The sequence below is a fragment of the Micromys minutus genome, assembly GCF_963924665.1.
Source record: "Micromys minutus genome assembly, chromosome: 29".
Taxonomy (NCBI): Eukaryota; Metazoa; Chordata; class Mammalia; order Rodentia; family Muridae; genus Micromys; species Micromys minutus.
The window spans coordinates 4,467,810-4,539,898 of NC_137964.1; the positions used below are offsets into that span (position 1 = coordinate 4,467,810).

Genomic DNA, 72,089 nt, shown 5'->3' on the forward strand with positions numbered 1-72,089 from the left:
AAGAAAGGAAAATACCTGTCACACTTCATGCAACACAGAGTACTAATTGCTCCTTGAGAACTAGACCAATGTTGTGCACAGGTGAAGCACAAGGGATGGCACAGGCAGAGAGGACCTGGAACTGGAGTCGTGCCTCAATCTTCTGTTTGCACATCTCACCCTTATTTTTACCCTGAGAGATCAGGCAACATTTCATTTTATCAAAAATTTCCCCAGAAAATCTGATAAACCATGAGACCTACCAAAATTGATGTGGGAAAGTTGCCTTCAGAAAAAAATGGAACTCAGTTCTTGACCAAAGAGTTTTTCTCTCTTATCAACTCTGGGGGCAGTGTATGCTTCACCCTGGTCGGTCACAGAACCCCTGTGGTAACACGATGTTATTATACAAGGTCTTTTTTTAACAGGTCTTTCCTTTGCATCTAAGGAGATGAGATCACTACATGAATAGTGTAATTTATACAGCTCTTAAAAAAACAAATTTGAATTGCATAATATCCCTGTTTTCCTTGGTTAGTCATTCTGTAGTGTCTGTATGTTCTTCTTCCCTATGCTCTACACCGTTATTAATCTTAGAGGTGTAAATATGTTATGTTTTTGCAAAACATGAACTTAAAAGATAAAAAGGAGAAGTAGGAGTAAATGGGGTAATTGTGAAATTATGCTAATGAGACAAAAGATGTGTCCACACACAGTTATGTGCAAATGGTGTTCTGTCATACCAACTTATATATACTGTCTGAAACAAATGGCATTTTCTTTCTATAATCAAAGTTATTCTTGATATCAGAATATACAGATCTCAAGCTGGACCATTTTTGGTATGTTTTCTACAGCATGCCTCCCACACACCAAAAAGACAACATGCATTCATATTTTATGAAAAATTGCACTGAGAACCAAAGGGGTACTTGAAGGAGTATGGAGGACTCACTTTGCTGCTGGCTTTTAGCTGAGTCTCTGGGCTTTAAGATGAATTGTCCCTGTGTCTCCGAGCTTAGTTTTTTCACAAACAGCCCATTCAAGTTGGAAAAAGCTGAGTTTGGGAAAATTCTTGAGTTTGATTTAATGAAAGACTTTGAACACTGGTCATTATATCACACAAATATTCATAGCCTATAAGGAGAAAAATAAGAATCTGAATTGAAACTAATAATGATGAGTGTGAGCAACGTTTCTAAGGGAATTTAGTATGAACTACTGTATTTTATGTCTCATTCTTTTTCTGAACAATTTCCCAAGCATTAAGAGACTTACATGGATATTGTGATAAATTAAAGATATTTAAGCTTAGAACTCTAAAGACAAGAAGAAAAATTCCAACTTGTCGTTTTATTTAGACCCATCAGAGCCCTTTGTATTGCAGAGTTTTTCTGTTTTCTCCTCTGATAGTGTTAAGAACTGCCTGTTAGAGTCTTAAAGTCGATAAGATTTTTACTTTATAAGAAATTCACTTATTTAGCTTTATATTAATCAATTTAAATATTTTTAACTGCAGATATCTATGGTTTGGAGGCTGGCATTCTTTTTTTTTAATTGAAAAACTTTATTTTAAAAAACAAAGATAAATGTACAAATTTTTAAGGATTTTTACATAGAAGTGTACAAATACATTTTTAAGGTTGTAATTAAGTATTTCTGGGTACATATACATACAAATATGTCTATATTTAACAATAATATAGGAAAAGAGGGTATTAATTTGAGGGGATAGGAGAGAAACTGGGAGGGGCTGTAGGAAGAAAAGGGGGATGTGATACTTTTTTCCTTGAACTTCACACAGTCTGTGAGTTGTTTCTGGGGTGTTCAGAGCTTTCTGGGGTTAGTATCCCATTATCAGTGACTGCATATTATGTCTGTTCTTTTGTGACTGGGTTATCTCACTCAGGATGATATTCCCTAGATGCATCCATTTTCTTAAGAATTTCGTTAAGCAATTGTTTCTGATAGCTGAGTAGTACTCCATTGTGTAAATGTACCACAATTTTTGTATTCATTCATCTACTGAAGGACATCTGGGTTGCTTCCAGTTTCTGGCTATTATAAATAGAGCTACAATAAACATTGTGGTGCATGTATTTTTGTTGTATATTGGAGTGTCTCTGGGGTAAATGTCCAGAAGTGGAATAACTGGGTCTTCAGATAGTACTATGTCCATTTTTCTGAGGTATTGCCAGACTGATTTCCAGAGTGGTTGTATCAGTTTACAACCCCACCAACAGTGGAGAAGTGTTCCTGTTTCTCCACGTCCTTGCCAGCATTTGTTGTCATCTGAGATTTGGATCTTGGCCAATCTGACTGGTGTGAGGTGGGAATCTCAGGGTTGATTTGATTTGCATTTCCCTGATGGCTAAGGATGTTGAGCACTTCCTTAGATGTTTCTCAGCCATTCGATATTCCTCAATTGAGAACTTTCTGTTTAAGTCTGTACCCAATTTTTAATAGGGTTGTTTGATTTTCTGGTGTCTAGCTCTTTGAGTTCTTTGTATACCTTAAATATTAGGCCTCTATCTGATGTGGGGTTGGTAAATATCTTTTCCCACTCTGTTGGCTGCCATTTTGTTTGCTTGACAGTGTCTTTAGCCTTACAGAAAATTTGCAATTTCATTAAGTCCCATTTGTCAATCTTTGACCTTAGAGCTTGAGCTATTGGTGTTCTGTTCAGGAAATTTTCTCCTGTGTCTATGAGTTCTAAAGTTTCTCCTACTTTGTCATCTGATAGTTTTAGTGTACCTGGCTTAATGTGGAGATCTTTGATCCACTTACCCTTGAGCTTTGTACAAGGAGATAAGAAAGGGTCTATTTTAATTTTTCTGCATGCTGAGTGTCAGTTGGAACAACACCATTTGTTGAATAGGCTGTCCTTTTTGCATAGAATGTTTACAGCTCCTTTGCCAAAAATCAGGTGACCATATATGTGAGGGCTCATTTCTGGATCTTCTATTCTATTTTATTGATCCACGTGCCTTTTTCTATACCAGTACCATGCAGTTTTCAGCACAATTGCCTTGTAATATACCTTGAGGTCAGGAATAGTGATTCCAGCAGATGTTTCCTTGTTGTTGCAGATGGATTTCGCTATTCTAAGTTTTTTTTTTTTTTTTATTCCAGATGAAATCGCACATTGCTCTTTCCAACTCAATGAATTACAGGGTTGGAATTTTGATGGGGATTGCATTGAATCTGTAGATTGGTTTGGTAAGATGGCCATTTTTAAAATGTTGATCCTTCTGATCCATGAGCATGGGAGATCTTTCCATTTTCTGAGATCTTACTCGATTTCCTTCTTTAAAGGTTTTAAGTTCTTGTCATAAAGATCCTTTACTTGCTTAGTTAGAGTCACACCAAGGTATTTCATAGTTTTTGTGACTACTGAGAAGAGTATCTTTTCCATAATTTCTTTCTTCACATGTTTGTCCTTTGAATATAGGAAGGCAACTGATTTGTTTGAGTTAATTTTATATCCAGCCACTTCACTGAACTTTTTTATCAGCTGTATGAGTTATCTGGTGGAAGTTGTGGGATCGCTTAAGTACACTATCATATCTACTACAAATAGTGATGTTTTTACTTCTTCCTTTCCAATTTGTATCCCTTTGATTTCCTTTTGCTGTCTAATTGCTCTGGCCAGGACTTCCAGTACCATGTTGAATAGATAGGGGGAGATTGGGCATCCTTGTCGCATCCCTGATTTTAGTGGGATTGCTTCAAGTTTCCCACTATTATGTTTGATGTTGCCTGTTGGTTTGCTGTATATTTCTTTTATTATGTTTAGGTATGTGCCTTGGATTTCTATTTTTCCAAGACTTTTAACATGAAGGTGTTTTGATTTGTCAAATGATTTCTCCGCATCTAGTGAGATAACCATGTGGCTTTTTTCTTTGAGTTTGTTTATATGGTGGATTACATTGTTGGATTTCCTTATATTAAACCATCCCTGCATGCCAGGGATGAAGCCTACTTGATCATGTTGAATGATCATTTTGATTTGTTCTTTGTTTGTTTGCAAGGATTTTGTTGAGTACTTTTGCATCAGTGTTCATAATTGAGATTGGTCTGAAGATCTTTATCCTTGTAGGGTCTTTGTGTGGTTTAGAAATGAGGGTTATTGTAGCCTCAAAAAGTGAGTTAGTGAGTGTTCCATTTAATTCTATTTTGTGGAATAGTTTGGAGAGTACTGGTATTATGTCCTCAATAAATGTCAGATAAAACTCTGCACTGAACCCATCTGGACCTGAACTTTTTTTGGTTGGGAGGCTTTTGATGACTGCTTCTATTTATTTAGGTGTTATGGGATTATTTAGATGGTTTACCTGGTTCTGGTTTAACTTTGTTATCTTGTATCTGTGTAGGAATTCATCCATTTCCTCTAGATTTTCCAGGTTTGTTCAGTATAGGCTTTTGTAGTAGAATCTGATGATTTCTTGAATTTTCTCAGTTTCTGTCGTTATTTCTCCACTTTTGTTTCTTCTTTGTTAATTTGGATACTCTCTCTTTGCTCTCTAGTTAGTCTGGCTAGGGGTTTATCAATCTTGTTGATTTTCTCATAGAACCAACTCTTGGTTTTTTTGATTTTTTCAATGGTTCTTTTTGTTTCTATTTGGTCTAATTCTGCCCTAATTTTGATTATTTCTTGCTGTCTACTCCTCTTGGGTATATCTGCTTCCTTTTGTTCTAGGGTTTTTAGCTGTGCTGTCAGGTTTCTAGTGTGTGCTCTTTCCAGTTTCTTTTTGGAAGCACTTAGGGCTATAAGTTTTCCTCTCAGTACTGCTTTCATTGCATCCCATAGGTTTGGGTATGTTGTGTTTTAGTTTTCGTTGAATTTTAGAAATCCTTAATTTCTTTCTTTCTTTCTTCTTTGACCCTGCTATCTTTTAACAGAGAGTTGTTTAGTTTCCATGTGTATGTGGGCTTTTTGTTGTCTTTATTCTTGTTAAAGACCAGCTGTAGGCCATGGTGATTTGAGAGGATGCATGGGAGTATTTCAAACTTCTTATATCGATTGAGGCTCATTCTGTGTCCAATTATGTGGTCAATATTTGAAAAGGTGCCGTGAGGTTCTGAGAAGAAGGTGTATTCTTTTGTTTTAGGATGATATGTTCTATAGATATCTTTTAATTCCAGTTGGTTCATAGTGTCTGGTAATTTTACTGTATCCTTGTTCAGTTTCTGTTTCCATGATCTGTCCATTGGTGAGAGTGGGGTATTAAAGTCTCCCACTATTTTGTGTGGGGTGAAATGTATTTTTTGACCTTTAGTAGGGTTTCTTTTATGAATTTGGGTGCTTTTGTATTTGGATCATATATGTTAAGGATTGAGAGTTCCTCCTGACCGATTTCCCCGGTAATGAATCTTTTTTGATAACTTTTGGTTGGAAATTTACTTTATTCAATATTAGAATAGCCACTCCAGCTTGCTTCTTGGGGTTGTTTGCTTTGAAGTTTTTTTCCCACCCTTTTACTCTGAGATAGTGTCAGTCTTTGTCTCTGAGATGAGTTTCCTGTATGCAGCAAAAGGCTGGATTTTGTTTATGTATCCAGTCTGATAGCCTATGTCTCTTTATTGGGGAGTTGAGTCCATTTATGTTAATAGATATCAAGGAATAGTTGTTTCTGTTTCCTGCCATTATTGCTTTTGTGGGTTGAGTTGTGTCTGTGTCTTTTTCTTCTTTTAGTTTTCTTGTTTAGGAGTTTTCTTGTTTTTACTAGGCTGTATTTTCCCTCATTGTATTGGGTTTTACACCTATAATTCATTGTAGTGCTGGGTTTGTGGTCAGATATTGTGTAAATTTTGATTTGTCTTGAAATATATTCATCTCTCCATCTATGGTGATTGATTGATTTGCTGGGTATAGCAGCTTGGGCTGGCACTTGTGCTTTCTTATGGTGTGCATGATGTCTGTCCAGGCTCTTCTAGCTTTCATAGTCTCTGTTGAGAAATCGTGTGTGTTTCTGATTGGCCTGCCTTTATGTTACCTGACCTTTTTCCCTTACTGCTTTTAGTATTCTTTCTTTGCTTTGGGCACTTGGTGTTTTGACTATTATGTGTCGGGAGGTATTTCTTTTCTGGTCCAACCTATTTGGAGTTCTGAAGGCTTCTTTTATGCTCGTGGTCATCTCATTCTTGAGGGTAGGGAAGTTATCTTCTACGAATTTGTTGAAGATATTTACTGTACCTCTTAGTTGATATTCTTCTCCCTCTTCTATTCCTATTATCCTTAGGTTCGGTCTTCTTATTGTGTCATGGATCTCTTGGTGTTTTTGGTTTAGGAGCTATTTGGTTTTTGCATCCTCTCTGGCTGTTTTGTCTATGGTTTCAATGTTGTCCTCGGCCCCTGAGATTCTCTCTTCCATCTCTTATAGTCTGTTGTAAATGCTTGCATCTGTGACTCATGATTTCTTTTTTAGGCTTTCTTCCTCTAGTATTGTCTCTTTTTGTGTTTTCTTTTTTGTCTCTATTTTTGTTTTAAATTCTTTCTTCCATTCCTTCATCTCTTTGGTTCTCTTTTCCTCTAGTTCTTTGAGTTCTTTGAGTGTTTTTGTTGTTTCTTCTTTAAAAGCTTCTAATTCTTTATGCTTTTCCTCCTGTTCTTGTTTAAGGATCTCTAACATCACCTTGAGTTAGGATTTCATGTCTGAGTCTTTTTTTCTGGAGTGTTTGTCATTCAGCTGTTTGTTGTGATGGGAGAGCTGGGTTCTAGTTTTGCCAGGTTGTCTTGGTTTCCCTGGGGTATGTTCTTTCGCTTTCCTCTTGCCATCTTGTTGTCAGTGATTGCTTCTTGCCTTTTCCTTTTATCTGGCCTGTGTCCCTGCATCTCCACTCTTCCTGATGGCAGATGGTCATCGGCTGGGAACAGAGGGCCCAATGCAGCCAAGTTCCTGGGTCCCTGGATCAAACCGGGCAGGCCCACACTTTCTGCATGCTACGCTGAGATCTCTCTCCTCCCTGGCTAGTCGGAATCTGTTCTCACCTGGTTCTCACCAGTCCTGTTTTTCTTGGTCTCCGCTTTTCCTGGTGGCGGATGTTCCAAGTGCCTGTTGTGCACCCCGGAAACTGCCGGCTGGGAGCAGAGGGCCCGATGCTGCTGCCGGGTTCCTGGATCCCTGGATCAAGCTGGGCACGCCCAAGCTTTCCGCATGCTCTGCTGAGAACTCTTTGCCCCCCGGGTAGTTGGAATCCGTTCTTATCTGGTTCTTGCCAGTCCTGTCTGTCTGGGTTTCTGCTCTTCCTAATCAATTAATTAATTACCAATTTTGCATCCTAATTGGAGCTGCCCTCATTCCTTTCCTTCCAGTCTCACCCTTGCTAATTCCTCTTCCATAGCCCTGTCCCCTTCTACTCAGAGAAGCAGAAGTTCCCTCTTGTGTATCACCTTGCCCTGGGACATCCAGTAGCATCAGGATGAGGAGCCTCCTCTCCCACTGAGACCCAACCAGGCAGTCTAGCTAGGGAGATTAGATCATATGTCAGGCAACCAACTCAGAGACAGCCCCAGCTTCAACTTTTAGTGGCCCCACATGAAGACCAAGCTGTACTTCTGCTACAAATGTGTAGGGAGGCTATGTTCCATCCCTGTAATCATTTTTGTTGATGGCCCAGACTCTGTGAGCCCACATGGTCCCCTGTAGTTGATGCTGTGTATCTTCTTGTGGTGTGCTTTAAAACTCTGGCTTACTTAATCCTACCTCAAACTCTTCCACGTGACACACCAAGTTTTGACTAATGTTTGCTTGAGTCTTTGCACCTGTTTCTCTCTGCTGCTGTATGGAACCTCTCACAACTCATTTATGCTAGTTCTGAAAGCATGGCAGTGTATCATTTATAGTGTCTCTCACTGAATGGGTCTCACATTTGGTCAGCCATGCGTTGGTCATTTACTCATTTTTATCCCTGCACATCTCTTAGCAAGACAGTTTTCTTGGTGGATGGTTTTGCATGTGGATTGATGTGACCCCTCCATTCTCTTGAAATCCTGCCTCCCCATAGGAATTGGCCACTTCAGTCCCCATGTCCACAGTTACTTGGAGTATCAGCTGCTCTGTCCTGTGTCCCTCTCATGGTGATTCTGCTTCTTCCTCATCTCTCTGTCAAGCCCCTAAATCCTAATAGTCCTGCCTCTGTCTGTCCTGCTCAGACATTGGCTGTTGCCATCTTTATTTACTAACTGAAGCCAACTGGAAGCAGGGTCCCTCCGTTTCTTATGTGCAGACACTCCTGTAAACAGTTTTATGAATGGAATTTAACTTTGTTACACAAGGAACAATAGGCTAAACTCATAATATAGTGGAATAATCTTTAAAATACCTAAAACATTCCTATATGCTTCTATATTTTCCTGTGTAAACAGAAAGATTCCAGGGACTTGTTTGGTAACAACTTTAGCCACACTAGAGCCTTCTAGATTGACAAAGAGACCTTGTTTATAAAACTACATATAGAGTTGCAGAGGATGATGCCTTCCCTTTGTTCTCACGTGAGCACACATAAGTATGTGTACCAGTATTCGTGCACACACACACACACACACACACACACACACACACACACACAAACACACACAATTAGAGAGAGAGAGAGAGAGAGAGACAGAGATACAGAGAGACAGAGAGACAGAGAGAGACAGAGAGACTGATCCACGAACACAGAGAGACATACACAAAAACACAGAAAGACAGGTAAACAAACAGAAAAACACAGAGCACATGAAGACATCCTTTTCACATTGCTCATGTAAATACAGGACATACAGATCTGGAGATCTTGCCACATGCAAAGTTTACTTTCTATATATCTCCAGGCAAATACCATCTGCACAGCTCTGGAGATCAACTAATTATTGTTCTCATCTTCTCCTCCACCCCTGGACCTAGTTTTATAACCACAGAGATATTTACATTTAAAAGGATCCTGGAATATAAAGAGTTGGAACTACAATCGGCAGGTGAGCATGCACCTGATTTTTCATAGGCTGTTTTTTGTTTCTATTATGTTTTGACTCCAGGATTTTGGCCCAGTGGGGATTATGAGAAAAGCCATCTCCATATCTGAGGATGAGGATTGGAAGAGATACCGAGCCTTGCTGTCCCCCACTTTCACCAGTGGAAAACTCAAGGAGGTGAGTGAAAGTCTTTTAACTGCAGCCTGTGTGACTGGAGTCCCCATCCTAACTATGGATGCTTTTCTGTTTTCTTTAGATGTTCCCCATCATCGAACAGTATGGAGAAATTTTGGTAAAGTACTTGAGGCAAGAAGCAGAGAAAGGCAAGCCTGTCCATATGAAAGAGTGAGTGCTGGTCCATCACTGTGGTCCTGGGAGAGGAGGGGAAACTGGGGTGCAGGACCATATTTCTAGTGTATTTCACATGAGCCAGCTGCTTGTCTTTGCCCTTTTAGTCATTAGAAGACATTACATACAGTTTAAAAAGAAGAAATGTGACAGCATGAATTTGCAGTGATAAAGTGTGGGTAGGCTGTGAAGGGCTTGGTCCACACTGAGGTGCCATTGTTTGCTTCCTGAGAATATGAATACTTTCCCGCTACTGATGCATGTGTTAAATTACCATGCCTCTCTCTTCTTAGAGTGTTCGGTGCCTACAGCATGGATGTGATTACCAGCACATCTTTTGGAGTGGACATCGATTCCCTCAATGACCCTAATCATCCTTTTGCGGAGAAATCCAAGAAGCTCTTAAGATTAGATTTTTTTGATCCATTGTTATTTTCAGCAGGTGTGTGGATGATTCTTCTTTGTGTGTTCTACTGTTCTTGTCTGTGGCCATGTTCATCAATTCTGCCTTTCTCTTCCTCATTTCCCTCAAATGAATGGCTCTATCAGTGTGTAGTTCAACTGCCATGTAATTTATTCCTTAAAGGCACAGTTCAGTGTTTCAGTGCATTCACAGACATGTAGCCTGCTTCCTTCTGTTTGTTGATTCTTGATCTTACAGCATAAGCCATTGGTGTTCTTTTCAGAAAAATTTCCCCAGTCTTATGTGTTTCAAGCTTTTCCCCAATTTCTTTTCAAATAGTTTCAGTGTATCTGGTTTTATGTGTAGATCTTTGATATATTGAACTCCAGTTTTGTCCAAGGATTTAAGAATGGATGGTTTGTATCATTCTGCATGTTGACTGTCAGTTGAACCATCACCATTTTTTGAAGAGACTGTTCTTTTTACACAGAATATTTTTAGTTTCTTTGTCAAAGATTAAGTGAACATAGGTGTGTGGGTTCATTTCTGGGTCTTCAGTTCTGTTCCACTGTTCTACCTGCCTGTCTATCTACAAATACTATGCAGTTTTTTCCCCAAGAATTATCTGTAATACAGCTTGAGGTTAGCGATGGCAATTTTCCCAGAGTTCTTTTATTGTTGAAATCAGTTTTTTTTATCCTGTGTGTTTTGTTATTCCAAATGAATTTGCAAATTGTTCTTTTAGCTCTATGAAGTATTGAGTCAGGATTTTGATGCGGATTGCACTGAATCAGTAGATTGCTTTTGGCAAGATGGCCATTTTTCAATGTTTATTTTTTCAATCCATGAGCATGAGAGATCTTTCCCCATTTCTGAGATCTTCAATTTCTTTCTTCAGGGTCTTGAAATACTTGTCATATAGATCTTTTACTTGCTTAGTTAGAGTCACACCAAGGTATTTCATATTATTTGAGACTATTGTGAAGATTATTGATTTCCTAATTTCTTTCTCAGCATATTTATCTTTTGAATAGACGTAGGCTACTAATTTATTTGAGTTTATTTTATATCCAGCCACTGTGCTGAAGTTGTTAATCAGCAGTAGGAGTTCTCTGGTGGAAATTTTGAGGTCTATCATACTATCTGCAAATAGTGATATTTGACTTCTTTCTTTCTGGTTTATATTCGTTTGACTTCTTTTTGCTGTCTTATTGCTCTGGCCATGACATCTAGTACTATACTGAATGTGTAGGGACATAGTGGGCATCCTTGTCTAGTCCCTGATTTTAGTGGAATTGTTTCAAGTTTCTTAGCATGTAGTTTCATGCTGGCTACTGGTTTGTTGTACAGTGCTGTTACTATGTTTAGGCGTGTGCCTTGAATTCCTCATCTTTTCAAGACTTTTAACACGAAGGAGTGTTAATTTTGTCAAATGCTTTCTCAGCTAATGATCTATTCTCATCTAACAAGATGATCATATAATTTTTTTATTTGATTTTGTTTATATAGTAGATTATGTTGATGAATTTTCATATATTGGACCATCCTTGCATACCTGGGATGAAGCCTACTTGATCATAGAGAATTACTGTTTAGGGGCGTTCTTGGATTCTGTTTGCAAAAATTTTATCGAGTATTTGTGCATCGATGTTCATGAAAGAAATTGGTCTGAAGTTCTTTTTCTTGTAGAGCCTTTGCTTTGTTTAGGTATGTGCATAATTGTGGATTTGAAGAACAAGTTGGGTAGTGTTCCTTCTGTTTCTATTTTGTAGAATATCTTGTGGAGTATTTGTATTAGGTCTTTATTGAAAGTTTGATAGAATTCTGTACTGAACCCATGTAGTCCTGTGATCTTATTTCTTTTTTGGTTTGGAGGCTTTTGATCACTGCATCCATTTCTTTAGGGGTAATGGGATGGTTTAGATGGTTTATCTGATCCTTATTTAACTTTGGTACCTCATAATTTTCTAGAAAGTTATTCATTTCCTCTAGATTTTTCAATTTTGTTGAGTATAGGCTTTTGTTGTAGGATCTGATGGTTTCCTGAATTTTCTCAGTTTCTGTTGTTATGTCTTCACTTTCATTTCTGATTTTTTAATTTGGATTCTCTCTCTCTATGCCCTCTAGTTAGTCTGACTAAGGGCTTATCAATCTTTCTGATTTTCTCAAAGTGTAGAAGCAGCAGTATAGCAGACCCAGTGTGAGCAAGGTCAGAGAGCGTGAGATGGCTTTTGTTGAGACACTGGTGACTTATTCTTGTCTTTGTTTTATGATTAAACTTTCATTTTATTAAAACTTACTTTTTCCTTTTCCAGTACTTTTTCCGTTCCTCACACCAATATATGAGATGTTAAATATCAGCAAGTTCCCAAAGGATTCAGTAGAATTTTTCAAAAAATTTGTGTACAGAATGAAGGAAACCGGCCTGGATTCTAAACAGAAGGTAATAAGGGTGGTTTTATGATAGGTTCACAGTTTGATAAGGTGTTGGACTGTGTACATTTGAGCTGTGTGCTAATGGTAGGTAGAAAATTCTAAATTTACACACACAGAGAAAGAATATTTTTATTTTCTTGGGGTGGAGAATTTTAATTTTTAAAAATTGATTGATAATAAATCAAAAATTAACACTTAGCAGCAGGAATGAAAATTAGAATAAATTGGTATGGTACAAGACCTGAACAAGATCAAGACTGTCAAGTTTCAACACAGATGGGCCAGGACATCACCAAGCTCAGTACATGGTTGAGGAACAATTGGCACTTGATAGCTGTGGAGGGAGGGTGAGGACACTGGTAGGTTTCTCATGTGGCAGTGTGTGGCCCCATTGCCATGCATATGTTGTCATCAGTAGTTGGACTCTGTAGATAATGATGAAGATTGCATTGAGTGTGAAGGAAAAATGTTTTAATGGAGGAAACCATGTGGTGGAGATGACCATATTTGATTGTTTACATAATCAAAACTTTTAAATGCCAAATACAAATCATTAAACAGGAAACACTCTTTTCCTCCCCGCAAAGATAATTCCAAAGTATAAAAGTGATTGTTTAAGATTTCATCTATCGTAATTCACTGTAAATGTGATTGACATGGAAATCAGTTCTTTCTAATTTATCCACAACTGCTTTTGTTCCTTGACTCAAACAATCTTATCCACAGTTTAGAATTTAAAGGAACCACTTTCTCAAAATTAGAGAATTAAGGTTCTGTACTCCTGATCTATTTCTGACATCTGTCCTTACCAATGACCTTCCATTTTTTCAACTCTTCTTTCTGCTTTCAGCACCGAGTAGACCTTCTTCAGCTGATGATGAACACTCACAGTAATCCCAAAGACAGAGTCTCATAAACGTAAGCATGCCTTTCCTTGTCTATGGACAAAAAAGCTCTCTGGGTGGGTGTGGGTTGATGAGAATATATATAGTCAGGCTTTTCTAGGTGGAAAGATACCTCTGCTACATTGTAGAAAGACAGATGTTGCTCTCATCAACACAGTGTTTTCTGGACTCACCTATAGAGTCCAGCTAATGATGACCACATAATAATGGCTGTGGGTCCACCCACTGCCACATGAAGAACCTACCAGTGTGCACACCCTCCCTCCACACCTATTAACTGCAAATTGTTCCTCAACAAAGGCCAGAATTTGGAGTGTTCCTGCCCCATGTGTGCTGGGAGTTTTGACAGTCTTGATCTTGTTCAGATCTTGTACCATGAGCAAAAGTTTTCTCCTAACATGTAGGGTGGCTATGCCTGACCTCTCCAGTGGTCTGTTTGTTACCTGGGTGAGCTGTTTGTGTCGATTCTACCACATAGTCTCAGAGCTCTGTTTAGACATCTGTGTCTAAACAAGGAATCAGGGGACATGTATACAAATGGTGCTGAAGCTCTGGGGGAAACCCCTAGTGAACAGTTGTTTTGTACCTAATTCATGGTAGAGATTTAATTTTTCATTATGTTATGTGGAAGTAACTTATGGGAAAAATATTTGAATAAATGCACTGGTCCTCTTCATTCTTTTATGTACTTAAGAATCACTCATATTTGTGCTGTGCTAGAGCATGACTTTAATCGTAGCATTTGGGAGGCAGAGATAGGTAGATCTCAGTGAGTTCAAGGGCAGCCCAGTCTACACCATGGATGCCAGAGGAGGCAGGGCTACAGAGAACAATCCTGTCTTCAAAAATCATCAAAAACACTTAAAGGTTTTTATTTTTTGCAATACATGTATGTTCATGAGTATGTGCAGATGTGCACCTCTAGGTGAGTGTACATATAACAGATAAAGGCACACAGTGTCTTGCTCAATCCTTCTCTTTCTTCTTCCCATGAGACAGGGTATTTTATTATACCTGGAGCTAAGTTTACAGCCAGGATGTCCCAACAATCCACAGTGTTGTGGCATTATGTGTGTGCTGCCCCACCAGGCATTTACAAGGGGACTAAGGATTCAAACTCAGTCCTCATGGTTGCGCAAGAAGCCCTCTTATCATCTGAGACATCTCACTGGCCTCCCATCTGTTTTTAAATTTTAATTTGAAGCTGTTATTACTATCATGGTTGCAATCTGCTGGCATTCCACTTCCAGACTTTATTGTACATGTGTGTAGGGCTTGGTACATTGCTACACAGTCCATCTGAAGAAGTGCCGTTTCATAGTGCTGATCTTAGGGACTTGGCCTCTGCCTATTTCAGCCTGGTGCACAGGAATTTAAGCTGGGAAGCATAGGAAAAAATATTCCAACGGGGCGCCAGTGTAGAGCTTGGGTTTGTGTGCTCTGGCAGGTCAGTGTACAATGGGGCATTGAGATTAAATCCCTCATGGTGGTGCCTACTAACTCAGAACTGGCTCTCAGAAACAATGCAGAACCAGTGATAATGATCTTGATTATAACCTTTGCTGAGGACAAAAGAAACCAAGACCAATGAGAAGGTTTCAAACTGTGTGCTTTATTTTCTGCTTCTCTTTTTTGTTTTGTCCTTTTTGAACAGCCTGGGATCCGACCACCTGATTCCCATTTGTTTGCCTCTGACATTGGCCATAGTTGTTTTTTGAGTGCTAAGTGTGTGTGCAGAGGAGGGACTTATGCAGAGGCTGATCTGGCTAGAGTCTACATCCCCTTCTGTGGAGGCATGACTTGGAGAATGTCTAGAGTTTTGCATGGCCGCCCCACTGGGGTGGTGTTCAGTCAGAGTGGGCTCACAATCCGGGACTTCAGAAAACACCCATCGTTTCATGATTAATTTCATGATCAATGTCAGGGCTTCAACTGATCTCAACCGAGTTGTGCCTCCAGTACTGCCTGTCTGCCCCACACTTGTGTGCATTAGTAGCTAATGGATAAAGATCATTTTATTCTTACCTAATCGATTATATCCTATACCCACACTTGCTTATATGTAGCAGTATGATCTTATGGATTCCTCCATTTACTTTCAAGTCACCAAGTACTCTGTGTTTCGAGTCCTCTCCTGTTTTACCTGTTGAAATCATTTCATGTCATCAGCTAACTACAAATTCTTCTAGACCTCCTCACCCTTTTGCCACAAGGACCATGCAGCCTAGGTTGACCCACATTCACGATGTTCCTGAGAATGACCTTTAACTCCTGAGACTATAGGCTTGTGCCATCATGAAGTAGAGTTTTCACAGAACTGCTGCATCTGCCTGAATGTGGAGTGATGGCCCCTCAGCTTTGATTCTGTTAGTGTTCATCATCTGAGAGTTCATTGTGTTCTTTGATGTATTCTGAGAATCTTTTATAACTTCTCAATGCTTCACAAAATGAAGCCTCCTATGGCATAGAATTGTTTAGGTGATGGGTTTTTGAAGACAAGTCCTCTGTCAGACATGAGTTTTTGCTATGTGGAAGTTAACCTGCTGAGGGTGCCTTCTGTGTAACAATAAAAGTAGCTTTTAGCCAGCTGTCCATGTTTAGTCCTTGAGGATCTGATCTGCTTGATGATTAGAAACCAAATTCCTCCAGCACTGGCTCTCTTGTTTCTAGTAAAACTTCCAGTGTAACACAAAACTGAAACATAACCATGTCTGGTGTATAAAGTGCTGGGAACTCAACCCAAGACTTCACACCTCCCCCACCACAGCTACTGAGCTTCATATCTTTAGTCCTTCTTTCTCATTTTTGATTGCTAAAATAAATTTTATCTTTAAAAATAGCAACTCATTGCGAGTTTATAGTCTACTTTCAGTTTAGTTCGAAGAACTTACACTAATTGGGAGAAAGAATTTATCAACAACATAATCACAGCATTCATGGTAGCTGATGTACAACTGACTGTAACTCTATCTTTGTGGCCTACAGTGTCATCTGCTGGCCTCCATTTACACACACATGGCACCCTACACACACATGGCACTTACTCCCAGATACAGAAATACTCATAAATAAAAATAAATTTTACAAACAAGAAAGACCATGTCTTGTGGCTTCCCACTGGGATGATGAGGAATAGCAGAAACTTTGGGACAACCTGCCTGAAGCATACTGCTTTTCTGGATATTTCATGAGGCTGTCACAGTGAAGACAGTCTCAGAGTTACTGAATGACATCTCCATATCCACTCTAGGAACATAGGGGCTCATTTGATTTTCTTCTTGATCTCCTGTTTGATGGTCCATCCTGACCTGGCTTACCTGAGAAGTTTTCTTACTTCCAGCCCTGACTGACATAGAGATCACAGCCCAGTCAACTATGTTTATTTTTGCTGGTATGAAACCAACAGCAGCACACTTTCCTTTGTCCTGTATTCCTTGGCCACACACCCTGACATCCAAAAGAAACTGCAGGAAGTGATCGACAGGGCTCTGCCCAATAAGGTGAGAGGATAGTCTAGGAGGAAAAAAGAAAATTCCTCAACAAAGACATTCATGACACCCACTGTGTTGTGCATGTGTATGTGAGTGAGAAAGAGTGAAAGAGGGGGCATGTGGTGGGAGAGAGGAGAGAGAGACAGAAAGAGAGAGACAGAGACAGAGAGAGTATGTGATTGAGGGTTAGTGTGTGTATGTTGCTTGTGTGGGTATGTATATACTTTTGGGTGAATGTGTGTGTTTTTAAATATATGTGTGAATGTAAGTATGCACAAGTATTCACATCACTGAGTCTTCTTTCAAATCTGGTTATTTTAAAATTTTTTGTGTATGCATGTATGTTTGTAGGAATATATAAATATATGTAAGTATTTATGTACATACATATTTATATATATGAGCTTATTTATGTGTGTGGGCACTTGTGCTGCATCATTTGTGTAAATGTCAAAAGACAATATGAAGGTCTTTGTTCTCTCTACTACATGTGTTTTAAAAGACCAAATGAGGTCTGTAGGCTCAGTTGCATGTGCCTTTGCTCACTGAGCTGACTCTGAAGTCTTTGATAATTTGTAACAAGGGCACAAACATTTTTTCCCAGCACAATTTAGAAATTATTATAAAAGGTCCACAGAAGGAAAAATGTGCAGTAAATCTTATCATAGCAACAGAAGGTTGCTGGGACACAGGGTTGGGCCTCGTGTGTCTGTAATCTAGGACCACAGAGTAATAAGCAAGCAATATGTGCACAACCTGTGTGATGCTGATATGCACTTATAGCTGTCCACATGACTCAAAGATACTTCAAATATCTGTGTCCCAGCTGTGTACCCAGAGAGGGCAGCCTTGGTCCTGTTTAAGTTGCATGTTTGACTCAACCCTGTGCCATGATTCTTCATATTTACAGTTACAAGAGAAGCAGCCAAAGTGTAAGTCATGAGCCATTCTTCTCTTTCCCCCACTCTATCCCCCCCTGTGTGTGCCTGTTTGTCTGTGTGTGTGTGTGCATGTGTATCTATGAATGGATGTATGAAAATGTGTACACCAAGGAATGTTTATTCCACTTTAAAAGGAGCTTGAGAGGTGCCACAATGTTTAAGAGCACTCCCTACTCTTCTATAGGATTTATCCATAGTTGAATCCCATCATGAAAATGACAATTCTTTCTTTTGCAGGAGGTCTGATGCCCTATTTTGGCTTCTCTGGGCATTGTTCTCATGTAATGTATATAAACATGTGCAAACAAAACACCTACACATATAAAATAAAGCAGATTTATAAATTCTTTAAAATGTATTGTCAGTAATAACTAATACACTTTGAGCTGTCAAACTTGAGTTTGGGAGAATTCAATACTAGACACTATTAAAACTTAATCTAAAATCTCAGCTGAAATATTGTTATTTCTTCCCAGGCTCCTCCCACCTATGATACTGTGATAGAGATGGAGTACCTGGATATAGTGGTGAATGAAACTCTCAGATTGTATCCAATTGCTAGTAGACTTGAGAGATCCTGTAAAAAAGGTGTTGAAATCCATGTTGTGTTTATCCCCAAAGGGTCAACAGTGATGATTCCATCTTATGCTCTTCACCATGACCCACAGCACTGGCCTGAACCTGAGGAATTCTGTTCTGAAAGGTACCAAAATTCCAGGAGCAGAAACTGGCTCACACTATGCAGGCCTGTGTATGCCATGACTCTCTTATAGAATGATGAGTTCAGTGTGCTTTGCATCCATTCCCATTCTGCAAGGAGAATGGCAGAGAAAGGGAAGAAAAGAGAGTAGAGTTGAAGTGAAAGGGGAAGAAAATAAGACCATTTAAACAAAGAGTATTCCCTCCATTTTCCCAAAGTAGTTAATAACCCACTGAAATGTGAGTCAGGAACCCACTTTTCATGTAGCATAAATGGAATGTGATTTTCAGAGTTGGAACACAGTATTATCCTGGGTAGATTTTTAGTGTTTTAAGATGTACTTGCTTTCTAGTCCTTTTTTATTTTTTGCACCTGGATGGGTAATGAATTCTGTTATTTTCACCTCATATTGTCCTATCTCTTTTTTCTCCAATTATGTGGATCCCCTGTTAATTTTCATACAGTCTTCTTTATGTTTTTATGTTTTTTCATTTTTAATTTTTTGTGACTTGTGAGTTTTGTTAGGGTTGCTTGCATAAGTATATGTGTATGAGTTAAAGAGTTGAGAATGGTCAGCTTACCAGCGGGCTACACAACTGAAGAAAAGATTCTCCTGTGCATCAAATATTTATTATCAACATATCTTTAGGGAGGATGCATCTCGTGGGCTCCCTTTTGCTCTAATGATGGATTGATGTTGTGTCTAGTTTTGTGTAGGCATTAACAGCTACTTTCAGTTCATGAGTGTAATGGACACATCATGTCTAGAAGATAATACTTGACAGCACCTATTTCATTCCTTGATTTCAATATTTTTCTGCTTCTTCTTTTGTGATCCTCATGGATCTGCTCCCTTCAGGAAATCCTACTGTTGTGTAGCATCACAAACAGCTTCCACTTCTTTTGTGATGTTTCCTGAACTTTGTAGGGGCTGAGCACTCCACCACAAGTTTCTATCACTATGACCAGTCATGAGTTTCTGTGTTTACTGTTCCAACTGCAAACTAAAGGTTTCCTGACAAGTGCTGAGATCAGCAATAATTTTCATGTGTAAAGATAAATACTTAGAAGGCATTTTGGGACCATGTCTACTTAGCAAAATAATTGGCCATCTATCCAATCAGATAATATTTTTTTTTGCCCTCCCCCTTAACTCCACTATTACACTACTGTGTGCCCACACAAGGATTCACTTTTTAAAAATGCATTTTTCTTATCTCCACAATATAGACACTCTTATAAAGGAAGGGGAATTGAAAGGACCTTTAGTGCAAAATTCTCATAGCCAAATTCTTCAAACAGTAGTTCAATGAACCTTTCACCAACTCTCTTTGTATATTGGTTAGATGTTAAAGGAAAATTTACATGTGTAGCTCTTATGATTTTTATCCTCTGTGAACTTGTCATCTACTGTTGTGTCTCCAGGTTCAGCAGGGAGAACAAGAGCAGCATTGATCCTTATTTGTACCTGCCCTTTGGAAATGGACCCAGGAACTGCATTGGCATGAGGTTTGCTCTCATGAACATGAAACTTGCTCTCACCAAAGTTTTGCAGAACTTCTCCTTCCAGCCTTGTAAGGAAACACAGGTAAGGAAGAAAACTCTCTTTATAAATAGTGTTTTGTGGGAGGCATTTTTCCAATGGGAGGTTGTGTGTACAAATATGATTATCCATGTTTGAGGTTTAATAATTTGTTTTCTGGCTAAATAAGCTATTTGTATCTAGCTATTAACTAAGGAGACATTTTTTATACATTATAGAATAATGAGACAGGATTCCATTCATTTTGTTTGAAATTCTAGTTATGTTCATTGGAGATTTGTATATCATTTACTATCCAGAGGTGCATTGATCATGTCTTCAATCTTTTTTTTTTGTGTGTTTTACTCTTCTTTCATAGCTCACTGAATTCCTCTTCTCACAGCCTTTTCAACCAGTGGATGTAGATTTGAATTAGAGAAGAGTTTTAAAACACATCCATAGTGTCTAGTTGTTTCTCAGTTGGCAAAATGCTTACATATCATACACAAATCTCTGGTTCTAATTCCAAGAAGTAAATGAAAAAGCCTGTTGGCACATACCTGTAATCCTTGCTGGTAGGAGATAGAGGGTAGAGGATTATAATTTCAAAAAATCCTTGGTCACTTAGTGAATTTGAAGCCAACATGGACTTTGTGTCTCAAAAAACTAATCAGAAATGTAAAATGCCTGGTCTTTCTTGATATCCTAACACAAGGTACCGATATTGTTTCTTTAAGAGCAGCTCATCTCTCACATCCCATGTCATGCTGAATTGGGAATCATTATTTCAAAAGGCAGTTGCTGGGTCTCATGAGATGTCTAAGTAATTAAGAGCACTTGATACTCTTTGCACAAACTTGAGTTTAATTTCAAGTACCCACATGGTACCTCACAACTATTTGTAACTTTACTACCAGGGTCTCTGTTGTTCCACTCTGGGTTCTCTTTAGATCTCCCATGTTGCCAGCTATGCAATGTGCAGGCAAAATACTCTTATATGAAAAGTTTAGGGCTTTAAAAAGTTTCATGTTATGATGAGTTTTTATCTCATGGTTCATCTTGTGATTCCAGCTCATTTCTCAGGAGCTCTGCTGTAGAAAACAGGTATATGTCATATTTCCATTAATGATGTATCTTTATTCCTCTTATTCTACCCTCATACTTCAAGTTCCTGTTCACTCTCCAAATGAATCTTCCTTTTAGGTTCATTTCCTTATTTGCTCCATGTTCTGGTTTTCACTCCTGCAGGTTATATTCATCACTTATGTGTCATTAAAACCTCTAGTTTTAAAAAATTTTTCTTTATGCATTGAAGGATAGCTAATCCCTTTTGTATATCACCTCATATTATTCTTTCCACAAACCCTAATTTGTCCTTTGAGAAGAGTTTTCACATTCAAAATATTTCATAAATGCCTGAAAACATGGTAACAGTTATTATTTTTATTCATAAAAATTAATAACAAATTAACAGTAGAATTTATGTTAATATTTATATGTCCATCTTTTTTTGTATGCCTCCATCAAAATCATGTGTACAGTCCTTAAAATTATAAAAGAGTAAAATAAGGTATTTACAAAAAGCATTTACATTGCATTTTATGAATAACACATTTTTGTTTCATGTGTGAATTGTACAGGAATTATCTTTCTATAATGGGGCTTTTTTATATTAATGAATTTTTTTGGACAGGGAGTCAGATATGCTCATTATTTGATCTGTTCATTAAGGCAGTTGTACAGGTTTATCCATACACATCTTCACTTAATATGGTACTTTATGACTAAAGCATTTAAATTATGTACAAGGAGTTATACAGAAAAACTAGGTTCAAGTGTGAGACCCAATGGCACACCTGGAATAGGGCTGATGCTATTTCAAAACCCATCATTTGATCTACCACGCGGACCCCCAGCCCCTAAAGATTTAAAAACTGGTAAGAAGGATATCTAGGCAGCCAGGGAGCAGAGAGATCTCTGCGGAGTGTGCACGCAAAGCGCACCCTCCGACCTGCCTGATCCAGGGACCAGGAACAGAATTTTGGAACTTCTGTTTCGACCTGGTGACTCTGAGGCATAGAACGGGGCTCAACCCATCTGCCACCTGGAGCAGTAGAGATCCAGGGACACAGACCAGATACAAGGGAAAGGCAAGAACATATCACTGACAACAAAATGGCAAGAGGAAAGTGAAAGAGTATATCCCAAGGAAACCAAGACAACCTGGCAACACTAGAACCCAGCTCTCCCATAACAGTAAAGATCGGAATGCCAAACACTCCAGAAAAAGAAGACACATACCTGAAATAATACCTCAAGATGCTGATAGAGATACTTAAACAAGAACAGGAGGAAAAGCAAAAGATTCAGAAACTTTTAAAGAGGAATCAAGAAAGACACTCAAAGAACTCAAAGAACTACAGGAAAACAGAAGCAAAGAGACTAAGGAATGGAAGAGGGAATTTAAAACGGAAATTGACACAATAAAGAAAACACTAAAAGAGATAACCCTAGAGACAGAACACCTAAAAAAGTAATCAGGAGTCACAGAAGCAAGCATTTCCAATAGATTACAAGAGATGGAAGAGAGAATCTCGGGGGCAGAAGACAACATTGTAAACATAGACAAAACAGCCAGAGAAGATACAAAAACAAAAGGCTCCTAACCCAAAATGTCCAGGAGATCCAGGACACAATGAGAAGACCAAACCTAAGGATAATAAGAATAGAAGAAGGAGAAGAGTATCAACTAATAGGCACAGTAAATATCTTCAACCAAATTGTAGAAGAAAACTTTTGTACCCTCAAGAATAAGATGACCACGAGCATAAAAGAAGCCTTCAGAACTTCAAATAGGTTGGACCAGAAAAGACATACCTCCTGAAACATAATAGTAAAAACATCAAGTGCCCAAAGCAAAGAAAGAATACTAAAAGCAGTAAGGGAAAAAGGTCAAATGACATATAAAGGCAGGCCAATCAGAATCACACCAGATTTCTCAGCAGAGACTATGAAAGCTAGAAGAGCCTGGACAGACATCATGCACACCCTAAGAGAGCAGAAGTGCCAGCCCAAGCTGCTGTACCCAGCAAAACTATCAATCACCATGGATGGAGAGATGAAGATATTTCAAGAAAAATCAAAATTTACACAATATCTGACGACAAACACAGCACTACAAGAAATTATAAGTGGAAAACCCAATACAATGAGGGAAAAAACAGCCTAGTAAAAACAAGAAAACTCCTAAACAAGAAAACTAAAAGAAGAAAAAGACACAGACACAACTCAACCCACAAAAGCTATAATGGCAGGAAACAGAAACAACTCTTCTTTGATATCTATTAACATAAATGGACTCAACTCCCCAATAAAGAGACATAGGCTATCAGACTGGATACATAAATAAAATCCAGCATTTTGCTGAATACAGGAAACTCATCTCAGAGACAAAGACAGACACAATCTCAGAGTAAAAGGGTGGGAAAAAAACTTCCAAGCAAACAGCCCCAAGAAGCAAGCTGGAGTGGCTATTCTAATTTCGAATAAAGAAAATTTCCAACCAAAAGTTATCAAAAAAGATAAGGAAGGACACTTTGTACTCATTACCGGGGAAATTGGTCAGGAGGAACTCTCAATCCTTAACATATATGCTCCAAGTGAAAAAGCATTCACATTCATAAAAGAAACCCTACTAAAGCTCAAAAAATACATTTCACCCTACACAATAATAGTGGGAGACTTTAATACCCCCCTCTCACCAATGGCCAAATCATGGAAACAGAAACTGCACAAGGACACTGCAAAACTAGCAGAGACTTTGAACCAACTAGAATTAATAGATATATACAGAATATATCATCCTAAACTAAAAGAATACACCTTCTTCTCAGCACCCCATGGCACCTTCTCGAAAATTGACCACATAATTGGACACAGAAAGAGCCTCAATAAATATAAGAAGATTGAAATACTCTCATGCATCCTCTCAGATCACCATGGTCTACTGCTGGTGTTTAACAATAACAAAGATAACGAAAAACCCACATACACATGGAAACTAAACAACGATTTTTAAACAATAGCAGGGTCAAAGAAGAAATAAAGAAAGAAATTAAGAATTTTCTAGAATTCAAGGAAAACAAAAACACAACATACCGAAACCTATGGGATGCAATCAAAGCAGTACTGAGAGGAAAACTCATAGCACTAAGTGCTTCAAAAAAAAAAAAAAAAAAAAACTGAAGAGAGCCTACATCAGCAACCTGACAGCACAGCTAAAAGCCCTAGAAAAAAGGAAGCAGATATACCCAATAAAAGTAGATGGCCAGAAATAATCAAAATTAGGGCAGAAAAAGACAAAATAGAAAGAAAATAACCATTGAAAAACTCAACAATACCAAGAGTTGGTTCTTTGAGAAAATCAACAAGATTGATAAAAGCCTAGCCAGACTAACTAGAGGGCAAAGAGAGAGTATACAAATTAACAAAATCAGAAAGGAAAGTGGAGACATAACAACTGAAACTGAGGAAATTCAAGAAATCATCAGATCCTACTACAAAAACTTATACTCCACAAAATTGCAAAATCTGGAGGAAATGGGCAAATTCCTAGACAAATACAAGATCCTAAAGTTAAACAAGGACCAAGTAAACCATCTAAATAACCCTATAACACCTAAAGAAATAAAAGAAGTCATCAAAAGGCTCCCAACAAAAAAAAGGACAGTTCCAGACGGGTTCAATGCAGAATTTTATCAGACATTTATTGTGGATATAACACCAATACTCTCCAAACTATTCCAAAAGATGTAATCAGATGGAATACTACCTAACTCATTTTTTGAGGCTACAATAACCCTCGTACCTAAACCACACAAAGATCCTACAAGGAAAGAGAACTTCAGACAAATCTCACTTATGAACATTGATGCAAAAATACTCAACAAAATACTTGCAAACCAAATCCAAGAACACATCAAAACGATCATTCATCATGACCAAGTAGGCTACATTTCTGGGATGCAAGGATGGTTTAATAAAAGGAAATTCATCAATGTAGTCCCACATATAAACAAACTCAAAGAACAAATTCACTTGGTCATCTCACTAGATGCTGAGAAAGCATTTGACAAAATTCAACACTCCTTTATGTTAAGAGTCCTTGGAAAGAACAGGAATCCAAGGTCTATACTTAAACATAATAAAAGCAATATACAGCAAACCAACAGCCAACATCAAACTTAACAGTGGGAAACTTGAATCAATCCCACTAAAATCAGGGACTAGACAAGGCTGCCCACTCTCACCCTACCCATTCAACATAGTACTGGAAGTCCTGGCTGGAGCAATCAGACAGCAAAAGGAGATCAAGGGGATACAAATCGGAAAGGAAGAGATAAAAACATCACTCTTTGCTGATGACATGATAGTGTAGTCAAGTGACCCCAAAAATTCCCACAGAGAACTCCTACTGCTAATAAACAAGTTCAGCAAAGTGGCTGGATAAAAAATTAACTCAAACAAATCAGTAGCCTTCCTATACTCAAAGGACAAACATGTTGAGAAAGAAATTAGGGAAAAGGTACCCTTCACAATCATCACAAAAACTATGAAATACCTTGGTGTGACTCTAACTAAGCATGTGAAGCATCTGTATGACAAGAACTTCAAACCTCTAAAGAAGGAAATTGAGGATGATCTCAGAAAATGGAAAGATCTCCCATGCTCATGGATTGGAAAGATCAACATTTTAAAAATGGCCATCCTACCAAAAGCAATCTACAGATTCAATGCAATCCCCATCAATATTCCAACCCAGTTCTTCATAAAAGTTGAAAGATCAATGTGCAATTTCATATGGAACAACAAAAGACCTAGAATAGCGAAATCCATCCTCAACAACAAGAAAACATCTGCGGGAATCACGATCCCTGACCTCAAGCAATATTACAAGGCAATTGTGCTGAAAACTGCATGGTACTGGTACAAAAATAGGCATGTCGATCAATGGAGTAGAATAGAAGATCCAGAAATGAGCCCTCATTTATATGGTCAGCTGATTTTTGACTAAGGTGCTGTAAACATTCAATGGAAAAAGGACAGCCTATTCAACAAATGGTGCTGGTCCAACTGGCACTCAGCATTCAAAAAAATTACAATAGTCCCTTTCTTATCTCCTTGTACAAAGCTAAAGTGTAAGTTGATCAAAGATCTCCACATTAAAGAGAAAATATCTGAGGAAGTGCTCGACATCCTTAGCCATCAGGGAAATGCAAATCAAAACAACCCTGAGATTCCACCTCACACCAGTCAGATTGGCCAAGATCCAAAACTCAGATGACAACAGATGCTGGCGAGGTTGTGGACAAAGAGGAACACTTCTCCACTGTTGGTGGGGTTGCAAACTAATACAACCACTCTGGAAATCAGTCTGGTGATACCTAAGAAAATTGGACATAATACTACCTGACGACCCAGCTATTCCACTGCTGGGCATATACCCTAGAGACACCTTAGTACACAACAAAGATATATGCACCACAATGTTCATAGCAGCTCTATTTATAATAGCCAGAAGCTGGAAAGAACCCAGATGTCCTTCAGAAGATGAATGGATAGAAAAATTGTGGTATTTTACACAATGGAATACTACTCAGCCACCAGAAACAATTACTTGACCAAATTCTTAAGAACATGACTGGATCTAGAGAATATCATCCTGAGTGAGATAACCCAGTCACAAAAGAACAGACATAATATGTAGTCACTGATAGTGGGATGTTAACCCCAGAGGCTCGCACTGCACCACAAACAACTCACAGACTGTATGAAGTCCAAGAAATAAAGAAAACAAAACAAAACTAAACAAAAAAATCTTTACACAACAGGAAAATTTTGACTATTTCCATGTTACATTTTGTTTTACATGTACTTTATGCTCACTGTAACTATTAAGTTTTCAATGCATGCTATCAAACCCTTAAAAAAAATCAAGTACTGACTAAAAAAATTTATTCATATAGTTTTATGTAAAAATTATTTTAAAATCTGAAAAAAAGTACTGACAATAATATATTGTATAATTTTACGCAAAAATTGCTTAAAATCTGTACATTTATCTTTGTTTTGTAAAATAAAGTTGTTTAAAAAAATCATTTAAAATTTGAAACTTCTCTGTCTCCATGACAAGTTGGTTCTCCTTTTTTTACCTGTGACTAGAAGATTTCTCAATTGGAGGCTTTTTCCATTTATCACTGAAGAGCATGTGGCGAAATTATTACTGAAAAAATCTATAGAATTAGAATTTCCCATTCATCACATCTTTGAAAGCCAAGAATAGATGCTAGAAAGGAAATCAAACTCTCTGTCCTCCAGAAGATTTGTCCTGAATATGTTGAAGTATTGTGTTGAGATATAATATGAAGTCTAAAGATTGTTAATTAAGTTGACATGTATCCTTTCATAGCTATCTTGCAAGTTTTAAATCCAAAATTAACTTTCCATGAGTTAAAAGATAATATGACTTTAAAACTAAGAACAAGGTTAAATCATTAAACTTTACTCTTCATCAGCACAGAATACAAGTAGTATAAACTAGCATGCGTTTGTCTCAGGCCCTGAATACAGTAGTTTGTAAATCACCATTTTACCTAATGCATAGTTAGATGAAAGCTCTCAACATATGATTGATACAGCCTTTATAATAAGGGAGAATTAATGTCACACCACACAATATTAAATGGTTTTTTTTTTGTTCTGCAAAGCATTATTATCCAAAACACTATTTATTTATTTATTTATTTACATTTTTCCGTGGTTCTTGTTGGTTCACTTGCTGCTTCTTAATATTTTCTTTCTTTATTACAGATACCCATGACATTAAGTAGACAAGGATTTCTTCAACCAGAAAATCCCATTGTTCTAAAGATTGTGCCGCGGGATGCAGTCGTAACTGGAGCATGACTTTCCCTCAAGGATTTCTATTGGGCTCTTCAGAAAGATGATGTCTAAGATCATTGAACCCTTTAATTTACCTCCTGACTGAATTCTAGAGAAAAATGGGGCTTAATTCACTGGTCTTGATAAATGGATAAAGATTTAGAGCATCCACTGATCTTTTTGAGTGTCTATATAAAGTACCATCTAATATAAAGGAGATGACAAATTAGTGACAGAAGAATATTTGCCTTTGCTAATTCTCATGGTACCAACTCAATCCACATCTGGTTGTCTCTGTTAATTTCTTTTGAGCTCTTTTGATAGTAACCATGTCTCTGTAGTTTGATCAATAATAATTTGATGTGAAGATAAACCTTTGTGAAAACCTTAATTGTGGAATTGGTATCAGATATTTTAGTTGCAATATTCTACATTAAGTGGAACTTGGAAATGTAAATAAATATTTCTTTTTGAAATCCAATTTTAAAGTGTTTTTTATTTTCTTTGTAAGATTTATTGAATGTATTTTAATCATATTAATTCCTATCTCAAGACACTTCCAAGATTCTATCTCATCTCCTGTCCCACCCACTTTATATTTTCTCACAGTGTTTCAAAACAAAACAAAAACTATGTAGTCTAGTTTATGTTTGATAATTATTACTGTGAGCAATTGCTGCCCTAGAGTGTAATTGATGTACCCATTTTTTGGATCAACTTTATTTTAAAAAACAAAGATATATGTACATATTTTAAGCATTTTTGCATAAAAGTATAAGAATAAATTTTTGTCAGTGCTTGTTTTTTTAAAGGTTTGATAGTGTGCATTAATATCTTACTAGTTACAATGACCATAAATTACATGTAAAAGAAGATGTAACCTGGAAATAGTCAAAGGTTTCTTGGCATGTAAGGATTAAGCATACTTTTTTTCTTTTCTTTTTCCTTTTTTACTTTTCTTGAAAATCATATAGTCTGTGAGTTGTTTCTGGGGTGTTCAGAGATTTCTGGGTTAGTATCCTATTATCTGTGACTGAATAATATGTCTATTCATTTGTGACTTGGTTATCTCACTCAGGTTGATATGCTCTAGATGCATCCATTTTCTTAAGAATTTCATAAACTCATTGTTTATGATATCTGAAGAGTACTCCATTGTGTAAATATACCACAATTTTTGTATCCATTCATCTACTGAAGGACATTTGGTTTCTTTCCATCTTCTGTTTATTATAAATAAATGTCCAATTTTCTGTGGAATCGCCAGACTTATTTCCAGAGTGGTTGTACCCATTTACAACCAACAGTGGAGAAGTATTCCTCTTTCTCTACATCCTCGCCAATATCTGCTGTCATATGAATTTTTGATCTTGGCCAATATGACTGGTGTGAGGTGGAATCACAGGGATGTTTTGATTTGCATTTCCCTGATGGGTAATAATACTGTGCACTTCCTTAGATGCTTCTCAGCCATTAGATATTCCTCACTTGAGAACCTTTTTTTTTTTTTTTTAGCTCTGTAGCCCATTTTTAATAGGGGTGTTTGGATCTCTGGTGTCTAGCTTTTTCAGTTCTTTGTATACCTCGGATACTAGGCCTCTTTTTGATGTGGGATTGTTAAAGATCTTTCCCCACTCTGTTGGTTGCCGTTTTGTTTTCTTGACAGTGTCTTTAGCCTTACAGAAACTTTGCAATCTCAAGTCCCATTTGTCAATCTTTGTCACTAGAGCATGAGCCATTGGTGTTCTGTTCAAGAAATTTTCTCCTGTGCCTATATGGTCTAAGGTTTTCCCTACTTTTTCATCTAATAGTTTCAGTGTACCTGGTTTAATGTGGAGATCTTTGATCCACTTGAACTTGAGCTTGGTACAAGGAGATAAAAAAGGGTTTATTTTCATTCTTCTGCATAGTGAGTGCCAGTTGGACCAATAGCATTTGTTGAAGAGGCTGTCTTTTTTCCATCGAATGTTTACAGTTACTTTGTCAAAAATCATGTGACCATATATGTAGGGCCTATTTCTGGATCTTCTATTCTATTCTATTCCATTGATCCACATGCCTATCTCTGTACCAGTACCATAAAGTTTTCAGCACAATTGCCTTGTAATATAGCTTGAGGTCAGGAATAGTGATTTCTGCATATGTTTTTTGTTGTTGAGGATATATTTCACTCTTCTAGGCCTTTTGTTATTCCAGATGAAATTGCATATTGTTCTTTCCAAGGCTATGAAGAATTGCATTGGGATTTTGATAGGGATTGCATTGAATCTGTAGATTGCTTTTGGTAAGATGGCCACTTTTACAATATTGATTCTTCCAATTAATGAGCATGGGAGATTTTCCATTTTCTGATACCTTCCTTAATTTCCTTCCTTAGAGGTTTGAAGTTCTTGTCATACAGGTCCTTCACTTGCTTAGTTAGAGTCACACCAAGGTATTTCATAGTTTTTGTGACTATTGTGAAGGGATCCTTTCCTTAATTTCTTTCTCCATATGTTTATCCTTTGAGTAGAGGAAGACTACTGATTTGTTTGAGTTAATTTTATATCCATCCACTTTGCTGAACTTGTATTTCAGCTGTAGAAGTTCTCTGATGAAATTTTTGTGGTCAATTACGTACAATATCATGTCATTTAACAGTTTTTACTTCTTCCTTTCCAATTTGTATCCCTTTTATTTCTTTTTGCTCTTTAAGTGGGCTGGCCAGGACTTCCAGTACTATGCTGAATAGGAAGGGGGAGAGTGATCAGACTTGTCGAGTCCTTGATTTTAGTGGGATTAATTCAAGTTTTCTACCATTAAGTTAGATATTGGTTGTCTGTTTGCTCTATATTGCTTTTATTATGTTTAGGTATGGGCCTTGAATTTCTGTTTTTTCTAATATATTTAACATGAAGGAGTGTTAAAGTTTGTCAAATGATTTCTCAGTATCTAGTGAGATGACCATGAGTATTTTTTCTTTGAGTTTGTTTATATGGTGAATTACATTAACAGATTTCTGTATATTAAACCATCCCTACATCCCAGGGATGAAGCCTACTTGATCATGTGAATGATTGTTTTGATGTGTTCTTGATTCAGGTTTGCAAGGATTTTGTTGAGTATTTTTGCATCAAAGTTTATAAGTGAGATTGGTCTGAGGTTCTCTTTTCTTTTAGGGTCTTTGTGTGGTTTAGGAATGAGGGTTAGTGTGGCCTCAATAAATGAGTTAGGTAGTGTTCCATCTGATTCCATTTTGTCGAATAGTTTGGAGAGTATCGATATTAGGTCGTCAATAAATGGCTGATAAAATTCTGCACTGAACCCATCTGGACCTTGGCTTTTTTTCGTTGGGAGGCTTTTGGTGACTGCGTTTATTTCTTTAGGTGATATGGGATTATTTAGATGGTTTACCTGGCCCTGGTTTAACTTTAGAATCTGGTATCTGTCTAGGAATTCATCCATTTCTTCGAGATTTTTTACCTTTGTTGAATATAGGCTTTTATAGTAGGATCTGATGATTTCTTGAATTTCCACAATTTCAGTTATTATGTCTCCATATTCATTTCTGATTTTGTTAATTTGGATACTCTCTCTTTGCCCTCTAGTTAGTCTGGATAAGGGTTTATCAATCTTGTTAATTTTCTCAAAGAACCAGATCTTGTTTTGTTGATTTTTTGAATGGATCTTTTTGTTTCTATTTGGTCTATTTCTGCCCTAAGTTTGTTTATTTCTTGCCGTATACTCCTCTTGGGTGTTTGTGCTTCCTTTTGTTCTAGAGCTTTCAATTGTGCTGTCAAGTTTCTAGTGTATGCTCTCTCCAGTTTCTGTTTGGAAGCACTCAGAGGTATGAGTTTTCTTCTCAGTACTGCTTTCATTCCATCCCACAGGTTTGAGTATGTTGTGTTTTTGTATTCATTGAATTCTAGAAAATCCTTAATTTCTTCTTTGACCCTTTTATTATTTTATAGAGCATTGTTTACTTTCGATGTGCATAGGGTTTTTTGTTGTCTTTGTTGTTATTAAAGAACAGCCTTAGACCATGGTGTTCTGAAAGGATATATGGGAGTATTTTATTCTTCTTATATCTATTGAGGCAAGTTTTGTGATCAATTATAGTAAATTTTGCAGTAGGTGTGGTGAGGTGCTGAGAAGAAGGTGTATTCTTTTGTTTTAGAATGATATGTTTTGTAGATATATATTAATTCCAATTGGTTCATAACCTCTGCTAGTTTTACTGTGTCCTTGTTCAGTTTCTGTTTCCATGATCTGTCCATTGGTGAGAGTGGGGTATTGAAGTCTCCCACAATTATTGCATGGAAATTTTTTTCTTAACCTTTGACTCTGAGATGAGTTTCCTGTATGCAGCAAAATGCAGGGTATTGTTTATTTATCTAGTCTGATACACTATATCTTTTTATTGTGGAATTGAGTCCATTTATGTTAACAGATATCAAGGTATAGTGGTTCCTGTTTCCTGCTATTTTTGCTTTTAGAGGTAGAATTTTCTGTGTGTCTTTCTTTTTTTGGTTTTCTTATGAGTTTTCTTGTTTTTACCAGGATATTGTTCCCCTCGTTGTATTGGGTTTTCCAGCTATAATTCGTTGTAGTGCTGGGTTTGTTGTCAGATATTGTGTAAATTTAGTTTTGTCTTGGAATATTTTACTCTCTCCATATATGGTCATTGAAAATTTTGCTGGGCATAGCAGCTTGGGCTGATAGTTGTGCTCTCTTAGGGTCTGCATGATGTCTGTCCAGGCTCTTCTAGCTTTCATAGTCTCTGTTGAGAAATCGGATGTGATTCTGATCAGACTGCCTTTATGTGTTACATGACCTTTTTCCCTTACAGCTTTTAGTATTCTTTCTTTGATTTGGGCACTTGGTGTTTTGATTATCATGTGTCTTGAGGAATTTCTTTTCTGGTCCAACCTATTTGGAGTTCTATAGGCTTGTTTGTTTCTCATGGTCATCTCATTCTTAAGGGTAGGGAAGTTTTCTTTTACGATTTTGTTGAAAATATTTACTGTGCCTCTTAGTTGATATTCTTCACCCTCTTCTATTCCTATTATCCTTAGGTTTGGTATTCTCATTGTGTCATGGATCTCCTGGACATTTTGGGTTAGGAGCTTTTTGATTTTTGCATCTTCTTTGCCTGTTTTGTCTATATTTTCAGTGTTGTCTTTGGCCCCAGAGATTCTGTCTTCCGTCTCTTGTAGTCTGTTGGAAGTGCTTGCATCTGTTACTCATGATTTCTTTTTCAGGTTTTCTACCTCTAGGGTTCTCTCTTTTAGTATTTTCTTTAATTGTGTCCATTTCTGTTTTAAATTCCTTCTTCTATTCCTTCATCACTTTGGTTCTGTTTTCCTCTATTTCTTTCAGTTCTTTGAGTGTTTTTCTTGTTTCTTCTTTAAAAGCTTCTGTCACTTTATGCTTTTCTTCCAGTTCTTTTTTAAGGATCTCTATCATCATCTTGAGATATCATTTTGGGTCTGAGTCTTCTTTTTCTGAAGTGTTTGGCATTCTGCTGTTTCTGGTGATGGGAGAGCTGGGTTCTGGTGTTGCCAGGTTGTCTTGGTTTCCCTGGGGTACGTTCTTTTGATTTCATCTTGCCATCTTGTTTTCTGTGTTTATACATAGTCTTGTTGTGATTGGTTCTTGCCTCTCCCTTGTTCCTGGCCTGTGTTCCTGGATCTCCGGGTGTTCCTGGTGGTAAATGGCCTGAGCATCTATTCTGTTCGCACGGGCCACTGGCTGATGACAGCCCAGAGTAGGGTTTCTGCTTCCCTGAACCAAGCAGGCAGGGAGAGGGGGCTCATTTCTCAGAGCTGGGCACAGACCTCTCTGTTCCCCTGCTACTTGTAGCACTGTCTCACTAGGCCTGTGACCCCAGATTTCATCTATTCCAGGTGGCAGATGGCCTGAGCCCCTGTTCTGCATGCACAGCTTGCTGGCTGGGAAATCACAACCTCAAAGTAGTGTTCCTGCTCCTCTGAATCAGTCGTGGGGGGAGTGGCCCACATTCTGTGTGCTCAGCAGAACTGTCTCTGCTCCCCAGCTACTCGGAATGCCATCTCACCAAGCCTGTGTTTCTGGATCTCCCCTGCTCCTGGTGGCAAATGGCCTGAGCGCCTATTCTGCACCCAAGGCAGGAAACAGGCATCCCAATGCATGGTTCCTGGTTTCCTGAACCAAGCGGGGGGGGTGAACTTTTTGCATGCTAGGAAGAGATCTCTCTGCTCCCCTGCTACTCAGAACACCTTCTCACCAGGCCTGTGTCTCAGCTGTTCCCGTTGGTGGCTGGCCTGAGTGCCTGTTCTGCACCCAGTGGCCTATGGCTGGAAACAGACAGCCCAATGCAGGGTTCCTGGCTTCCTGAACCAACCGGGGGGGGGGACTTTCCGAACTAAGCAATCAATCAATCAATCAATCAATCAATCAATCAATCAATCAAGCAAGCAAGCTAACAAAAGGATGGGGTATTAACTTAGTGGGTAAATATACTTGCTGCTATACATAAATTATTTAATTGTGCTCCTGGAGATCAAATAGTGAAAAACACATCTAGATCCTCAACATTATCCTCTGACCTCCTCACCCACTCTGTGGCATGCCTATCCAATGCATAGGAAATGTATTGAAAGAAAATACACAGAGAGATTGGTGTTTACTGACTTTTAGCAGCAGTTTCATTCTGTGATGGAGGTAGTCCTTGTCTCAGTAAGTGTTCTAGAGCTCTAACTTGTGAACTCACTTAGTTCTGGAAAATGAACCTTTGCATACACTTATTTTCCTTCCCCCTGCTACTCTTGAAATTCATTGAGTTCAGTGGGGAGGTCTGACATGTATACATTTCTTTCAGTTATATTCAAATTTTGCCTCCTGATTACTCCAGAATATATAAGTGGGTGATGTGAAAGGAAGGCAAATGTCAACAGCAAACGTCAACTGATGGACTCTGTTGCAAAATAATGTGTTTTTTTTTGGTAAAGTTTTGGAGTGGGAGAGGTTCAGAGAACAAAATTGGATGTACTAATGAGAAAATTTTCAAACAGTACAGTTGAGTCGACTGTTTGACATTGTGGCAAACTTTTTTCATCTACAAAATTCATGCCAGAGACCATGAACTGGGTTACAAAACAACTGGGATCTCCTCACAAACCCCCTATGTTTAAAAATTAGTTTATGGTTTTGTGTTGGGCTACATTCAGAATTACTCTGGGTGTATGTGGCTATGGGCTATGAGTTGACACACCTGCAAGTGGTCATCCATAAATTGATGTACACAGAAGCTGAATAAAAGAACTTCCCATAACTTAGCATATAAATATATATTATATGTATGTCATGTAAATTTAATTGTTTAATTGTATGTGTGGTAAGGGATATACCACAGTGCTCTTGTGGAGGTCTGAGGACAGTTGCTGGAGTTTGTTTTCTCCTTACACCATTTCATTTCTAGGGATTGAACTGAGGTCATCTGGCTTAGCAGCAAGTAGCTTAGTGCCTTAATCCACCAACCACTTTGCCAACCCTAGGTTTCTTAACTTTTCTCTTTTAGTTTGTTTTTATTTTTGTGTGTATGAATATTTTGCCTGCATGCATGTATGTGTACCACATTTTCCTAGTGCACTCAGTGTCTAGAAGAGGGCAGCTATAAGCAGTTATTAGCTGCCTTGTATGTGTGTGTGTATGCTGGGAACTGAACATGGGTCCTCTATAAGAGCAGTGAGTGCTCTTAATGGCTGAGCCATCTCTAGCTCCCAGAGTTGTAAATAGCATGGATATCCTGTGTACCATGGCTTTGAATGTGGGCTGCTGGGGAAGCGTCTTGTCATTAGTGTCATTAGTGTGCTGTTACAATTGCAAGCTGGGTTCTTTCTCACAGTGCCTCCTGATATCTTTTTCTGAGACCCATTTTTACAATCTGCTTTGTAAATAAGGTAACTAATGGCTAGGAAGATGGTTCAATCATTAACGTATTTGGTATGCAAGTATAAAGACCTGAATTTGATCTTTAGAACTTATGTAAATCTCAGTATGGTAAATTCAAGGCTGATAATATCCCCTGTCTTAAAATTCTATAAGGAATGAAGACCCCCATATACATGCACATGTATTTCTATACACATGAATGTGTGTATTTATACACAACAAAGAAAAGTGCTAATGACTAACAGTTGTATTAATTGGCTTAATTTGAAATGTTCTTTATTTTCCATTTTTAAAAATTTTGGCAGACAGCCACACCATTTGTTTGTTTATTTACATTTTTTGATATAAGGTTTTCTCTGTGTAGCCCTGGCTCTTCTGGAACTCACTCTGTAGACCAGGCTCTGCCTCTGCCTCCCAAGAGCTGGGATTAAAGTTGTGCAACAATACTACCCAGCTGGCTATTCAGGAATTCAGTTTTTAAAATTTATTCATGAGTTTCTTTGAGGTGCTGGTGGTGGTGTGTGCTTGTGTGTGTGTATGCTTGGGAAGATGTGAACAAATGTCTTGCCACCCCAGATAGAGAACCAACAACATACCAAAGTACCAATACCACCAAGGTCTAACCTAGCAAACAAATACGTCAGTGGGGTTACTTGTAATATGGAGAATAGGGAGTTTACAGGCCTGAAGTGTAAGTTTCTGGTTTATTTAGATACTCAGTTTGATGTGTGATGTTTTTCTGAGAACAGTCTTGTAAGGAGATGTTATATTGAAGCAGACACATGAGAGGATGCTTTACTGAGAAGAGACACATGTTTTTCTGGAAGCTTCCTGGATAAAGGGCATGTGTAGATGTTTGTAATTAAACCTGGGTCTTCTGGAAGGACAGACAGTGTTTTTAACCACTGAACAATCTCACCAGTTCACCATCATCATTCCTATTTTTATGTGTATGAGCACTTTGCATGTATACATGTGTACCACATGTATGTCTAGTGCTCATGGAGACTAGAAAACTATACCAGATCATCTGGGACTGTGTTACAGACTATGTAGGTGCTGAAAATTGAATCCAAGTCCTTTACAAGAAAACCAAGTGCTCTTAACCACAAAACAGTCTCCCCAGCTCTCATTATTGAAAATTTATTTAGAAACCACTCTCCTATCTTGTTAGCCCTAGAGCCCTGACAAACACTATTTACACATGGCTTTACCCTGCTGCCTGCTCAGTCACAAGGCTAGTGGGATGGGCCAAGTCACACAGTTGTCTAAGCATGCATCTGTTAGTCACAGGCCCTGAAGGGACAGAGACTGCACAGAGAAGACAATGTTCACTACATGGCAGGAGAAGTGCCAGGTCAGTCCGAAGAACACCCCTGAAATCTGGAGAAGGTGCAGTCAGCACCCCAAAACGTCAACTAGAAACATCCTCCAAAGGAGCTGAAAGAGTGTCCCATGTTAGAATCCCAACAAGTTAGAGAGGATCTACCCATATGGACTTTGGAATCGCTGGATTTTATACTTCTTCAGTGCCCGGACTGGGCGCAGTGTCTCTGGGCTTAGCAATGACCTCTGCAGGGCCAGGCTGCTCTGGGCTGCCGCTGCTGTCTTCCATACTCAGGAGGCTGCTGGCTGCCCGGGAGCTAGCATTGCAGGCGCTTCCTGACCATGAGCAGTAAGGAGGCAGGTCAGCTTGGTCCAGAGACTCAGTGTCGGATGAATAGGTTGGTGAAGGAAGGTCATACCACGCAGGTCCAACAGGGCCTCTGAATAGGAAGGTGGTGAGCCTACTTCTGAGGCATTTTGTTCGGCCTGGGTAGCCACATACTGAACACCATTATTGACGTTGTAGGTGACGTTGCAGTGGTGGGGGTGGTCCAGGACCATCAGGTGAGAGAGCAGTACAGGATGCTGCAGCCAGTGCACAGGTAGAGTCATGAGGTTTTTCCGTTTCCGCTGGTGATGCAGGGCCAGTGTCAACAGGGCTACCACCAGCACGAAGATGGCAGAGCTGCTGCTGATGGCTTAAGTGATACTGGGATAGTACACGAGCTGGTTATCCGACGTCACTAACACCTGCCCGCTGCCTGGTTCTAGAGAACTCTCGCAGTTCTCCTCGTCACTGTTGTTCTGACAGTTGTTCTGCCTGTCGCTGATGAAGCTCTTGTCAATGCACAGGACGTTCCTGCAGTGGTATCGGGCCGTGGAGCAGAGAAGAGGGTTTGCTGTGCAGTTCTCCTCATCACTGCCGTCTGGACAGTCCTCAAAGCCATTGCAGCGGAAGCGGCCGATGATGCAGTGGATGCCGCTGGCACAGGGGAAGAAGGTCGGGCCACATTTCGATTTCGCTTTGGGGCATTCCTTCTTGTCACTCTTGTCGAAGCAGTCAGGCAGCCCATCACACTGCCAGGCGTCTGGGATACACCGCCCGTTGCTGCACATGAAGTTACCTGGGATGTTGCACTCGTTGGTGAAGTTGTTCCCAGGGAGCAGCTGGCTCTCCACCACCTGCCATCAAGTCTCAGGAAATGAACAATTGTTTGGGTTATCACTTCCGATTAGGAGAGGAACTCCGCAGTGCTGCTCAGCAGTAGGCACAGCGGCTCCAGCAGCCACATGGCACGGCCAACCCTCCGCTGCCCAGTGACCCGCTGCTCCGCTGCCCAAGACGGGGAATTTTCTAAGACTTATGCAGTTAGCAAAAGTCTTTGTTTAATCTTTAACATGAGTTATGTGTAATTTTGTTTTGTCTGCCTTTATGCATTTCCATGTATGTGCCTGGTACCTCAGGTTGTCAGAAAAAGGAATTGGCTCCCCTAAACTAGGCTGCAGGGCTGGGATTAGGTATGCCATCCTTGGCTCTAAAGAAATGGCTATTTTAAGTTCCAGCTTGGCACCCATATTATAAGAAAACAGAACCATTCAATAATTATCAGCATTATGTTAAAGGTTCAAGAATTCTTCCTAACCGTGTTATTCCTTAACTGTGACAAATTTGTCAGCCTGCCCGAGGATATCTGAGTGTAAATCATCTACTTCCCATGGTTCATAACTGCCTGCAATGTCAGTTACACACACACACACACACACACACACACACACACACACACACAGACACACACAGACACACATACACATACACATACACAGACAACACACACATACACACACATGTGCGCAAACACAGAATGATACACATAAAATAAAATCTTCAAGAGTGAGTGATGGAGGCTGTTTCCAGCAGGCGGCTCATTTGTGCAGAACAGATTCTCAGGCCATCTGCCACCAGGAACAGTGGAGATCCAGGGACACAGGCCTGGTGAGATGGCATTCAGAGTAGCCAGGAGCAGAGAGGTCTCTGACGAGCACAAGGAATGTGCGTCCCCCTGACTTGTTCAGAGGTGTAGGAACCATGCTTCGGAGTTGTGTGTTTCCAGCTGGCGGCCCGTGAGTACAGAACAGGGTCTCAGGCCATCTTCCACAAGGAACAGCGGAGATCCAGGGACACAGGGCTGGTGAGATAGTGTTCCAAGAAGTCAAGTATCTGGGGAACAGAGAGGTCTGTGCCAAGCGCACAGTAGGTGCTCCCTCCCTGCTTGGTTCAGGGATACAGGAACCCTGCTTTGTAAGGTCTGTTTCCAGCCGACAGGCCTTGTGTGCAGTATATGTGCTCAGGCCATTTGCAATCAGGAACAGCAGAGATCCATGGACATAGGCCTATTGAGATTGTGCTCTAAGTAGCCAAGTAGCCAGGGAACAGAAAGCTCTGTGTTGAGCACGCAGAAAGTGAGCCCCCCTCCCCCGACTGGTTCAGAGGAGCAGAAACTCTGCCTCAGAGCTGTGTGTTTCTAGCCAGTGGCCCGTGCATGCAGAACAGGCGCTCAGGCCATCCGCCACTAGGAACAGCAGAGATCCAGGGACACAGGCCTGGTGAGACAGTGCTCCAAGTAGCCAAGTAGCTGGAAAATAGCGAGGTCTGTGCCGAGCATGCAAAGGTGAGCCCCCCCAGCTTGGTTCAGAGAAGCAGGAACCCTGCTTTGGGCTGTCTGATTCCATCAGCGGCCTTTGCATGCAGAACAGGTGCTCAGGCCATCTGCCACCAGGAATAGAGGAGATCCAGGGACACAGGCCTGGTGAAACAATGCTTCCAGTAGCCGGGGATCAGTGTGGTCTGTGCCTAGCGATTGGAATGTGCGCCCCCCAATTAGTTCAGGGGAGAAGGAATCCTGCTTTAGGTTGTCTGTTTCCATACAGCTGCCAGTGCGTGCAGAACAAGCACTCAGTCCATGTGCCACCAGTAATAGCTGAGAATCATGGACACAGGCCAAGAACAAGGGAGAGACGAGAAACAATCACTGACAACAAGACCACTATAAACACAGACAAAAAAGATGACAAGAGGAAAGCGAAAGTACGTACCCCAGAGAAACTAAGACAACCTGGCATGCCAAAAACCCAGCTCTCCCATCATAGCAAAGAGTGGAATGGCAAACACTCCTGAAAAAAAAAGACTCAGATGTGAAATCATACCTTAAGATGATGATAGAGATCCTTAAACAAGAACAAGAGAAAAAGCATAATGCATTAGTAAAACTAGCAGAGGTTATGAACCAACTGGAATTAATAGATATCTACAGAACATATCATCCTAAAACAAAAGAATACACCTTCTTTTCAGCACCTCATGGCACCTTCTCAAAAATGGACCACATAATTGGTCACAAAACAAGCATCAATAGATATAAGAAGACTGAAATACTTCCATGTATCCTTTCAGATCGCCAAGGTGTAAGGATAGTCTTTAAAAACAACAAAGACAACAAAAAGTCCATATATACATGGAAACTAAACAATGCTCTATTAAATGATAACAGGGTCAAAGAAAAAATAAAGAAATAAATTAAGGATTTTATAGAATTCAATGAAAACCAAAGTACAACATACCCAAGCCTATGTGATGCAATGAAAGCAGTACTGAGAGGAAAACTCATAGCTCTAGAACAAAAGGAAGCAGATACTCTTAAGAGGAGTAGACGGCAAGAAATAATCAAACTTAGGGCAGAAATAGACAAATTAGAATGAAAAAGAACCATTCAAAGAATCAACAAAACCAATAGCTTGTTCTTTGAGAAAATTAACAAGATTGATAAACCCTTATCCAGACTAACTAGAGGACAAAGAGAGAGCATTCAATTAACAAAATCAGAAATGAAAGTAAAGACATAATAATTCAAAGTGAGGAAATTCAAGAAATTATTAGATCCTATTATAAAAGCCTCTGATGGAACACTAAGAAAATGCATCAACTTAATCCATCATGTAAACAAACTTAAAAAAAAACGACACAATCATTTCAGTAGATGCTGAGAAGGCATTTGACCAAATTCACCACCCCATCATGTTAAATGTCTTGGAAAGAACAGAAATCCAAGGTCCATATGTAAACATAATAAAAGCAATATACAGCAAACCAACAGACAACATCAAACTTAACGGTGTTAAACTTGAAGCAATCCCACTAAATCAGGGACTGGACAAGGCTGACCACTCTCCCCCTACCTATTCAACATAGTACTGTAAGTACTGTCTAGAGCAATTAGATAGCAAAAGCATATTAAACGTATACATATTGGAAAGGAAGAAGTAAAAACATCACTGTTTGCAGATGACATGATAGTGTACTTAACTGACCCAAAAAATTCCACCAGAGAACTTCTACAGCTGATAAACAAGTTCAACAAAGTGCCTGGATATAAAATTAACTCAAACAAATCAGTAGCCTTCCTCTACTCAAAGGATAAACATGCACAGAAAGAAATTATGGAAAAGGTACCCTTCACAATAGTCACAAACAATATGAAATAACTTGGTGTGACTCTAACTAAGCAAGTGAAGGACCTGTATGACAAAAACTTCAAATCTGTAAAGATGGAAATTGAGGAAGATTTCAGAAAATGGAAAGCTCTCCCATGCTCATGGATTGGAAAGATCAACATTGTGAAAATGGTCATGTTACTAAAAGCAATCTACAGATTCAATGCAATCCCCATAAAAATTCCTACCCTACTCTTCATAGTGTTGGAAAGAGCAATATGCAATTTCATCTGAAATAACAAAAGACCTAGAATAGTGAAATCCATCCTCAACAACAAGAAAACATCTGTGCGAATCACTATCCCTGACCTCAGGCTATATTACAAAACAGTTGTGCTAAAAACTGCATGGTACTGGTAGAGAGATAGGTACGTAGATCAATGAAATAGAATAGAAGATTCAAAAATGAGCCCTCACATATATGGTCACTCGATTTTTGACAAAGGAGCTATAAATATTCAATGGAAAAAGGACAGCCTCTTTAACAAATGGTGCTGGTCCAACTGGCACTCAGCATGCAGACGAATGACAATAGACCCTTCTCATCTCCTTGAACAAAGCTCAAGTGCAAGTGGATCAAAGATCTCTACATTAAACCAGGTACACTGAAATTATAAGAAGAGAAAGTTGGGAACACTTTAGAACACCTAGGCACAGGAGGAAATTTCCTGAACAGAACACCAATGGCTCGTGCTCTAAGGTCAATTATCCACAAATGGGATTTAATGAGATTGCAAATTTTATGTAAGGCTAAGGACACTGTCAAAAAAACAAACAAACAAACAAACAAAAAAAAAAAACCAAAAAACAAAATGGGAGCCAACAGAGTGGGAAAGGATCTTTACCAACCCCACATCTGACAGTGGCCTAATATCCAAGACATACAAAGAACTCTAGAAGTTAGACTCCAGAGAATCAAACAACCCTCTTAAAAATGGGGTAGAGAGCTAAACAAAAGTTCTCAATTGAAAAACATTGAATGGCTTCGAAGTATCTAAGTAAGTGGTTGACATCATTAGCCATCAGGGAATTGCAAACCAAAACAACCCTCAGATTCCACCTCACACCAACCAGAATGTCTAAGATAAAAAACTCAGATGACAGCAGATGCTGGTGAGGATGAGGAGAAAGAAAAACACTTCTCCACTGTTGGTGGGGTTGTAAACTGGTACAACCACTCTGGAAATCAGTCTCGATTCCTCAGACAATTGGACATAGTACTACCTGGAGATTCAGTTATTCCACTTCTGGGAATATACCTCAGAGATGATCCAAGATACTACAAAGACACATGTACCACAATGTTCATATCTGCCTTATTTATAATAGCCAGAAGTTGGAAAGAACCCAGGTGTGCTTCAGTAGATGAATGGATACAAAAATTGTGGTATATTTTCACAATGGATTACTACTCAACTATCAGAAACAATGACTCTACTAAATTTGTAAGAAAATGGATTCACCTCAAGAATATCATCCTGAGTGAGATAACCCAGTCACAAAAGAACAGACATAATATGCAGTCAGTGATAATTGGATACTATCTTCAGAAAGTTCTGAACATCCCCGAAATAACTCACAGATATAGGAAGTTCAAGAAAATACAAAGGCCTAAGAAAGGGAAAGAAAATAAACCATTATGCTTAATCTTTACACACCAAGAAAACTTTGACTATTTCCATGTTACATCTTGTTTTACATGCACTTTATGCGCATTGTAACTAGTAAGATTTTAATTCATACTATAAAACCTTTAAAAAAATCAAGTACTGACAAAATGTATTCATATCCTTTTATGCAAAAATGTTTAAAATCTGTCCATTTATCTTTGTTTTTAAAAATAAAGTTGTTCAATTTATAAAAGAAAAAAAGAGAGCAACATTGGAGATCCAGAAACACAGGCCTCGTGAGATGGTGTTCCGAGTAGCTGGGGAAAAGAGAGGTGTGTGCAGAACACTCAGAAACTACCCCCCAATTGGTTCAGGGGAGCAGTAACCCTGCCTTAGGTTGTCCGTTTCCAGCCAGCATCCCAAGTGCAGAACAGATCCTCATGCAATTTACCACCAGGAACCACGGACATCCAGGGACACAGTTCTCCTAAGATGGGTTCCGAGTATCTGTAGAGCGGAAAGGTATCTGCTGAGCGCGTGGAATGTGCTCTTCCCCCTGATTTGTTCAGGGGAGCAGGAACCCTGCCTTAGGGTGTTTGTTTCCAGCTGGCAGCCTGTGCCTGCAGAACAGGCACCTGGCCATCTGCCAACAGGAATAGCATAGATCCAGGGACACAGGCATGGTGAGACAGTGCTCCATGTAGCCGGAGAGCAGAGAGGTCTGTGCCAAGCACTCCCTTTCCCGAATGGTTCAGGGGAGCAGTAACCCTGCCTTAGGGTGTCTGTTTTCACCTGGTGGCCTGTGCGTGCAGAACAGACGCTCTGGCCACCTGCCACAAGGAACCGCAGAGATCCAAGGACACTGGCCAGGTACAAGGGAGAGATGAAAACCAATCACTGACAACAAGACCACGTATAATAACAGACAAAAAGATGGCAAGAGGAAAACAAAAGAACGTATCCCAGGGAAAGCAAGACAACCTGGAAACACCAGAACCAACCTCTCCCATCAGAGCCAACAGCGGAATGCCAAACACTCCAATAAAAGAAGACTCAGACCCAAAATCATACCACAATATGATCATAGAGATCCTTAAACAATAATGGGAGGAAAAGCATAAAGAAATAGAAGCTTTTAAAAAGGAAACAAGAAAAACACCCAAAGAACTCAAAGAACTCGAGGAAAACAGAACCAAAAAAAAAAAAAAAAAAAAAAAAAAAAAAAAAATGAAGGAAAGAAAAAAAAATTAAAACAGAAATTGAAACAATAAAGAAAACATTAAAAGAGATAACCCTAGAGTAGAAAGCCTAAAGATCAGGAGCCACAGGTGCAAGCATCTCCAACAGACTACAAGAGATGGAAGAAAGAATCTTGGGTGTCGAGGACAATATTGAAAACATAAAACAGTCATAGAAGATGCGAAAAGCCAAAAAGCTCCTAACCCAAAATGTCCAAGATATTCAGGACACAATGAGAAGACCAAATCTAAGGATAATAGGAATAGAAGAGGGCAAAGAAGATCAACTAAGAGGCACAGTAAATACCTTCAACAAAATCGTAGAAGAAAATTTTTCTACCCTTAAAAATGAGATGATCACGAGCATAAAAGAAGCCTACAGAACTCCAAATAGAGTGGACCAGAAAAGAAATTCCTCCCGAAAAATAATAGTCAAAAAGCCAAGTGCCTGAAGCAGAAAAGAATTCTAAAAGCAGTAAGGGAAATAAGTGATGTAACATATAAAGGCAGACCAATCAGAAAAACACACAACTTTTCAACAGAGACTATGAAAGCTAGAAGATCCTGCATAGATATCATGCAGACCCTAAGAGAACACAAGTGTCAGCCCAAGCTGCTATACCCAGCAAAACTATCAATCACCATAGATGGAGAGACCAAGATATTCCAAGCCAAAACTAAATTTACACAATATCTGACCACAAACCCAGCACTACAACGAATTATAGGTGTAAAACGAAGTAAAAGGAGAGAAACTACATCCTAGTAAAAACAAGAAAATACCTAAGAAGGAAAACCAAAAGAAGAAAGACACACAGGCACATTTCAACCCTTAAAACAAAAATAGCAGGAAATAGCAAACACTATTCCTTAATGTCTGTTAACATAAATGGATTCAATTCCCCAATGAAAAGATATAGGCTATCAGAATGGATACATAAACAAAACCCAGCATTTTGGACACTCATCTAAGAGATAATGACAGACACTATCTCTGAGTAAAAGGTTGGGAAAAACAACTTCCAAGCAAACAGCCACAAGAAGCAAGCTGGAGTGGCCATTCTAATATCAAATAAAGTAGATCTTCAACAAAAAGTTATCAACAAATATAAGGAAGGACACTTTTTACTTATGACAGGGAAAATTTGTCAGAAGGAACTCTCAATCCTTAACATATATGTTTGAAATACAAGAGCACCCATATTCATGAAAGAAACCCTACTAAAGCTCAAATAATACATTGTACCCCACACAATAATAGTGGGAGACCCTAACACCCCACTCTCACCAATAGACAAATCATGAAAACAGAAACTGAACAAGAACACAGTAAAACTAGCAGAGGTTATGAATCTATTGGAATTAAGGTATCTATAGAACATATTATCCTAAAACAAATAAATACACCTTCTTCTCAGCACCTTATGGTACCTTCTCCAAAACTGACCATATAATCGGTCAGCAAACAAGCCTCAATAGATACAAGAAGATTGAAATACTCCCATGCATCCTATCAGATCACCACAGTCTCAGGCTAGTCTTCAATAACAACAAAGACAAAAAAAGCCCATATACACATGGAAACTAAACAATGCTCTATTATGTGATAGCAGGGTCAAAGAAGAACTAAAGAAAGAAATTAAGGATTTACTAGAATTTAACAATATAAAAACACAACTTACCCAAACCTATGGAATGCAATGAAAGCAGACTGAGAGGAAAACTCATAGGTCTGTGTGCTTCCTAAAACAAATTCTTGACAGCATACACTGGCAACTTGAAAGCAAAGTTGAGAGCTCTAGAACTAAAGGAAGCAGATACTCCCAAGAAGAGTTGACAGCAAGAAATTATCAAACTCTGAGCAGAAATTATCCAAATAGAAACAAAAAGAACCATTCAAAGAATCCACAAAACCAAGAGTGGGTTCTTTAAGAAAATTAACAATATTGATACACCCTTTTCCAGACTAACTAGAGGGCAAAGGGAGAGTATCCAAATTAGTAAAATTATAAATAAAAGTGAAGACATAATAACTGAAACTGTGGAAATTCAAAAAATCATCAGATCCTTCTACAAAAGCCTATACTCAACAAGGCTGGAAAATATGGATGAATTCCTAGACAGATTCCAGATAGTAAAGTTACACCAGTACCAGGTAAACCATCTAAATAATCCTATAACACCTAAAGAAATAGAAGCAGTTATCAAAAGCCTCCCAACCAAAAAAAGCCCAGGTCCAGATGGGTTCAGTGCAGAATTTTGTCAGATATTTATTGACGACCTAATACCAATAGTTTCCATACTATTCCACAAAATAATCAGATGGAATACTACCTAACTCATTTTGTGAGGCCAAAATAACCCTTGTTCCTAAACCACATAAAGACCCTACAAAGAAAGACAACTTTAGACCAATCTCACTAATGAAAATTGATGCAAAAATACTCAACAAAATCCTTGCAAACCGAATCCAAGAACACATCAAAATGATCACTCAACATAATCAAGTAGGCTTCAGGGATGGTTTAATATACAGAAATCCATCAACATAATTCACCATATAAACAAACTCAAGAAAAAAAAAACCACAAGGTCATTGCAGTAGTCACTGAGAAGCCATTTGACAAAATTCAACACAGCTTCATGTTAAAAGTCTTGGAAAGAGCAGGAGTCCAAGACCCATACCTAAACATAATAAAAGCAATATACAGCAAACCAACAGACAACATCAAACTCATTGGTGGGAAACTTGAAGCAATCCCACTAAAATCAGGGACTGAACAAGGCTACCCACTCTCCCCCTACCTATTCAACATAGTACTGGAAGTCCTGGCTAGAGCAATTAGACAACAAAAGGAAATCAAAGGGATACAAATCAGAAAGAAAGAAGTAAAACCGTCACTCTTAGCAGATGACATGATAGTATTTGCAAGTGACCCTAAAAATTCTACCAGAGAAGTTCAACAGTGAATAAACAAGTTCAGCAAAGTGGTTGGATACAAAATTAACTCCAACAAATCAGTAGCCTTCCTCTTCTCAAAGGATAAACATGAGCAAAAAGAAAGTAGGGAAAAGAAACCTTTCACAATAGTCACAAACAATATGAAATACATTGGTTGACACTAACTAAGCAAGTGAAGGACCTGTATGACATAAAGTTCAAACCTCTAAAGAAGGAAATCAAGGAAGATCTAAGAAAATAAAAAGCTCTCCCATGCACATGGATTAGAAGGATCAACATTGTAAAAATGGCCATTTTACCAAAAGCAGTCTTCAGATTCAATGCAATCCCCATCAAAATTCCAACCCAATTCTCCATACAGTTTGAAAGAGCAATGTGCAATTTAATGTGAAACAACAAAATACCTAGAATAGTGAAATCTATCCTCAACAAGAAAATATCTGCGGGAATCACTGTCCTTGTCCTCAAGCATTATTACAAGTCAATTGTGCTAAAAAGCGCATAGTACTGGTACAGTGATAGGCACGTTGATCAATGGAATAGAATAGAATATCCTAAATGAGCTGTCACATATATGGTCACTTGATTTTTCACAAAGGAGCAGTAAACATTCAATGGAAAAAGACATCCTCTTCAACATATGGCATTGGTCTAACTGACACTCAGCATGCAGAAGAATGAAAATAGACCCTTTCTAATCTCCTGGTACAAAGCAGAAGTGCCAGTGGATCAAATATCTCCACATTAAACCAGGTACACTGAAATTATAAGAAGAGAATGTACAGAAAATCTTAGAACACATAGGCACAGGAGAAAATTTCCTGAACAGAACACCAATGGTTCATACTCTATTTAAATATTGAGAAATGAGACTTAAAGGGATTACAAAGTTTTTGTAAGGCTAACCACACTGTCAGAAAAACAAAATGGCAGGCAACAGAGTGGTAAAAGATCTTTACCAACCCCATATCCGATAGAGGCCTAATACGCAAAATATACAAAGAATTCAAGCAGCTAGTACCAGAGAATTAAACAACCCTATTAACAAATGGCATGCAGAGCTAAACAAAAAGTTCTCAATTGAGGAATATTGAATGGCTGAGAGGTATCTAAGGACTTGCTCAACATTATTAGCCACCAGGGAAAGGCAAATCAAACCAACCCTGAGATTCCACCTCTCACCAGTCAGAATGGTCAAGATCAACAATTCAGATGACAGCAGATGCTGGCGAGGATGCAGAGAAAGAGGAACACTTCTCCACTGTTGGTGGGGTTGTTAAATGATACAACCACTCTGGAAATTAGTTTGGCGATTACTCAACAAATTGGACATAGTACTACCTGAAGACTCAATTATTCCACTTCTGAGCATATACTGAAGAGAAGCTCCAACATACAATAAAGACACATGCACCCCAATGTTCATAGCAGCTCTATTTATAATGGCCAGAAGCTGGGAAAAACCCAGATGCCCTTCAGTAGATGAATGGATTCAAAATTGTGGTATATTTACACAGTGGAGTACTACTCAGCTATCAAAAACAATGACTTTATGAAATTCTTAAGAAAATGGATTTATCTAGAAAATATCATCCTGAGTGACATAATCCAGTCACAAAAGAACAGACATAATATGCAGTCACTGATAATTAGATACTAACCCCAGAAAGCTCTGAACACCCCAGAAACAAGTCACAGACTATACGAAGTTCAAGAAAAAAAGAATATGAAAACCATTATGCTTAATCTTTACACACCAAAAAACTGACTAATTCCAGGTTATATCTTATTTTACATGTTCTTTATGCTCATTTTAACTAGGAAGATCTTAATGCACACTATCAAACCTTTAAAAAAATCCAAGTAATGACAAAAATGTATTCATATTCTTTTATGCAAAAATGCTTAAAACATTTTTCTTTGTTTTTTAAAATAAAGTTGTTCAATTCAAAAAAATAAAAAATATTAAAAGAAAAAAGAAAACAAACAAAAATATAATCAAAAACTATTCTCAACAATAAAAGAACTTTCTGGAGAATCACCATCCCTAATCTGAAACTGCATTAAAGATTAATAGAAATAATAAATGCATGGTATTGGTACCAAGACAGGTAGGTAGATGAATTGAACAGAACTGAAGACCCAAAAATGAACCAACATCCCTATGGTCACTTGATCTTTGACAAAGGAGATAAAAACATCAATGGAAAAAAAAACCAGCCACATTAAATCCATGCTGGTTTACCTGGCAGTCAGCATGCAAAATAATGCAAATTAATCCATTCTTCTCTCCTTTTACAAACCTCAAGTCCATGTGGCACAAAATCCCCCACATGAAACCTGGTATTCTGGAAGTAATAGAAGATAAAGTGGGGGAGAACTCATGGGCACAGGGGTTAATTTCCTGAACAGATCACCAATGGCTTAAGCTCTAAAATTAAGAATCATCAAGAAATACCTCATGAAATTACAAAGTTTCTGTAAGGCAAAGGGCACTCTGAAGAAGACAAAACAGCAACCATCAGATTAGGAAAGGATCTTTTCCAATCCTACATCTGATAGAGGGTTAATTTGAAATTAGACTCAAGAAGTTAGACTACAGAGAATCAAATAATCCAATTAAAAACTGGAGTACAGAGCTAAACAAAGAATTCCCAACTGAGGAATACTAATTGGCTGAGAAACATCTAAAGAAATGCTCAACATCCCTAGTCATCAGGGAAATTAAAATGGAAACAACCCTGAGATTCTACTTAACAACAGTGCAAATAGCTAAGACTGTAAAACTCAGGTAACAGCGGAAGCTGGCTAGGATAGATGGAAAGAGGAATATTCTTCCATTGTTGGTGGGATTGCAAGCTGGTACAACCACTCTGGAAATCAGTTGGGAGGTTCATCAGAAAATCGTACATAGCATTTCCTGGATACCCAGCTATCCCACTCCTGGGCATATACCCAAATGTTGCTCTAATATATAGATGAGACACATTGTCCACCATGTTCATAGTAGCCTTATTTATAATAGCTCGAAGCTGGAAAGAACACAGATGCCATTCAATAAAGAAATAGATACAAAAATTGTGGAACATTTAGAAAATGGACTAATACTAGGGTAATAGAAACAATGACTTTGTGAAACTTTTAGCAAATGGATGGAACATAAGTAATCATTTTGACTGAAGTAACACAGTCACAGAAGCATATACATGGTATACACTCACTTATATGTGGATACTAGCCCCAAAAAGGTCTTATTAACCAAGAAACAATTCACAGACCTTATGAAGCTCAAAAAAATATGGAAGACCCGAATTTGGATGCCTCAGACCTTTAAAGGTAGAACAAAGCACTCACGAAAGGAAATACAGCAACACATAGAGGAGCAGGGATTGAAGAAAAGATCATTCAGAGACTGCCTCATCTCTGAATCCATCCCATATGCAGCCACCAAATCCAAGCACTCTTGATAATGCCAAAAAGTTATTACTGGCAGAAGACAGATATGGATGCCTCCTTGGAGACTTTGCCAGAGTCATACAGAAACAGTGGCAGATGCTTTCAGATAACCATCAGACTGATCATGGGGTCCCCAATGAAGGAGCTAGAGAAAGGACTGCAGAAACTGAAAGGGTCAGCTACCCCATGGGAAAAATAACATCATCAACCAACCATACTGTCAAGAACTCCTAGGATATTAAACACCAACCAGTTGCCACATGGAGAGAACCACGGCTCTAATTTCATATGTAGTAGAGGATACCATTGTGTCCCCTTTAAAGGTTTGGAAGGATTACAAGTAGCCTGGCTTGTAGTGGAAAAAAAGAGAGATTAACCATTCCAAGCAGTTGCCCCAGAAGCTTTGCTGAACTGCTACATCAGTGTTGGGAAGCTGATGCCAAGAAACAGCCATCCTTCAAGCAAATCATTTCAATCCTGGAGTTGATGTCAAATGACACAAACCTTCCTGATCAGTGTAACTCATTTTTACACAACAAGGCAGAGTGGAGGTGTGAAATTGAGGCAACCCTTGAGCGGCTGAAGAAACTAGAGCGCGATCTCAGCTTTAAAGAGCAGGAGCTCAAAGAAAGGGAAAGGCGCTTGAAGATGTGGGAGCAGAAGCTGACCGAGCAGTCCAACACCCCGCTTCTCTTGCCTCTCTCTGAAAGAATGTCTGAGGAGTCTTACTTTGAATCTAAAACAGAGGAATCAAACAGTGCAGAGATGTCATGCCAGATCATGGCAGCAAGTAACGGGGAGGGCCATGGCATGAACCCAAGTCTGCAGGCCATGATGCTCATGGGCTTTGGGGATGTCTTCTCAATGAACAAAGCAGGAGCTGTGCTGCATTCTGGGATGCAGATAAACATGCAAGCCAAGCAGAATTCACCCAAAACCACATGTAAGAGGAGAGGGAAGAAAGTCAACATGGCCTTGGGGTTCAGTGACTTTGACTTGTCAGAAGGTGACGATGATGACGATGATGGTGAGGAGGAGAATGACGGATAGTAGCGAATGACAGCAGAAAGGAATGAGATTGGAAATGTTTTACTTTGTTTTGTTTTGTTTAGTTCTTTAGGAAAAAAAACAGAAGAAATGTGTTATCTCAGTCTGTGCAAAAACAGCAGCATAAGGGGGCAAAGCCCCCAGCACTGTGCCTTAGGCCCAGCTCATTTAGGGCGGTTTCCTCATCAGTGTGACTTTGCTTTTTCATTCAGAAAAGGGCGGGGAATTAAGCTAAGGGCGTATTTATCAGCGAGTGCGTTGCCTGGTTATAGAAATGTGTGATTACATACACATCATGTTCTTGAGCTGATGACATTGGGGCTTGTCCTTTTTAAAGCTCATGCCTCGTAGTTTGAATTTGACTGTATTTAATCCTCTTTCTCAGCTGGTTAAGAAAACATCTGTTTTGAACAAGCACTCTGTTCCTGACTCCACTCTAACACTTGGTTCTTCCTGAGCACATCCTAACGGCAGAGGGGACTGGCAATTATAAAATCCAGAAAGAAAATAAACTGAGATGAGATAAAAGACGATTATAACAAAATGCCTCTTCAGAAATACTTAAATGCCAAGAATTTTCAATCCCAAACAGCACACAGCCCCTCAAAGTAAAGCCTGAGTGGTGTTCTCAGTGGCGATGTTTGAAGGAGAGATGCTCTGCTTTGAAGCGAGCAGCAGACAAGCTTGCATCCCCATGCTGGCTGGAAGCATCCTAACAAGAGCACACTGTCACCCTAGGCTCTGCCTGTCCTTAACACAGAAGCACATGGTCCCAAGGGGACATGTCTAGTCATGAACAGGATGAGCAGGAGCCTGCTCGTTACATGGATAAAGGCACTCTGTTTGCCAGAGGTGCATAATAATACTACTAGATTTTAGTCTATGTGTAGGAAAAAAATCCACTCTAAGTAGGAAAAATAAATTATCCTTCTTAGACACATGTACATTCTAAAGGGGTCTTTCTGTTACACATAGCCTCCCCCAACGCACTTTCTTTTCTTTGTACTGTTCTCTATTATGCTGGTTGGAGAAACAGATTCGGGTACCACTTATTGTGAAGGCCGGGCCACCCAGAGACATTTGAGGAAGACCAACAGAGCATCTAAAACTTATTTAAACTATAAATTCACATAAAATTACAACTAGATAAAGTTAAAAGTTTTTATCAACCTAACTCGGAAATTGGTGTCATTCATTTGACAATGAAAGTTAATTTTTTTTAATAAAGAAGCTATAACATCAGGTGAGCGTGGTGGCTCATGCCCATAACCCTGGCCCTTAGAGGCTGAGGCAGGACAATAGAGTATCAGCTATGTTGCAGGACAATGTATGAGCAATGTTGCAAGACTGTCCCAAGAAAGGAAGAGATATCATCTACTATTGTTTCTAAGTGTGTTTGGTCATGAATTCTTTTGGAATCTGAAATATGACTTTAATCCTTGGTGAGGAGCACAAAATAGAATAAAAAAATGGAAAGTGTGTGCTACAACTTTATCTGGGAAGGAATAACCAGTGAGATAGATGTTCTGGGCATCTGTTTTCTGTGCAGTCCCAGGTAGACCATTTAATCCCTGAGCCTGTTAACCCTTTGTTACCATGGCAGGAATGCTAATATACTTCAAAAGAAAAAGGTTCAGGAGAAAGTATGTAACCATGTCACATGGTGTCAGTCCATGACAGGGGCCTGGTGGCACCAGTGACATTTGATTGTCAAGTAAAGGAGACACCTAGCAGAAAGTGGGTTCGATGACTTTCTGGACCACTAAGTTATTGCAGTGAGACTTGCTCAGAAGTATGAAGTTAAAAGTAGATGGATTTCAGGAAAAGTAAAGACAGCAATTCTTAGAATGTAAAATGCGCCAACACTTTAAATCAGTTGCTCTTGGAACCTATTTGCCATGTCAGATCTGCATGTGCTGGGTATTCACAGCCAGGTAGAGGTTGCCTAAGAACACAGGTCCCCCCTCACACTATCCTGGTGGAATCCTCTGCACACGTGTACTCGACACATGTAGCTAGGGTGCTCACAGGAAAAGTCTTGGAGGGAGCAGAAGAAATGCCCAGCAGCTCCTGATTTCCCAGCATGCCGTGAGCACCTGAAGGGGACAATGGGAGGTGCGGGAGCCTCTTGCACACCTGCCCAGGCAAAATTAAAGCCTCCTGTTCCACAAACCTTCACTGGGACCCACTGTCTACCGAGATTCCGAGAACAGCTACATGACGGCCTTTGTGCTCACGGAACATGCAGCGCTAGTGAGCACCTCAGAATGGTAGGAGCCACGGAGTGCATGCCGAAAATGGAGGCAAGCAATGGAGACAGAGCTAGAGGGAGAGGTCTGCAGAGCGCGCTCAGGAAAGGCCCGCTGTTACGTGATTACCTAACGTTTGTACAGAGCCCAAGGTGAAGGGACCTTGGTGAGAGGCCAGCTCTACACTATGTGTAAGAACATAACCCTCAACACTCACTGATCAAGAGTTGGTTTAGAACACATACACACACACACACACACACACACATATATATATATATACATATACATATGTATATATATATACATATATATGGCATGGAAATGATGTATTTATTAAATTAACACCTAATTCATATTTTATATAACCGTTTTAGTGCATTAAATGTCAGCCAGATGGTGCCAGTAGGTTGAGCACCACCCCAGCACATCACCCCCATCTCCTAACTGCTGCAGTTTACCTGCATAACAGTCATGCTCACAGCTCAGTCCTCAGGCAGGAAGAAACCACAAGACTTAGGATGGGGCGGAATGAGCCTGGGGAAAGGTTCCAGCAGCTCTATATAGAACCAGAGACCATGCCATGGGCCATTTCACGTCTGCTTAAATTAGGCTTTAAAATGTGGCAAACGTACCTGGTGCCTGACTCGTATAAACAGGACCCCGTAGAGTTCTCACACCTTCTGCCACAAACACAGTGAGGTGTGGTTCTTTCTATAATCAGGTACCTGCTGCTGCTTTCAAGTAAGACCCGTTTTCCCGTGTAGACTGCAACCCCGCAGCAGAGGCTCCACCCTGCTGGATTAGCGCAGCCCGACAGTTGTCGGCATAGCATTCTGTGGTTGAAAAATGAATGTCTATCAGGAAATCCGGGACAGGCCATGTTTTCTCAGACCCCCAACTTTGAGGGCCCTCTGTTGCTTGTGTGAGAAACTTTCTGGCATGGGGATAATTATTTCAAGCTAGAGTTCAGGCACTGAGGCAACCGTTTTATAGTGTGTGCAGAAAACTCTTAGTTCCGACATGACGCATTGCTTCTGCACTCTTAAAACCTGCTATCAGAAACCATTTCTATCCTTGGCGTGTGAGCTTTCAGTAGGAGGCTTCACCACTGTGTTTGCACAACAGTCTTCTCTCCTCCACTCTGTGGCAATGTTATTCTGAGCAAGTCTTATGCCAAATGCCATGTACAATGTCTGTATGGAAGATTAAACTGCACACCCGTGTGGTAAAGCTGTTTAGTCGCCGACTTCATAGTTGGAATCTGATATTCCAGCTCCGGGTCCATGATGTATTCAGAAGTTGACATTGTACATTTCGTTCTGATGTGAACTTTCCTCTGCTTTCCTTTGACTCCATTTTTCAATAAACGTTTTGACAGTTAAAAAAAAAGAAAAGAAAAAGAAAAAAGAAGTATCTATGTTTTATAACATGGGTGAATGACCAATTGCTATATTGAATGAAATAGCTTCTCACAAAAAACAAAAAGAAGTAAAAGAATATATTTCATTTTTATACAAAAAGACCTAATTAAAGTGTAGGCTCTCATAGTAATGAATGAATGTTGTACATACTCACAGGTTACTAGACACAACCAACACATCATTAAAAAAAGGAGAGATGTTTCTTCTTTCTTTTCGTCCCATGGAGCCTTGGCACAGCAAGGTTCAGTGGTTCTCTACCATTTCTTTCTTCTTAAGGATTTCCAGATATACAAAATAAGAATACTCCTGGTACAGGCCTCCACATAACGGAACAAATATTCACTGAATGAGTTTTAAGAGCAGTAGTGTTTATACTAAATTTTAAGGGGTTCATGATATTAAAACATAGTAAACAAATTTGAAAGAGAAGATCTGAGGATTATTACATCAACATTTGTAATGATAAAAGTTAATACAAGGTACAAATTTGTGAAATTCAAAAATAAATATGTGATATAAAAAGATAATTGTAACTAACTAAACACAAATAATATGCTTATGGGAAAGATATTAGGAAATTATAAAAAACTTAGTTAAAAATTTTAGACTGCTTTTTGTACATGTGAACATCTTGGCATTATCTTTATTGGCCTATATCTGTTTCCTATATTAAAAGAAATGTCTTTTTAATATGATTGTCCTTTCCTCAAACTGTCTATAATCGTGAAAACCCAGGTCTCAAGAGCTGGTAGATATTGTCTTCTAAATATGTAATTGTATTAATATAAACAACTCAAACCAAACATCTCTGCTTTCATGTTCAACAGAACTTTCAAAACTGTTAAAATAAACTATGTCAAATTAGAAAAACAAACAAACAAAAAACCACTACAGCTTTAAATAAAATTTGTGAACTAGGTCTTATCCAGAAAAAAGTGGTCATTTTCTTTGCCTTTTGCTGTGATTCCTATAATGATATCAAAATTGCTTCAGGTAAGTAAAAATACTTGTGCATTAGAAAGTCTCCATTGAGATTCCAGTACTCTCCAACTGTACTATGCTCACTATAAAAGACCCTATCCATTATTATGAATGCTGAGTTACTGCTACTCAAGTTCTCCCCATTTTTATCTCCTGATATTCTTCCATCTGTATCGCACAGCATTGGCTATAACAAGCTTGTTTGTTTATTATTTTTCTTTTTTACTACACTCCACATTTAGTCCCTCTCTGGTCCTCCTTCCTACTGTTCCAGATCCCATACATCTTCCCAGAAACCCTTTTACACTAGGATGTCTCCACTCCTCTTTCCCCACCACACCTAAACTCCTAGGGTCAAATCTGTTTCTTTTTCTCTACTCTGACCTCTTCCACCTGCCTCTGAGCATGTTTACTCTTTTATCCAAAGTAGAAATCTTCCCTTGTAATAATGGTGTGACTAATCTTCTGTTGGTTCCTTTACTGTGACCTGCTCATACAAATAAAAGTTTTATGACATATTTTCTCTAAACAAATAAGATTCTGTCCAAAAGTTATTGAACCTTTCAAAGACTTTATTGAGGGACACAGGATATTTACTTAGAAAGCATTTAGTATCATTGTGAAACAGTCAGGAGAAATAGCAGCCAATATTGTCATAGCATGCTTCAACATAATAATATAATGACATGTTCAAAATAATACAAACTCATAGTGGCAATAAACAAATTTGAAACCAAATAAATATGCCTGGAAAGTAGTTCCTTTATAGTCCAAATTAATGTTCAAATACTTGTAAATAAATTTGAAACAGCACAATATGTGTTGGAAAATATAACAATTTAAAGAAAACTGGAGGCTTCTAAAATGTGGGTTTTACCAAACAGTCTGACCAAATGATTTAAAAAAAATTTGAATTTGTGTTGGTAAAAAAATTGGGTTGAATATAAAATATTCTTCAATAATAAATGGAACAATTTTTTAAGGTTTAAGAAAATATTCTCCGTATGCTCAAACCATGTATCTCCTCACATAATAATATTTTTTCTAGAGAATATTTGTAGTGAATATGTCGACCTGATTGCCTTTTCAAGAACCCACTGCTGAGTTGAGAGATCATATGATCTGAAGGAATCAAGACAGAAAACTTTCTGATACCATTTGTCTATCATGAAAATCAAATGAGTTATACTATTACCTTTTCTGTGGAGCCTCGATTGGGGAAGATTTAAATGGGCTTGAATTTGATTTTTCTTTCCTACTACTGCACACCAAACTGGTGACTGCAGTTGTCAGACAAACCACAGAAGTCTGAGGCCTCAGTGGTTGTCAGGAAACAGGTCTATTGTGATGTCACTAGTCTGAGGTTCATGCCTTGTGACACGGTGGCACATGCATTGCCTCTCCTTGTACCTAGTGACTTTCAAAAATTACTTTTTAAACAATTGTTTAACCGTAAATCTTGTAAGTAACATTTTCACAACCATATACATGTACCTCAAAGTTATATTTTATAGGCAACCGAATTTAGAGACAGATGGATGACAGATCAATAGACAGAGTGATTTCTCCTCTGTTGGTGGTTTCTTACCCCTGCTCATATAATTATATTATTGAAACATATGTTAAGTGAATATTACTTTGTCCAAAACATATGATATATAATTCAAAGAATATGTAAAGAGAAACCAGTTTTTATGTAGAAAACATTTAAAACCCATTAGAATCCAAGAGTCAGGAAGAATATTAACGAATGGTTGTTGTACCTAATACTCTGCTGGGAAGGGGCCCACTCTGCTCCTCTGGGGGAAGGTAGCTCCTCACACTACAGGTCTCAGGGAAGGCTGATTTTGGTGCTCTCTGCCTGGCCCATAGGTGTTCAGGCTGGATGGCTTGGGAACAAGTCTCAGTGGAGTGCCGCCAGGCCTGTGAAGTTGGAGGGCCAAGACTCAGCCCTGTGCTCAGATTATAACCCTGCTGGCCAGGGCCATAAACCCCTGCCTTCCTCTTATAAAATGCAGAGCCTGCCATAAAGCTCTGGAATAAAGCAGGGACAACATAGGAGTTAGGGCAGGGGAGAAGGTTTCAACATGTCTTTATTTTCCCGTGCCTCTCTCCTTTGTTTTTTTCTTTTTAAACAGCCAGGGATCCAACCACCAGATTCGCATGCATTTGCCTCTAAGTTTGTTCATAATCGTTTTTCTAATGCTACGTGTGTGTGCAGGGGAGGGACTCAGGGAGTAGCTGATTTGGCTAGAGTCTAAGTCACTCTCTCCAGTGGAGGTGGGGTTTGGGGCTTGCCTAGAGCCTTGTACATCTGCCCCATTGTTGTGCATCCAGGCAAAGTGGACTTACAATTGGGAGTTCAGGAAGCATCTGCCGGTTGACAGTTACCTGTCCTCGGGACTTCGACTGAACTCGACCTCTCACATTTCCAACTTCGGCCCTTCAAACAAACCCACAAATGGTTGTTGTCATGTACTTCAAAACAATGTAAATATACATTGAAAAAAATAACTCATTTTAGTTATAAACAAAATTGAAAGTAAGCAAGTCTGGAAGTTAGTTCCTGTATAATCTGATTTAATGTTCAAATACTTTGATCCCAAGCACCACATTATGTATTGAGAACACATTAATTTAAAGAAATCTGGAGACTTTCTACATGCGGGTTTTTGGAAACAGTCTGACCAGATGTTTTTAAAAACATTTGTGGGCTGGAGAGATGGCTCAGCGGTTAAGAGCACTGACTGCTCTTCCAGAGGTTCTGAGTTCAATTCCCAGGAACCAAATGGTGTCTCACAACCATCTGTAATGGAATCTGATATCTGATCCGGTGGGTCAAGTACAGTGTGATCATATACATCAGATAAAAAATAAATCTTTAAAAAATATTAGTTTTCTTGTTGGTAAATACAATTGGGTTGCACATAAAATAATATTCACTCATATATAGGACAGATATATTTTAAGATTTATAGAAAATATTCTCCTGTATGCTCAAAGCATGCATCTCCTCTTTTAATAATGTTGTTTCTAGAGAAGATGTGTATTGAATATGCCTATAATGATTACCCTTTCAAGGAACCACTGCTTAGTTGAGAGTTAGTTCACAAGATCTTAAATTATCAAGACAGAACACTTTTTGATACCACTTGTCTATCATGAGAATCAAATGAGTTATACTATTACCTTTTTCTTGGAGCCTGGAAGGAAGAAACTATCTATGGACTTGAATTTGATTTTTCTTTCCTACTACTGCACCAAACTGGTGACTGCAGTTGTTGGACAAACCACAGAAGTCTGAGGCCTCAGTGGTTGTCAGGAAACAGGTTTATTGTGATGTCACTACTCTGAGGTTCATGCCTTGTGACACGGTGGCACATGCACTGCCTCTCCTTGTACCTAGTGAATTTCAAAATTTACTTTAAAATAATTGTTGAACTGTAAATCTTGAAAGTAACATTTTCACAACCATATACATGTACACCAAAGTTATATTTTATAGGCGATAGATTTTAGACACAGATGGATGATAAATCAATAGACAGACAGAGTGATAGCTACTCTGTTGGTGGTTTCTTTACCCTGCTCACGCAAATAGAATATTGAAACATATATTATGTGAATATTACTCTGTTGAAAACATATGATAGATCTTTCAAAGAATATGTAGAGAGAGACGAGTTTTTATGTAGAAAGCATATAATACCTATGAGATTCAAAGAGTCAGGAGGAACAGCAGCCCATGGTTATCATCACTTGGATCAAGCAATGAAGACATTTTACAAAACAATGCCAACACATTTTTAGTTGTTCAAAAATTTAAAAGTAAATGAACATGCTTGGAAAATGATTTCATTCCAACTGAATAAACATTTAAGTATTTAAAAATTTTCATAAACATACCATATGTAGAAACCAAAACAATTTTTAGAAAACCAGAGAGTTTTTAGATTTTGACTAGACACAAGTATTGAGGATTCTTTGTGAGTGTTCAACTGCTATAGGGAGACCTCATGGCAATGCTAATTCTTGTAAAGGAAAATATTGAATTAAGGCTAGCTTACAATTTCAGTGGCCTCTCTTACATGTGCACCTCTTGGTATCTCAAGATGTGGGAAAAAGAAGACAAGATGAGACCCTTTACTTCAAAGATTTCCACTGTCCTAGGATAGCCATTTACAAGGTTGACTAATATATTACTTAGAATATAAAACAAAATGTTAATGTCTTAAATATTCGACTCTAAAGTTTTATGTGCTTAAGTGCTTTGCATGCTGTGGTGGTTTGAATAAGAATCCCTTCCCCCATGGTCTCATATATATGATCATTTGGTCATCAGGGAATGGCACCACTTGAAAGAAATTAGAATGTGGCTTTATTGAAGTAGGTTTGACCCTGTTAGAGGCTATTTTTCCATGGATGTAGGCGTAGGGATTTGCAAAGGAACAAGCCTGTCCCAGTGTCTCTTCATTCTTGCTACCTAAAAATCCAGACTTTCAGCTCCTTCTTTAGCCCTATGTCTACCTACCAAACACCATGTCCCATGCCATGATAATAATAAACTAAGCCTCTGATATTGTAAGCTAGCCTTATTTCAATATTTTCCTTTACAAGAATTAGCATTGCTATGAGGTCTCCCTATAGCAGTAGAATACTCACAAAGATTCCTGAATACTTGTGTGTGCATGCCTAGTGTCCACAGAATACAATAGTGCATTGGATGACTTTAAATTGGAGCTTTGGGGATTGTGAGCTGCTGTGTGGGCAAAGGTATCCAAACCCAGATCCTGTACAAGTGCAACAGGTGAATCTCTCAGCTATCACTCTGGTCCTTGAAAACAATCTGTTTTTATTCATCATATTTTAGCTTGGAGCCTATAAACATGGATACAATTACATTTTCTGTAATTAGCCATTTTTTTTTCAAAACTTGGTATTAAAAAATAAATCACTAAAATGATGACACAAAAGCCTGTGGGTTTATTACTAAAGCAAATATATTTTCTTGTTTGCTTATTTATAATCATATTATTGCCACAAATAAAAGCAAAAGGGCAAGTTGTTTGATCTAGCACAACCAGAAGGGCCAGAGTTTTTACTGAGGAGACAATTCTTCTGTATTTAAGTTGTCTTATGAGGGTCATTCTATATTTGTAGTTTAATTGGATATGTATAAGCATTTCTAAATTATCTTTCCCTCTGCAAGGAGAAAATAGTAAGATAAGTTAGAGAAATCAATAAAAGAGTTAAAGGTGTTCCTTGGCCATTTAAAAAATACATAAAGAGATGCTCATATATCAGTGAGTGGAGTGTAACAGATGTTTTCAATGCATTTTGTATTGAAGTTTAACTATTAATTAGTCATTTATCAGAGTAAAAATACTTATAAAATAAGAGTGACACAGAAATATAAAAGGTGTCAAGCTGTGCTATGTGGGTAATATCTGGTTTACAGAGCAGTACAATTTTTTTAAACTTTATTTTAAAAAACAAAGATAAAAGAAAAAATTTTTTAAACATTTTGCATAAATGTATACAAATACAATTGTGTCAGTGCTTGGCTTTTTTTCCCTTTTTTTAATGTTTGATACTCTGCATTAAGGTCTTACTAGTTACAATGAGCAAAAAGTACATGTAAAACTGGATGTAACCCGGAATTAGTCAACGTTTTCTTGGTGTGTAAGGATTGAGCATGACATTTTTGTTTGTTTTGTTTTGTTTTCTTTTTTTCTTGAACTTCACACAGTCTGTGAGTTGTTTCTGGGGCAGTCCGAGCCTCTGGGGTTAGCATCCCACTATCAGTGACTGCATATTATGTCTATTCTTTTGTGACTGGGTTATCTCACTCAGGATGATATTCTCTAGATGCAACCATTTTCTTAAGAATTTGGTTAAGTCATTGTTTCTGATGGCTGAGTAGTACTCCATTGTGTAAATGTACCACAATTTTTGTATCCATTCATCTACTGAAGGACATCTGGGTTCTTTCCAACTTCTGGCTATTATAAATAGAGCAGAACAGTACAATTATAATCTAACACATCTAAATATGTACAGTCCATGCTTTTCTTGATATATTTCTGCATTTTGTAGTTATTTCTAATTTTGCTTACTAAGTGATTTTTACTATGAAGTTTGATCAATAATTTGTCATCATAAAGTATAATATTGTTAATGAAAAACCTCCAACTTCCTTTCTTTGAAATTGTCATCATCAATGACATTATCTTTCTCATTGTCTTCCTCTTCATCAACATAATCAGAAATAAGAGTAACTAAAGATTATTTGAATAGTTATAAAAAATAGAATTGATGTTATATAACCTTGAGTAACACATGTTCTATGTAAGAAATGCGGGTTATAGCAAGCACATGAAATTTTTTCTCTGCCGTGTTATTATACAGAACCTATAACTAAGATTCTTTCTATTTCCTGAACTTGCAACAATTGCTTCATGCCTCCACACAAACAAAACTTTTAAAGCTGTGCTTACAAAACAATTCTTTGAATATGTTTACAGTTGAAAGTATATACTTTATTCTAATTACTTATGTTCTGTGTGTCCTGCTTTTCCTTTATGAGAAATTTAAAAAACTGGCAAAGAAAATGAATAACTGGGATGGCATGAATGTAAAAGAAAAGTGACTCTTTTCTTCTTACAATTTTATTTTTAAAAAGAGAGATACATGTACAGATTTTAAAAATCTTTTTGGAATAAAACTATATGAATATATTTTTGTTAGTAGAAAAGTGACTCTTTCAATCAATTAGGGTAACGTAAAAAATTGGAGTGAGGAGTGCTTGTTATTTTCTGCCCTTAAACATAGATACATTTACAGAAGAACAAATGATCCAGAGGTGTCAAAAAGGCTCTTTATGTCTTGTTTTCATGTTTTGTGGGATTTTTAGAACCTATTATTTTTTGTTGCATTGTATTTACTTTCTTTTACTTTTGTGATTAATGGAAGTATTTGATCATAGTTATAAATAGTTTCAGCATTCCCTATTTGAAGAAAACATCATTTGAAGGTTTTTTTGTAATAAAAAGTATTTGTAATGCTTTTATTTTCTTGATAGTAGAATGAAATACTTGACTAGAACCGAATCCTTTTTTTTTAGATAACTAAAAGCCTTTTAATTCTTTACGAATGTGCACTTAGTGGACTGGACCACTTGTGTGATATGAATTAAATGATACAGATACACTTAAGACAAGAAAGAATGGATAAACAATAATATTTCCAAAAATATTTAAAAATTCTAACACAGGCTTCTTCTTCTTCGGGAAAACACCAAGTGGCGGATGACGGTGCAGCGGGAGGGCCCGGAGGACCCGGGGGCCCAGGCTTAGGAGGCCGCGGTGGCTTCCAAAGAGGATTCGGCAGCGGTCTTAGGCGCCATGGTCCTGTTCAAGGCCGAGGCCTCGGGGCTCGTGGAGGTAAAGCTGAAGACAAGGAGTGGATCCCCATCACCAAGCTGGGCCGCCTGGTTAAAGACATGAAGATCAAGTCTTTGGAGGAGATCTACCTGTTCTCCCTGCCCATTAAGGAGTCTGAGATTATCGACTTTTTCCTGGGTGCATCTCTAAAGGATGAGGTTCTGAAAATCATGCCAGTGCAGAAGCAGACCCGGGCTGGCCAGTGACCAGGTTCAAGGCTTTCATCGCTATTGGGGGACTACAATGGTCACGTTGGTCTTGGTGTTAAGTGCTCCAAGGAGGTTGCCACTGCCATTCGAGGGGCCATTATCCTGGCCAAGCTTTCCAACGTCCCTGTGAGGAGAGGCTACTGGGGGAACAAGATTGGCAAGCCCCACACTGTCCCATTCAAGGTGACAGGCCGCTGTGGCTCTGTGCTGGTGCGTCTCATTCCTGCCCCCAGAGGCACTGGCATTGTCTCTGCTCCTGTGCCCAAGAAGCTTCTGATGATGGCTGGCATAGATGACCGCTACACTTCAGCCAGAGGCTGCACTGCCACCCTGGGCAACTTTGCCAAGGCCACCTTTGATGCCATCTCAAAAACGTACAGCTACTTGACCCCTGACCTCTGGAAAGAAACCGTGTTCACCAAGTCTCCTGATCAGGAATTCACTGATCATCTTGTGAAAACCCACACCAGAGTCTCTGTTCAGAGGACCCAGGCTCCAGCTGTGGCTACCACATAAGGGTTTTTATAAAAGACAAAATAAATGAACTAAGTCTGTTAAAAAAATTCTAACACAGGAAGAACACATTCAATCTCACCTGGTAATGAAATTCGTCATTATTTTTTCTGAAACTAATTGTTCTACAAAATATAAAAAACTATAAATACAGCTTAAAGCTACAGTCCTAATTAGTAGGTACAACTTAAAGCTGCAGTCTTTATTATAGTAATAAAATGACTTAATTGCATTTTAGTTCAGTATGAAATATTAGTAAGCAAATTTGACCTCCTCTAAACTTGATCACCTCTTACTACAAATTCAAATTAATAATTATAATATTTTTGTATTTAAATCAATATATTCCAATTATTTTAGAGTATAAAAGAAGAAATAAAGATATATGTTCTCACTGTCTTTTGTGTCTGAATTTCTTGCACTGAGTTGTCATCTATGAAAGACAACAGCATTTGCAAAAGCTAGGCACAAAAATATGATTATTTTGATTAAGTAACTGAAAGAGAAAAGCCATATGTTTATAAATAAAGAACATTGTAATATAAACATAATTCCAAAATAAGAAATGAAAAGACAAAAGATGTTAAAATATTAAGCTAAATAATACAAATTAAAAATACAAGTTTGATGGAGTCAGGGAAAGCAGTAAATACAAAACACACATTAAATATGTATTAAAAATAAAAGTAAAGATTAAGATTATTATACTGGATTATTAATATAAAAAGTACAAAATCACAATAAATAATATTTTCTCATTGACTATTATATTAAAATAATAGTTATATTTTGGAACTTACTGCATATCTACCTACCTACCTACCTACCTACCTACCTATCTATCTATCTATCTATCTATCTATCTATCTATCTATCTATCTATCTACCTATCTATCTACCTACCTACCTACCCACCCACCCACCCACCCAGCCACCTACCCACCCACCCACCAATCTAATCTATCTATCCATCTATCCATCCATCCATCCATCCATCCATCCATCCATCCATCCATCCATCTATCTATCTATCTAATCTATCTAATTTTTGTTTGATTTGTCTTTTTATTCGATATTCTCTGTATTTACATTTCAAGTGTTCCCTGTCTCTTTCCCATTGCCTCCATGAAGCTGCTCCCTCTACCAACCTCCCTGTCCCAACCTCCCTCTCCCAACCTCCCTCTCTCAACCTCCCTCTCCGAACCTCCATCTCCCAACCTCCCTCTTCCAACTCCCTTTCCCAGCCTCCCTCTCCCACCTCAGTGTCTTGGCATTCTCCTACAGTGGGAATACTAGCCTTAGGTGGATCAAAGTCCTCTCCTCTCATTGATTCAAGAGAATGATATTCTCTACCACATATGCACCTGGAGCCATGGGTCTCTTCATGCGAATTCATTGGTTGGTGTTTTACTCCTTGGTAGCTGTGGTGGTTTTGGTTAGTTAATAATTTGTTCTTCCTATGGGTTTGCAGATACTTTCAGGTCCTTAAGGCCTTTCTCTAGCTCCTTCATTGTGTTCCCAGTATTCAGTCAAATGGTTTGTTGCAAGCATCCTCTTTTGTATCAGTATGGTTCTTGCACAGCCTCTAAGGAGGCCTATCTATTATTCATCTAGTTTTCTCTCATTTAATACATTTTAACTATTGTCTTCCTTCCCTCCTCTACTCCCAGTTCCCTTCTGTCACCTGACATTTGGCCAAGATAAATTGATCCACTGTTTACTTTCTGAAAAGAAGAATATTCCTAGGGATATCAACAAACCATGGCATAGTAACAAGCAATAAATCTAGGTACAAAATTATTATATTGAGGTTGAAAATTATTAAAATTATTCCAAGTTTAGGTAAATGAGTCAGACGAAAACTCACTCCCACTCTTAGGATATTTCTACACAAACATGAAGCCGAACAATTATGGTATGTATGCAGAGGACATCGTTCAGACCCATGCAGGCTCCGTGATTTTTGCTTCAATCTCTGTGAGCCACTTTAAGCCCAAAAAAACTTGATTCTGGGGGCCATGTTTTCCTGGTGTTCTTGAATCCTACTTTAGTTCAACAATCCTTCCTTTGCCCCTTCCATGTGTCTGGAGCTCTACCTATTATTTGAGTTTGGTCTCTGCATCTGTTCACATTTGCTTTATGAGGAAGCCATTTTGATTATGACAGGGTAAGCCACTGATGTATAAACTTACCTTATTATGAATCACTTCATTGCCTTTTTTTTCTTGAAATGTTTGTCCTTTTGGTTCTATTTTGGGTCTCTGATCCATCCAGTTTTGGTTCCTGACAATAAAGGGAGTTTCAGCCGTGAGATATCTCTTCTGGCTTGGCATGAAGTAAAACAAGTCATTGATTGGCAATCTTCACAAGCTTTTGGCCACAATTGTGTTTTCCACTTTTGTTGATTGGTATAGGCTTTTGTTGTTGGATCTGATGATTTCTTAAATTCCCCAGTTTCTCTTGTCTTGCCTTTTATTTCTGGCTTTGTTAATTTGGATACTTTCTCTGTAATCTCTAGTTAGTCTGGCTAAGGGTTTATCAACCTTGTTGATTTCCTGAAAAAAACAAAACAAAACAAAACAAAAAACAGCTCTTGGTTTGTTGATTCTTTGTATAGTTTTTTTTTTTCTATTTTGTTGATTTCAGCTCTGAGTTTATTTCCAGAAATCTACGCCTCTTGAGTGTATCTGCTTCTTTTTCTTCTAGAGCTTTCAGCTATGCGGTCAAACTGTTAGAATATGCTCTCTCCAGATATTTTGGAGGTTCTCAGAGTTATGAGTTTTTCTCTAAGCTCTGTTTTTATTGTATCCCATAAGTTTGGCTATGTTTTGCCTTCATTTTCATAAAATTCTAAAAAGTCTTTGATTAGTTTCTTTATTTCTTACTTGACCGTGTTATCAGTGAGTACAGTATTCTTAAGCTTCCATGTGTATGTGGGCTTTTTGTTGTTATGGAAGACCAGCATTAGTCTATGGTGGTTGATAAGATGCATGGGAGTATTTTGATCTTGTATTCGTTGAGGCCTGTTTTTTGACTCACTATATATTCAGTTTTAGAAAAGGTATTTTGAAGCACTGAGAAAAAGTTTATATATATATATATATATATATATATATGCAGGTGGCTCTTAATTCTAACAGGTTAATAACCTCTGCTAGTTTTGCTGTTTCTCTGTTCAGTTTCTGCTTTCATGATTTGTCCATTGATTAGAGTGGAGTGTTGAAGTTTTCCACTATTATTGTGTTTGGTGCAATATATGCTTTGAGCTTTAGTAGGGTTTTTTTTAATGAATGTGATGCTCTTGTATTTGGAGCATAGATGTTCAGAATTGAGAGTTCAAGTTTATAGATTTTTCCGTTGATGAGTAAAAATTGTGCTTCCTCATCTTTTTTGATGACTTTTGGTTGAAAAATATGTTTTATTCTATTTTAGGATGGTTATTCCAGCTTGCTTATTGGGACCATTTGCTTGGAAGTTTTTTCCCAACCTTTTACTCTGAGGTAGAGCCTGTAATTGTGGCTGTGATGAGTTTCCTATATGCAGCAAAGTGCAGGATCCTGTTTACATATCCAATCTTATAGTCTATGCCTTTTTTTTGGGGGGGGGAGTGGTAATTGAGTCCATTGAATTTAAGAGTTTCAAGGAATAGTGATTGTTGCTTCCTGTCATTTTTGTTGTTAGAGAAATAATTGATTTTGTGTGCTTTTTTCCTTTGGTGTTTATTGCAAGATGATTTGTTTTTTAATTTTACTAGGGTGAAGTTTCTCTCTTTGTAGTGGACATTTTTAACTATTTTTTGTAGGGTTGTGTTTGTGGAGAGATATTTTGTACATTTTTTCCCCAGATTTCTCCCTCTATGGTAGTTGATAGTTTTCCTAGATATAGTAACCTGGGCTGGCATTTGTGTTCTTTTAGGGTCTGTATGACATCAGTCCACGATCTTCTAGCTTTCATAGTCTTTGTTGAAAAGCCTGGTGTAATTCTGATTGGTCTGCCTTTATATGTTAGTGGTCTGTTTTCCCTTAATGCTTTTAGCATTCTTTCTTTGTTTTGTACATGCTTTGTTTTGACTATTATTGTGTCTGGAATAATTTCTTTTTTTGGTCCAATCTATTTGGAGTTCTGTAGGCTTCTTGTATGTTCCTGTTCTTCTCTTTATTTAGGTTAGGGAAGTTTTCTTTTATAATTTTGGTGAAGATACTTAGTGGGCATTTTAGTTAGGAGTCTTTGCTCTCTTCTACACCTATTATCCTTAGGTTTGGTCTAATCATTGTGTCCTGGATTTCCTTGAAGTTTTGGGTTAGAGTCTTTCAGATTTTTTTTTCATTTTCTCTGTCTGTTGTGTCAATAATTTCTATGGTATCTTCTGCTCTTGTGATTCTCTTCTTCATCTCTTGTATTCTGTTATTTGTGCTTGCATTTATGACTCCTGATGTCTTTCATAGTTTTTCCGACTTCAAGGTTGTCTCCTTTTGTGATATTATCGTTTCTACTTCTGTTTTCAATTCCTTCACCTGTTTATTTGTGCTTTCTCTTAGCTCTTTAAGTGATTTTTGTGGGTTTTTTTGGTTTCCTCTTTAAAGGTTTCTCTTTGTTTGTACATGTTTTCTTGTACTTCTTTAAATGTGTTAATTATGTGCTTCTCGAGGATTTCCATCATATTCATGAAGTACGATTTTAAATCTAAATTTTGTTTTTCTGGTGAGTTGGGATATCCACTATTTGCCGGAGTGGGAGAACTGGGATCTGATGTTGCCAAGTTGTCCTGGTTTCTGTTTCTTTGATTCTTGTGCTTGTCTCTTGCCATCTTGTTATTGGTGATGCTAGGTGATCTTGTTGTCTCTTACTGGAACTTATCTTTCCTGTGGGTCTGTGGGTCCGTGGTCTCCACAGGGAGATTGTTCCTGGGTGTTTGGCTCTCTGTGTAGGCTGTGAGTCCTGATGATACTGCTCAGTCCTGATGCAACTAAGTTGGCTTTAGGCTAAAAGTGTGTGTGCTTCCAGTCAACACTGCCACTTGCACTGTTTGAGTTCTAGACAGCCTTTCCCAGTGTGAACAGTACAGAGGGAAATTGGACTCCACTCTGTGTTCAGGAGTGAGAGCCGTCCTGCAGCTCTCCTTAGCAACTAGCAACCTGTGCTGCCCTAGTGTTCTATAGCAGAGCATACAGAAAGACATGTTGATAATCCCTTACACTCTGAGGCCACTCCAAATACTCTGTAACTCTCCTAAGGTCTTGGAGTCACTGATTCCATCTTTCATTGTATTATATACCCAGTGGTGCTCATTGCATTTTCTTCAACCAACACTTTAGGACAGGGTCTATGTATTATGTAGCGCTGGGTTTCCTAAAACATGCTATGTAGACCAGGCTGACCTCTAACTCACAGAAATCCATTTACCCCTCTGCCTTTTTGGTGCTGGGCTTAAAAGATTGCACTACAATGCCTGCTTCACAATCTCTGCATTGGTCTGATTCAGGTCACATCTTACTATATGGTCTCTGAGAGGTGCATCTAAAAGCAGGGCAAGTGAAGGCTCATGTTGGGCACATGGAAGAGCCTCAGGATTCTAGGAAGAAGTGTAAAATAAGGTTAGGGTACCAGAAGCTGATCAAGACTGGCGAATCTCTAGAACATTACAGTGGATGGCAGGCACCACAGCCAATTGTTTCTTTAGATATCTCTTACCCCTGAATGCAAAAGGGAATGTGAGCTACTGAGATAGGCTGGTAATCTCAGCATGTGGTACACAGAGGCAAGAGGCCCATATATTCCTGAGCAGACTGGACAACATAATGAGTCTCACTATTCTGTGCTATCATTCTTGTTGCTTTTCTGTTACAGTGATAGAACAGTTTGACTAAGTGTAAAGGGACGCATGGCTTTTGTTTCCTTTCCTAAGTTACACTCCATTCCTGAAGGAAGTCAGAGCAGCAACTCAAGCAGGAATTTCAAGCAGGAACCATAGAAGAATTCTGCTTGTTGCTGGCTGGAGTGCTCAGGCTCATGCTTAGTTGGGTTTCTTTTGTTCTTGTTGAACTGATTAGTTTATTAAGCTTACATTTTGACTATGATTGAGGGGTCACAGAACTCACAAAATATGTATTCATAGAACTCCTGGAATGACTTACAACCTATTCCATAAGTTGGCTTTCTTATGTAGGCCACTGCTGCTGCTTATGGGAGGAGGCTCCCCAAACTGGTCAGACCCTACCTAGTACATTAGTTAGTATTCGAGATAATTTATTAAAGATATGTTCTCAGACGGGTGTGATGTGGACAATCCCTTTACTGATATTCCACACTCTGGTGTCTTTGGGCTGTGCCAAATTGCCAGTTAATGCTCACCAGGACAGCCAGTATAATTTTGTCAAATTACAAACAATTTTTTGTACATCCTGTTTGTGACACTTGCTTTTTTTGTTTTTTGTTTTTTGTTTTTTTGTTTTTTTTACAATGAGCAGACAGTACATGTAATAAAGGATACAACCCGGAATTTGTCAATGTGTTCTTGGTGGGTGAGGATTAAGCATGACTATTTTTTGTTTGTTTTGTTTTGTTTTCTTTATTTCTTGGACTTCATACAGTCTGTGAGTTGTTTCTGAGGCAGTGCGAGCCTCTGGGGTTAGCATCACACTATCAGTGACTGCATATTATGTCTGTTCTTTTGTGACTGGGTTATCTCACTCAGGATGATATTCTCTAGATCCAGCCATTTTCTTAAGAATTTGGTTAAGTCATTGTTTCTGGTGGCTGAGTAGTATTCCATTGTGTAAATGTACCACAATTTTTGTATCCATTCATCTTCTGAAGGACATCTGGGTTCCTTCCAGCTTCTGGCTATTATAAATAGAGCTGCTATGAATATTGTGGTGCATATATCTTTGTTGTGTATTAAAGTGTCTCTGGGGTATATGCCCAGAAATGGAATAGCTGGGTCTTCAGGTAGTAATATATCCAATTTTCTGTGGTATCGCCAGACTGATTTCCAGAGTGGTTGTATTAGTTTGCAACCCCACCAACAGTGGAGAAGTATTCCTCTTTCTCTGCAACCTCACCAGCATCTGCTGTCATCTGAGTTTTGGATCTTGGCCAATCTGACTGGTGTGAGGTGGAATCTCAGGGTTGTTTTGATTCGCATTTCCCTGATGGGTAAGTATGTCGAGCACTTCCTCAGATGTTTCTCAGCCATTCGATGTTCCTCGACTGAGAACGTTTTGTTTAGCTCTGTACCCCATTTTTAATAGGGTTATTTGATTCTCTGGTGTCTAGCTTTTTGAGTTCTATGTATACCTTGGATATTAGGCCTCTATCTGATGTGGAGTTGGCAAAGATCTTTTCCCATTCTGTTGGTTGCCGTTACTTTTTCTTGACAATGTCTTTAGCTTTACAGAAAATTGCAATTTCATTAAGTCCCGTTTGTTAATCTTTGACCTTAGAGCTTGAGCCATTGGTGTTTTGTTCAGGAAATTTTCTCCTGGTGGCACGTGCTTTTAAACCTAGCTTTTTGGAGTCAGGGGGAGTAGGGTCCCATAGTTTGGGTTC

At 38.5% G+C, this 72,089-nt stretch overlaps 1 protein-coding gene and 3 pseudogenes across 4 annotated transcripts; 3 read left to right on the top strand and 1 right to left on the bottom strand.

Moving 5' to 3' along the window:
• Positions 1-231: 231 nt before the first annotated feature.
• Positions 232-27,649, top strand: LOC308439270 (cytochrome P450 3A11-like; annotated as a pseudogene). The gene is made up of 10 exons: positions 232-369; positions 9,002-9,115; positions 9,195-9,283; positions 9,580-9,728; positions 12,005-12,132; positions 12,976-13,043; positions 16,371-16,530; positions 17,939-18,165; positions 19,588-19,750; positions 27,554-27,649. The product of its transcript is annotated as a cytochrome P450 3A11-like (transcript).
• Positions 27,650-37,052: 9,403 nt separating this feature from the next.
• On the bottom strand, positions 37,053-38,154 carry LOC308439042 (low-density lipoprotein receptor class A domain-containing protein 3-like; annotated as a pseudogene). Its single transcript has 2 exons — positions 38,116-38,154; positions 37,053-38,044 (listed from the first exon to the last, which is right to left on the bottom strand). The product of its transcript is annotated as a low-density lipoprotein receptor class A domain-containing protein 3-like (transcript).
• Positions 38,155-46,362: 8,208 nt separating this feature from the next.
• Positions 46,363-54,251, top strand: MAP3K20 (mitogen-activated protein kinase kinase kinase 20; the record flags this gene model as incomplete). Its single annotated transcript, XM_080941009.1, is given in 3 exon segments — positions 46,363-46,413; positions 50,930-51,038; positions 51,041-54,251. Coding segments are annotated over 3 exon segments (846 nt in total). The 3' UTR covers positions 51,727-54,251.
• A 744-nt stretch (positions 54,252-54,995) lies between these two features.
• Positions 54,996-64,544, top strand: LOC308439272 (small ribosomal subunit protein uS5-like; annotated as a pseudogene). Its single transcript has 2 exons — positions 54,996-55,067; positions 63,651-64,544. The product of its transcript is annotated as a small ribosomal subunit protein uS5-like (transcript).
• The last annotated feature ends 7,545 nt before the right edge of the window (positions 64,545-72,089 follow it).